At 43.4% G+C, this 71514-nt stretch overlaps 4 protein-coding genes across 4 annotated transcripts; 1 reads left to right on the plus strand and 3 right to left on the minus strand.

The window, feature by feature from the left end:
- Window positions 1-710: 710 nt before the first annotated feature.
- LOC119646398 (gamma-secretase subunit Aph-1) lies at window positions 711-2107 on the minus strand. Its single transcript, XM_038046843.1, has 3 exons — window positions 1594-2107; window positions 1365-1538; window positions 711-1290 (listed from the first exon to the last, which is right to left on the minus strand). The coding sequence occupies exons 1-3, from the start codon at window positions 1813-1815 to the stop codon at window positions 967-969; spliced, it is 720 nt and encodes a 239-aa protein (XP_037902771.1). The 5' UTR covers window positions 1816-2107; the 3' UTR covers window positions 711-966.
- Window positions 2108-6181: 4074 nt separating this feature from the next.
- LOC119646724 (glia maturation factor beta) lies at window positions 6182-18291 on the plus strand. The gene is made up of 4 exons (XM_038047303.1): window positions 6182-6362; window positions 6480-6573; window positions 6712-6902; window positions 17682-18291. Exons 1-4 carry the CDS (start codon window positions 6360-6362, stop codon window positions 17808-17810), a joined length of 417 nt encoding a protein of 138 aa, XP_037903231.1. The 5' UTR covers window positions 6182-6359; the 3' UTR covers window positions 17811-18291.
- A 3245-nt stretch (window positions 18292-21536) lies between these two features.
- Window positions 21537-28397, minus strand: LOC119656446 (transportin-3). The gene is made up of 7 exons (XM_038062801.1): window positions 28362-28397; window positions 27983-28285; window positions 27098-27902; window positions 26761-27044; window positions 26532-26698; window positions 25114-26472; window positions 21537-22019 (listed from the first exon to the last, which is right to left on the minus strand). The coding sequence occupies exons 2-7, from the start codon at window positions 28097-28099 to the stop codon at window positions 21959-21961; spliced, it is 2793 nt and encodes a 930-aa protein (XP_037918729.1). The 5' UTR covers window positions 28100-28285; window positions 28362-28397; the 3' UTR covers window positions 21537-21958.
- A 4273-nt stretch (window positions 28398-32670) lies between these two features.
- LOC119656462 (serine/threonine-protein kinase 33-like) lies at window positions 32671-34280 on the minus strand. The gene is made up of 4 exons (XM_038062802.1): window positions 33942-34280; window positions 33214-33879; window positions 32889-33144; window positions 32671-32838 (listed from the first exon to the last, which is right to left on the minus strand). The coding sequence occupies exons 1-4, from the start codon at window positions 34104-34106 to the stop codon at window positions 32810-32812; spliced, it is 1116 nt and encodes a 371-aa protein (XP_037918730.1). The 5' UTR covers window positions 34107-34280; the 3' UTR covers window positions 32671-32809.
- Between the last annotated feature and the right edge of the window lie 37234 nt (window positions 34281-71514).

The raw sequence follows: 71514 nt of genomic DNA on the forward strand, positions 1-71514 counted from the left end.
TCTTCCGTTTTCCCGGCTTCTTCTTCTTCTTTTTCTTCAGCCTTTGTCCCGTTCACAAGTCGGCTCTCCCTGATCGGTTTCGCCATTTGGCTCTATCGAATGCTATTAACATAGTATGCTGGTCCCAAGCCCAAGTAAAGGAATAGGGTTTGAGGCAACGTACTCTGTACTATCCTCAGTAAAACAAAAATAAAATCCTGAGATCAGGGAAAGAGATAAATAGAGTATAGTTGATCTCTCTTGGTGACAGGTCCCGCGACAGGCCGACCAAGAAAATGCATATAATGTCGGTACAAACGTGGTGATCGGATTCAGCCACAAACTTCCGGTTTCCCGGCTTATCTGCAATATGTAGTGTATAGTTTAGTTTTCGAATTTTACATAGAACTTCACTTTTAATTTTTCATGTGAAATGATTTGGTAGCTCACTCCCTTGCCGTAGCGTACCATGCCAACAATATCCTTTAAGGAGCGCGTACACCAAGCCCAATTAAAATTCATAACAAGTTTGCACATTCCATTCCATATATAAATTGGGCAATCATCGCATGCTACGTTTGCCTTACCCTTGTAGGTGGTCAAAAGTAACGAGCCCTTCGACTTTTTTCTCGGAAAGACAAATCTCCAAATCCCATAGCTGCCACTTCATCGAAAGCCAGGCGGCGTATCCATTTTATCATTGAGCTGTTTTGCAACGTTAAAAATATTACTTTATTAGGAAATACCAGTTTTTATTGTTTGCCTTATTCTCTATCACTTATACACGGATAAGAATTGATTAAAAAAATTTCGTTAAACGGTATATTTTAAGCCTAATTACATTGTCATTACATGTTATTTGTAAGCTTGTAGCATTACGAATTTCTAGGACAAAGGTTTACAAAATCTTTCCCTGCCTACTTCAATCTTAATAATTTTAGTTAACAAGACGCGACTCAATCCTCACTCAACCTAGATTCAATGCATTCATTGGCATGTCACAAATCGTTTAACGGTTACTAAGCTCCCGCCCACTACTTTAAACGCTAGAATACCAGTTAATATCGTAACTAGGTAGCTTGGAATTAACGTGGCATAATACAGTTCTTGCTTATTAAATAAAGTTAAACACGAAACGAACAGGTGACTAATAACTACATACGCCACATGGCTGTACCGCGAAGTGTCCAGCGCGTTGAAGAAGATCACGCTCCAAAAAGTGTGCAAGAGAACGGTGCACAGCGTTTGGGCGGCTGATGTGATGAAGAACACATTGGTACCGCTCAGCAGGCCCATAGTTGCCGGACCCACCTGAAAACAGTTTCCGCTCGTTACAACAGCTGTTCAGGGTGGTTAAGGTATGAGGACAAGGACACATTTCTTACCGAATCAGCCAGAACATTCACCAGCGCGAATGCACCGCTTATAATGCCGAATCCAAGCCCCGACACATATGCCAGAATGTGTTTATTCTCCGTCACTCTCGAATTTTGGGTAACTTCCTGCAAACCTCGCTCAGTCTTCCGCAGTACTATGTAAATTACATAGCGAAACGCTTCCTGCATGCAAGTTGTGGTGAGTATCATTTCATATAGAAGAACTATCGCTTCTTACTTGGAAAAATATTGAGAAAACAAGTCCGAAACTCAAGTACTCCCGAAGTGGTACAATTGCAAACCAAAATGTCGAAGATATCAGCAGTGACAGTAGCCATACAAATGCCGCCGCTATTAAAATTATAATTCGAATGGGATCATGGGCAATTGTGAAGATGAACATTGCCAGCGGAGGCCCAAAGGCCAAGAACGTGCATCCGAAGAACTCCGCAACCGTCATTGCTTATAAATTTAGAGGCGTTTTATGATTATTTCTTTGCTGCGCTTTCACTATTTCAGAGAAGACGCACAAGCGGCAAAGGTGAATGTTACGACAGAATGCTGAAAAAATCTCATTCCAACCACTTTAACGCCAGCTGGGTGAGACTGTACGCCTTAAATGTCGCGAACAAAGAAACAGGACGTATATTTAATCACATATGAAGTCACCGTAATTCGATTATGTAGCTGTCAGCAAATGACAACCAAATCACAGAAAAATGAGTAAACTGCAAATTTGACGGTAAGCACTTGTCAGATGATTTGCAAAGTCACTTCGCTACTGACATCTACCGGAATACATAAATATCGGCGGATATGTGTAGGCCACTGTTGGATCCTTTTTAACTGCCAAAGAGGATCTGAATCTTAGCACGACTGTACTTCTTGCACAGATTCTCTCTAATTCAGAGATTTATCAGATACACTTCCGCCTAAAATGCAGTGATATGCTGGGGTAGAGATTCCCATATGTTTTCAATTCGGCGCATATTTTGCTTACCGGCAAAGAACGCCTAATCAGATCGACTATATCACAATAAATTGCCTTCTCAATATGCATAACAGAAGAAGTGTATTGACGGCGACCTCGAAAGGGATCATCATCTGATCTACCTTTGCTTGCGAATCGTTACTGCCTGGTACCTGGTTTTCGCTGGCGATTCTCTTACAATGATTTTCGATAACCGCTTCAGTCTCAACTGAACTGAGCTGTTATATTAGCGATTATTTGGTTTTGGTAGCTTTCTAGGGCCCATTGTTCAAAAACTTCAAAATGACAGACCAGTACCGCTTAATAACTCGCAGCGACACAATCCCGGCCATCATAAGGAAGCGTGTTCGACTTGCGGTCGTCGGGGAAACTGGTGACCCAGAGTCGATGGATGCAGAGACAGCGGCATCAACAACATCACGCCGCACTACAGGCAACAGTTTCACTACTCGCCGAAGCACTCTTCTCCACCGTCCAGCTGAGGTTCCCGTTGAGGTTCGGGACGAATTCCAAAGAGCGTGTATTGAATTCTCGGATATGGATCCTTCGCATAGATCAGGTATTCCCAGGCTCTATGCATCTCTAGCAACTCCGGGAATTCTATCTCAAATCAATGATGAGATTGCATCTCGGCTGTGTGTTGCTATGTCGGTCTTGCAACTATAATCACTTGTGTATTATGCTGCAGATACGGCTATCAGATTGCATGGTCAGAAGATTCGTTTCCGTGTTGAGTGTTCCGGTTTGAGTGTCTAAAGAGGTCTACCATTGAACATTCGTCTGGAACGTCAGCGGGACTCACTAATGCAGGACATTGCTAAACTGATTCAGATTAGCACTGGCAATGCCAGCAGACGAGTGGGAAATAAAGTGCAGAGGTTTTACAGAAACTATGCCATCCCCAGTGAGACACCCTTAGTTCAAATTCTGGACACATTAAAGCAGAAACTTTCTGTGATATTCAGTCGGTTACGACGGTGTGGCGAAAGTCATTCCAGACGTGTCCAGAAAGGAACATATGCGAGGAACCAGCGGAGCTTCTTCAGATTTCTCAACGAATCCCAACAGAGCGTCCAGACAGTACAGTTTTCGGTGACGGATGCGAAAGAATATTGGAGTGGACTTTGCGGGTTAACCGCTCAGCATGCTGGGCATGCTGAGTGGATTATCGCGGAGGCACCTGCCAAATACGCCTGGCATGAATTTTGCGGCTGTTACCGAAGGGGAAGTTCGACGAGCTATAAACACCTCGGGTTTGGATCGACAGAATTTCTGGTATTAAAAATTTACCAGCGTACACAGTTATCCCTAAGAAAAGCACGGTGCAGGACCCCGTAGACACAAGACCGATTACTTGCTTATCAACCCTCTACAAATTCATTACATCCATTATTAGTGGAAGGGTCAATGTGAGGGTGAGGGTGAGTGAGGGATCTGAGGGTGCTAATACCCCGGAGCCCATCCGTATACGGAGGAGCATCTTCCAAGGGGATTTGTTGAGACCCCTTTGGTTTTGTATGGCACTGAACTCCCTCTCATGGCTACTGAATGGTGCTAGAGGGCATGGTTTTACAATAAAGTATGGCCTACGTGCTAAATGCGAACTGACACACTTGATGTACTTAGATGACATCCAGCTGTATGCTGGTACTGACGGCCGTCTTAGAAGTCTGTTGCAAATAGACATGTTCAGCCGTGATATTCGGATGGAGTTTGAATTAGACAAGTGTCGAATCCAAGCCAACCGCAAAGGTCATCAAAACGGCTCGAAAAATCTTGGGGCCAAGTTATCGTTTAATTTTAGGCCGGAGTTTGTTCCTAAAGACCTTGCCATCTGATTCTGAAACTTTGCTTGAACTAGTTTAGCTAGAATTGGAAATTCAGTCAGTACTTTATGTAGTACAAATCGATTTATATTGTCATTTGAAGTCCACGACGTATATCAACGTGGCATGACGGGAAGTGGCAGTGAATAGTTCACACTTTGGGAAAAAACAATGAATACACTCCTGGCTATGCCATACAATGAAACTCATTTTTACAGAGCGACCGACGGGTAGATCACTCTATAAAGCATATGGTGCGGAGCAGTTAAGAGGTGTGAGCTTTTCCGGTAGACCCGGGCAGAGCTAAAGCACACTTCCTCGGGTTCAAATACTCGTTCGTCATGGATCTTTTTGATCATCTTGAGAGACTGTGTGAATACCTTATAGTCCTCAAAGGATTGAATAAGAAACATTATGTATATTGTTGTATTTTCAGAACTTTTCAATTATAATCTTTCCATAATTTTTGGCAGAACCTTATAAATTTTACAGCAGTGTCTATCGCTTTTTTGATAAATAGAAGATTACAACATATTCGAGATTTGCGAATTATGGGGTTTTTTTATGTCACAGCTTTTCTTGCTTTTGAATGGATTTTGCCGTAATTACTTTCGTCGGGATAGGCAGGTTATTGCTTGGTTTAGCTACCATATTTAAATTGTCAAGCATTGTACTTTAGTGCTGATCCGGATGAAATTAAATGGGATGATAATGCTCTATCGACATTAAATGCGTTTTCTTTGTCCGGCTTCCATGTTATATGGATTGGATTTGGAGTGGGGTACGAAGATTGCTTGCCTTTCAAGGAAAAACGCTCTCCATTCGAGTAAGGCTACTTCGATTTGGCATAGCAAGATTTGCCGAAATTTATCGCAATTCTTACCTAAATCGACCACCAAAATCCTAGTGAGCACTCAGGTTGTAAAATCCCTCTAATTTTGTTAGAGTATATGTCATCTTTCCCCCCTCTCATGTTGGGCCTGCTAGTACGCGATAATCATTGAGAGTAAGTCTGTAAAATCTATGCGGGTTTAGCGACACTCGTTTTATCTGCACCCGGGTTCCAACGGAAACCTTGGTAAATCTGCGTATGTTGTCCTTTCCACCATTTCAGATACACTGTGCCTATCAGAGACTTGAGAAATTTTAGTTACATATTAGCCAGCGATTCTGTTAGGACTTTTCGCTCATATTTCATTGCCATTAGCAATTCTGATGCAACGCTTTCTTGCAACCAATTTGCAAATATACTAAAAGTATGCCACGTGTTTTGAAAAGCGTTCTAAAGAGGACCGGTGTCTCTATATTCCAAACTTCATTTTCCAGGACCCAAGGCCTCATCCCCAAAACAGATGAAGCCTTTTCGCCGAGCACATTTATACAATGGACAGTTGATTCGGGGAAAATTCAAGCTCGGCATGAAAATTATGTTCAGCCGCTCTTTATCTAAGCCTTCATTACATCCTTTCGCCGCCAAGAGAACCTCAAGTCTACGGATAAACCACCCTCGCACCTTTCAGCGTACCTGCTCAAGGAAATCAACCAATACATACTTCGTTTCAGTGCTGCCTGGTTTTACTTTGACTAATGGCAGTCAGCGAATGGACTCGTTCGACAAAGGGTAACCTCCAAGAAACGTTTTGACAATAAACGCCACTCAAATGAGACTATTTCTCAGTTAATGGTGGATGAGCTAATAAGGGCACCACGTTGATGAACTCCATTTTTTCTCATTAGCTCGTCGAATTAACAATTCTCTACATGTTCGACTGCGGGATGGTACAGCAATAATTATTAGCATTTTGCAGCGCTTTTCTAAAAAAGTGAACAAGAAATCTGGATTTAGACACTTAATCTAACACACTAGCATTAACGAACGTTTTCTTCCCAAACCAATGTAACCGCCATTAAATGTCATACATGGCCATCTATTGGGAAATCTTCTCTTAATGGAGTGTCATGTCTGTGAGTGCTTTAGGTTTATCACTTGATGCAATGAGTGCGACTGGGTGTTGACTATCGCTTTTGTTTCTTCCTGGGATTTTGGCATTTGGCGCAAGATTCTTGTCCGTGAGGGTGGAAGTGTGTTATTATTTCCAATTATTCGTTTGGAATCTTTGTTTTCTATTCATTTTTCAAGTTCATCCACATTAATTGGACTACAGTGCATTCACTTAAGTGAAAAGAATGGTGAGTTTGTGTTATATTTCCTTAGAAATCTTCGATCTATTCAAGCAAACTGGAGATACGTGCAAATATGCAAATGATGTGGGCTTATCATAATTAGTGCAAGAACTATGTTTTCAGGGCGATGTCAAAATATGTGATATTACTGACGCCGTGAGGGATGAAATCAAGAAATTTCGTTTCAGTAAAAACAACGACAATGCTGCGTTAATATGTAAGTAGATAATCTTTGTATGTTATTTTGTGTGGATTCGCTTGATCAATCAATGTATGATTAATCATTGCGTCATCAATAAATCATGCAATCGTGTTATATACATTCATTCGTTTTGTTGTTGGTATTTTTTTGTAGTGAAAGTTGATCGTGATAAGCAGATAATTGTTGTTGACGAATATCTTGAGGATGTTTCGATAGCCGATCTACAAGAACTTTTACCAGGTCATCAGCCTCGTTACATCGTTTATACGTATCGTATGGTCCATGACGACAGTAGAGTTTCACATCCAATGTGCTTCATATTCTACACACCAAGGGATAGCCACGTAAGTAGGTCGCGCGTGAATTTTTGAAAAGAACACACGCACACAACTTTCTAGCTCATTAGGTATGCTTGTCATCAGTTAGACTATGGACACATAATAGAAGCCCAATTTAGCAAAAAAGGCTAAATAACTTGAATAGATTAAAAGTGAAACTCCAAACAACTGCCAGCAAAGGCAATATTCTTCTGCATTTCTTATGATTCATTCTAATCGTGTATTTTGTTGTTATCTAATAACATGTTTCCTTATCTTTGCCTTTGGATTTGGACTATGTTTAGCGAAAACATTGTGTCCATGCACCAAATGTAGATTTAAATAACGTCTTTGAATGCATAGTTCATGGAAAACTAGCAGAAGTAGAGATTTGATTTTACGCCGTTCTCAAATTGCAAGCACTGATAAATGAATTTCGCGGACCGCATTGTATTGCGCTCCCGAAACGTGATAAATGTTCTGCAAATCGGTATTACAAGCTTCCCGAACTGATAAGTAGTGACTGGTTTGTGATAACGAGGTTTTAATAGAATTTTTCACTGTTAAATGTTCTCGGTAAAACATGCATTGATGAAGGAAAGAGAGGGGGGGGGGTGAGTTTGACTAAATGCTTTGGGTTTTCGGGGGAGTTAGTGGGAAGAGGAAGTCCTTATATAAAAACATGTTTTATCTCTTACATTTCGAGTTTTTTATTTTAGTTTAGAGTTAGGGATATCAATTTAATTGATATTTCTTTTGGGGTAGGGTAGGCGAATGCATTTACGCACACAGTGTTGGACTCCCGGTTCGGTACGCCGTCGGACTACCAACTAAACAGCTCCCCATCGTCAGAGAGCTAGCCTGGAACCATTTGTCACATTACTTCGGGCTAGTCCCCGAACTCTTCCACCTTACGGAGCCTTCAAATCAGGCAATTCCTTTCACCAACGAGATGGGAGAGGAGGAAGGGCACTGTCAGTTCAAGGAATCCCCTGCCATCCGGCTCCTCCACCGGTCGAGTTCTATCTTCTTAGCAACGAGAAGGGCCCGAACGTATTGTGCAACATGGCTCCATCTGTCAGTAGCCCTCAGCATCTCTTCGACAATGTTGTCTGGAGAGAGATCCCCTGTGTTTAAATAGAGCTGCTGACGAACCCCATCCCACCTTCCACAAGAAAAAAAGTGTGGTGGGCGTCGTCCACAACTCCATTGCAAAACACACAATCCGGAGATCGCGCCTTTCCAATCTTGTGCAGGTAAGACTGAAAACTTCCATGCCCACTTAAATCTGCCTCTAGTTTCATTTTGCCACGAGAGCTGCCACTCGTCTAGAGTGCGTTGCCGTTCTTCGCGAGCAACCACCTTCCTTGGCTCATCTCCCTTGACGCTCCTTAGCAAGAAGGGCAACGGGGATCACTCCCGCGATCACCATCACGGCCGGTTCAGAGCCCAGTGCGGTACGCAGACGTCACCCGCAAAACTCCCCGTCTCTGTACTTGCCCGAGGCGTTTACGATATTCCTCCTTGTTAAGAGCGCCAACCTATACCTCTGCACAGTAGAGCAGGACAGATTGCGTTGAACTCATCAGGAGACGTCGCCTGCTAGACGTAGGACCCCAATGTTTGCAATTAGCCTACTTAACGCCGAAACTCCAGCTACAGCCTTGTTCGCTATTGCTTTGATTTGCTCAAAAAAGCTCATCTTTGAGTCAAGAGTCAACCCGAGGTACTTTACCGCTGCTTTGACTCGCCGAACGATATGGGACGCAGAGTCGGAATTCTCTTTTTAGTCAGGATGACTACTTCGGTTTTTCCAGTGCAAGGTTGAAACCATGAGTAGTCATCCATCCGCTTACCCGTCGCATCAATATGCCGAGTCTGCTTTGCGCATATTCGACAGTGCGTCCAGCAACAAGCGCTGCGACATCATCTCCGAATTTAATTGACATTAACATAGCATCGACAAATATCAGTAGTTAAGGATAACATTTCTTCCCCTTCTTATTTCATCACCGCTATTGTTCCGGACTGAGTCCACCTTGTTCAAACTAGCCCGGTGGGAAATGCGCTTTGGCGGTAGGCATGTTCTCGAAGAACGTTGAAGTGTACTTGGTACATGTTTCAAGTTAGTTACGATGAAATTTCCTTGGTTTTTCTTCCCTCCTTCGTAGTGCGGTGTAGTTGGTACGTCGAGGTTTTAGTACGATCTTTGGCAGTCAACAGTGCTCCGGGATCCTCTGTTTCCCATTGTTAGGAAAGTTGCTTAATAAAGTTCGTAGTCAGTGAGCGTGGACTAATATAGATATGGGCGAAGTCGTATCAGCGAGACCCCCTCTCTCTTTCGTTCCTAATATTTACCCAATAAATCTATCTTACCACACCTTTGACGACATACAGTGAGCAAAATTAATATCCGGACATTCTGAAATAAAATGAATGTGGGATGATAAGAGGGTTGAACAAAGACATATTTGAGTCATTATTTTGGTTAACATAAAATCGAGTTACACTAATCGCAGTGAAGATTTGAAACAGTGCTCGTTAAAACTGTGAAAATGGTGTGTTCGGGTTAAAGTACCACTTTCCAACAACGGGTGTTGGATAAAACGCTAAATGCTATTTCAAAACTATTGGAAATTCGAAGAAATACTGTTCACAATATAATTACGCGATTTAAATGCGAAGATAGAATCGAAAATAAAAAAACAAATAGCACGACCGGAAAAATGAACGGCCTTTGACCGACGGTTTATCCACCGAGAATTGTGAAAAACCCTCGAGTAAGTTCACCACCTCCGTAAAAGGTGACGGTGGAAGTGTTATGGTTTGGGGCTCTTGTGCGGCAACCGTAGTGAGAAACTTGGTTTTCATAGAAGGCAATATGAATGCCGAAATGTATATTAACATTCTAAAAGAGAACCTGCATGCAAGCGCCAAAAAATTGGGTATTCGTCATACATTTCAAATGTATCAAGACAACGTCCCGAAACATAAAGCGTGGAAAACACGCATGTGGTTGCTGTATAATTGCTAAGAGTTGTAATTCTTTGTAAAATTCATAAAATTCTCTATCCTTCCTTCCATCCATCTTGAAGTACTACACCTAAATGATTACAGTGCTTGAAAAGCTCGTTATTTGGCAAAAATTTTAAATTATTTATGTCGCACAAGAATCCAAAATTGTTGTAATATTCAGTGAGAGTAGTAAATCTTGTGTTAATAGCTTGTATCATGCCGTCAAACATTGCAATAAAAAAATCAATTCTGAATCTACTTTCAGTGGAAACAATAGGCTCATCTACAAGCTTCATAATTGAATATTATTTTTTTCTTGCGAACCCTTTTCTCTTTAAAAGTCGTTGGAATCTCACAACTGCTCTTTACTATGAATTCGTAGGCATTTTCCGCGATATCTCGCCTTCCTGACGTGGTAGAGTAGAAATTCTTGCATTTCCTGAATCTGGGTCGCCTCCCCTTTCGTCCATAGAAATCCGACGATTTTGAATTTTTGGCCACTTTCACGGCCCGGGGTTCGAGGAAATTTTCAATTTTCTTCGACTTTCGTTTTGCAGCAACAGCAAACGGTCTTGCAGCAAGAACACCCACAGCAATTCCAAAGTACCCAACAGCAGACGGTCGGAACATCAAGTCTCGGTCCTATGTTGGAAAACCTCCCTCGTTGGATTTTCCGCGATATCTCGTCTTCCTGACGTGTGTGAGTGTGTGTGTGTATGGTGGGGGAGAAGCTACAGCTTCTGAGCACTCAGGCCGTGTTGGCCCATTGTACTCGCCACCCCCGTCTAACGGAATATTCCGGATTCGTTAACGTATCGCAGTATTTCCGTTAGTGGATGTAATGCTACCCGTCGCAATTGGAGAACATCGGCACCAAAGATCTGATGCCTGATGCATTCATAGGCGGGGCATTCACATAGGAAATGCTCCGTGGATTCCGCTTCCTCATTACAGGAGGGACACGTATCATCTTCGGTAATTCCTATTCTGAACATATGCCCAGCTAGTGAATTATTGCCTGTCAGAATGCCCACAATACACCTGCAAGTCCTCCTGCTTTTCGACAGGATAAACTTTGCGGTACGTATGTTGGGTTCTGGCAGGAAAAGTTTGGTGTGTCGAGCAGCATTTAAGCTCTGCCACCTGTCGTTATGGGAAACTTGTTCCCAGTTTTAGAAAACAGATTTAGCCAATGCTACTGATACTCCAATTACTGGCTCCGGTCCCAGCATAGGGGTGATTGACCCTTCTTTCGCTAAAGCATCCGAGATTTCATTTCCCTCTATGCTACAGTGACCAGGTACCCAGAGTAGTTCCACCGTATTGAATCTAGACATAGAGTTCAAATGGTTTCTGCATTCCTGAACGATTTTCGAGGTGATCAAAGGACTACTCAACGCCCTCAACGGAGCTTGGCTATCATTGCAGATTGCGATGCGCCTGCCCTTCAACCGCTCGTCAATCACCCAGTTTGCCACCCTTAGGATCGCATAAACTTTGGCTTGAAAAACCGTTGCATATTGTCCCAAAGAAAAAGCCCACTTCTCGTTTTTATTCGAGACTCCGGCTCCAGAACCCTCTTCTGTTTTTGAGCCATCGGAGTAGAAGACTTCCGTATATCCCGCCACGCATTCCTCTGGGTCTTCCCAGTCCTGTCTACGCTTCAGGGTAACTTCATATTTTGTACCAAACAGATGTATGGGGACACGAGAATCAGAAGGCATTGTAAGAACTGGATTTAGTCCTCCCAGTAACTCTTCCAATGCTCTGTGCCCTCCACATCCGTTGTTTTCCCATAGATCTAATCGAATTAGCCTATGTGCTTTGAATAAATATATCCAGGGGCTGCAAATTGAGTGGTGCATTCAGAGCTGCGCCGGATGTCGTGCTCATGGCATCAGTGATACACAGACACACAGTTCTTTGCAGTGCGGCTAGTTTACGGTGAAAACCTTTCTGTCTCACCTTAACCCACCATACTACGGATGCATATACGAACATCGGCCTAATGATGGCAACGTATATCCACATTACCACATGAGGCCTGAGTCCCCATGTCGAGGCAAAGGTCCGTCTGCACAGCCCATAAGCTGTGAGAGCTCGTTTCATCTTTACCTCTACATGTTTATTCTAAAGAAGTTTTTTATCTAGAGTGACCCCCAGATATTTCACTTCTTCGGAGAGTTGAAGGGTAGTACCCCTCATCTCAGGGAGACAAAGTCCATCCAGTTTTCTCCTTTTTGTGAATAAAACCATTGTGGTTTTATTTGGATTAACTGACAAACCATGTCTAAGGCACCAGCTGTCTATCAAATCAACGGCACGCGGTATATTCCTACACACCGTTCCAAGATCCCGATCAACAGCAAGTACAGCCACGTCATCAGCATAAGATTGAGCGTGTATTGGCAAATTTTGCAGTTCGCATAGCAGTGATTCGATCAGCATACTCCACAGAAGCGGCGAAAGCACACCTCCTTGGGGGCAGCCCTTCGTTGCTTCTGTAATCAAGTAGCGATCGACCCCTACCTCAGCGCACAACAATCTTTGCGTTAGCATAGCATGGATCCACTTAATTAAAGCATCATCAACACCATGCGCTCTGGCGGCATCACAAAGTTTTTGAAAAGGCGCACAGTCAAAAGCCAATGTCCACGAACACCCCCATCGCGTACTCACGATTCAAAGTTGCATCCTCTATCTTTGTGACCAAAGAATGAAGAGCAGACTCACAGGACTTTGCACGTTGGTAAGCATGTTGGTTTTCACTAAGTGGGTGTGACCTAAATGCGTTTCCACGAATGTGACGCTCCACCAGTCTCTCCAAACCTTTCAGCAAGAATGAAGTCAAGCTGATCTGTCTGAAGTTCTTTGGATTAGAATAGTCATCTTTCCCAGGTTTCGGTATGAAAACTACCTTAACCTGTTGCCAAGAAGAAGGCACGTAGCCCAGAGCAAGACATCCTCGAAAAATATTTCTTAGAGGTCGCTCTAAATGCTCCATACCCTCCTTTAGCATTGCCGGATAGATACCATCCATGCCAGGTGCTTTGAAATGTTCAAAGGACAGTATGGCAGCTCTCACCTTTTCATGGGTAACAACCGCTTTCGCAGTGTTCCAGTTCCTCTTGCAACACTTGCGTGTTGAAGGGGTTGCAAGAACCGTCAACTCTCCCCCTACCACTTCTCTCACCCGTTCTCCCGGGTGGTGTACTTCCAGGAGGGTCTGTACTGAGTCCAGTCTGGAGCTCGTGAAAGTACCGTCGGGTTTTCTAAGAGAATTCAACTTGGCCGACTCATCCTTTTTGAGGACTCTGCACAGCCTTGAAGTCTCCCTTTCGCCTTCCAGTTCGTCACAGTACGCTCTAAAGGAGTCTCGTTTCGAGCACCTCACGAGCCTCTTATATTCACGTTGTGAGTTCCTGAAATTCAACCAGTCTTCGTCCTTGTTACTTTTGCAAGCACGATTTAGAAGTCGCCTGGTTGATTTCCTGAGTTTTTGCAGTTCTCGGTTCCACCAAGGAACCGTTTTACCGCTTTGGCCTCGGGAAATAGGATAAGCCTCTTCATAGCACTCTAAAAGTGTGCCGTTCAGAGTTTTCAATTCATCTTCCAGCACCAAAGGAGTCCTTAGTCGCCTAGGAAACTGTACTTTATTGTCAAGAAGTTCATTGAACTTTGCCCAATCCGTTTTCCTAGGGTACCGTCTTTGTACTGCAGACTGTTCGCCCGCAATAGTCAGATTGAATTCTAGATATCGGTGATTTGACAGTGAGACATCTAGCACTCGCCAGTGTGTAATCAACTCTAACAATTTTGGGGTACAGATTGTTAGGTCAATTTCTTCGCTTCTTCTCGGTCCCACGAACGTAGGAGCGCACCCCACGTTTGCAGTCATAAGACCAGCTGAAGTGATGAAATCAAATAGCTTCTCTCCTCTTGGATTGCATTTGCTACTGCCCCAACAAATATGTTGAGCATTCGCATCGCAACCTATTAAGAGTTCGAGACCACTTGATTCTGCATACGCCACCAGATCCCTAAGTTCTTGCGTCGGTGGAGGATACAAAGAATCATAGGGTAAATAAGCGGAGGCAACTATTATGTTTTTCCTCTCGCCATTTATTTGGTATTGTATGATGACCGTAGCTAAGTCCTGGGAACAATATTGTCTCAGCATAGTTGCCTCTAACCGTCTTGACATCAAGACGCAAGCTCTCGGTCTTATGGATCTTTCGTCGTAGAAGATCCTAGCCTCCTTTACTGATCCAATGCCACAGATTCTGTTAAATCGAACCCACGGTTCTTGCACCAGAAAGATATAGGGGAAATCCTGCAGCTTTGTCATTCTCGCTGCCAGCAGGTAGGAGGGAGCTTTGGCATGCTGCAGGTTGATTTGACCAATCTTTATGTTTTTCGACATAAACTTAGTCTATTGTCTTATGGAAAACAGTTAGAAGCGTATGCGGCAGTCCGCGTATGACGGGGTTTCCCTCACACCGTACCGCCAGAGACTCGATCCCCTCGTGATTGATTTCTCTGAGAAAAGCCGTTCTTGGAAGTACTGCAATTTCCATGTTCTCATCCACGAAAGATCTCATCTCATACCGCAGAGCATTCGTCTGTTCTCCACTTAGCACCTTAATTGGTTTGCGGTGTCCGGGTTGCATAGATTCGATCACTCAAACTGGCATCAAGTCAGTTCCGTTCACGTCTCTGGCTTCCCTTCCTTCCGCCTGTTCCTTAGAAGGTGTAGGAGAAGTTACTAGCAGGTAGGATTCACTCTGTAGTCCCTTCCCCAGTGCGAGCCCCCATAGGGGGGGCACACCGGTCCTAATCCCTGCGAGACGCGTGGAAATAAGCCCTGGTGCGGAGCACAATAAAGCGTTGTCCACAGCAGATGTGTTGGTCTTACGCTTCTTGCGCGCATTACCGCTGACAGAAGAGTCTGGTGCGTCCAGTGTGGATCTTACCGGGGTTTCCAGTTTATCCCCACCTTCCGCCGGAGATTCCGCTTCCTTGTATCCGATTTCTCTGGGCGTTACCGCGCCTAGTGGTACAGCCACGTCCATGTCCTCATTCCCAAGGTGCTTCATCTTCCTTCACAGCGCTCTCTTCTGCCGTCGGCTTCGAGCCTTTCCAGGTTTACGGTGTCCGGAACGCTTGGATCCATTTCCACACACCGACGTTAAACCAGTAGGTCCACGTCACCAGCTTCCCGTTCTTCCGCTCTTCCTGGTAAGGATGAAGGAGAAAGTTCTAACAGGCAGAATTCAGCCGTAGTCGGATTTCCAGTTTCTCCCAATTTGAAAGTTTCCGTACTTTCCTTTCTGGCTAACTTCACCGTAGGCACCAAGTGCAAACTTTCCACTGAGTCGGAAAGCATGCCTTCTACAGATTGATCTGTAGGCGAGTATGAATGTGGTGAGGCCTCCAAATTCCGCGCCTCGGACGCGACATGATTGCTCATGGTCGCGGGTGGATTCGAAGTCTGTGACTTCTTACCACTTGGAGAGTTTAAATCCATCGTTTCCATATTCATATTTTTGGACACCCTTAGTGTAGTAGTAAATTACTACAGGCTCCCCCACCACGACAAGGTGGTGTCCGAGGGGGAGTCAGGAGGAGTTAATAGGAAGAGCAATTCCCTAAATCAAAACGTGATTTATCTGTTACATTTAAAGTCATTTCTTTTATTTTAGAGTTAGAGATATCAATTTAATTGACCCTAGGCAGCCAACCTGAATGGTTGGCATAACATCGACAAATACCAGCAGTCAAGCATAGTATTTGTTCCCCTTCTTGTTCCTTTAGCGCTGTCGTTCCGAACTGCGTCCACCTTGTTCAAACTAGCCCGATGAAAAGTGCTTTGGCGGTTGATAGGTTCTCGAAGAACGTTGCAGTGTACTTGATGGCTGAAAATGTGGGGTCATTATCTGTTTTGGTTACGATGGAATTTCCTGTTATTCTCGATCCTTTCCCTTAGTGCGGTACAGTTGGTCTATCGAGTTCGTATATCTTCTGTTGGCGAATCATTTGCTGTAAGCCTCGTCGACAATAAGGAACATTTCCCTGTCACAAGCCCAGTATACGTTCCTAGCCTCCTCGAATGAATGCCTGGTGGTATTCATCAAATTTCGTTGATTCTAGACGAGACATCGCCCACAGAAATCCCACAATTTTGAATTTTCGGCCACTTTCACGACGCGGGGTTCGTGGAAATTTTCAATTTTCTTCGATTTTCACCAGGCCTTTCGGCGTTGGATTTTCCGCGATATCTCGTCTTCCTGACGTGGTAGAGTAGAAATTCTTGCATTTCCTGAATCTGGGTCCTACATTTTTGGCCTCTTTCGACCCCGGGGGTGTGGAAATTGCTGCTTTATCATACTCAAGTTGGGAATAACACCACCGACAGTGCAATTTGATTGCAATCGTAAGGTTCCGCTCGCCAATGTCAACTTTTTTTTATATTCTTCCAACCGGTGATGCGACTTGAGCGAACTACCACAATTTGCCGACAGACGTATAAGCTGCGTCCGTCTTCAGCGGTTATTACTGCCATGGCTACACAGTGACTAGTAACCAGCGGTGTTAGTTTGTACTAAGCACAGGCTCGACATTCACACCCGTGTATGCGAGGCCAAATACCTTCACCTTAATTAAAGGGTACGGTCCTAGTTGTGAAGCGCAACTCCACATATTGAGCCCCCAAGGAATTCCGCGCACGGTTGTTGGCAGCCAACAGAGCCTATTTCAGCTTACAGAAACTGTTCCGCTCGAAACGTTTCACCATAGGGTCAAAGCTCTTACTGTACAAGACAAATGATCTTCCCAGTCCTCATATATTCTTCGGAGACTTGGGTTCTTAGCAAGAAAAATTGCGAACTCTTGGCCGCGTTCGAGAGAAGAATCCTCCGAAGAATTTTTGGCCCCCTTCATAAGGATGGACGATTCCGTAGTCTACATAACGACAAAATATATGAGCGTTACCATGACCGTCAGGTTGCAGATAAAATCCGGCTCACTAGGTTACGGTAGGCGGGTCACATAATTCCTATAGATGACGATGATCCAGCCCAGAAACTCTATAAGGGCAATATCTATGGTAGAAAAAGAAGACGAGGCAGACTCTGCCTAAGATGGAGCGATGGCGTAGGTCCGGACGCCAGACAGCTTTTAGGGATAATTGGTGGACCTCGGCGCAAAACCGGGATGTCTGGAGTTCCTTATTAAGGCAGGCCTAGACCGGATACCGGTTGTTGCGCCGTTGATGATGATGATGATGAAGGAATTCTGCCCACGATAAGGGGTAACCGCAGTTACCATGAAACTTTCAAAAGCGGGGCAACCGCAAATTATCGGGCCGAGAGCACATCCCCCAGGAATTCTTTTGGAGTATATGCTTTCAGTGGGCCATCCAGGTTCCCATGGTAATCCCATGATAATCTTTGATGAGGCTTCGTGGTAAGATTAACTCCTTGGAGACTCTGGTCTGATCGCCCTCTTAGAGTACTTGGGGACATTACCTCCAACGATTTGACTGGAATCAGTTCGACTAAGAGAGCCACAACGAATATAAAACAGAAAAGTGAAATCATAGCAATTTACCTAGTGGAGCTTAGTGCGTTTTACATTTTTTTGCTCGCCTAGCTACGTATTTGTGTTCACCTCTAGCTTCCCTCCTTCTTTGCAGGGAGATGCTCTCCTCCTATCTATGCTTTCGATAAATTTCTTTAGCTTTCTATTAAATTGGACGCTTAACATTTTAAAATTTATAAATTTCTCCTACAGATGGGTCTTCAAATGATGTATGCAGGAACCAAAACAGCCATTCAACAAGAAGTTGGAGTAACTAAAGTATTCGAAGTACGAGATTTAGATGACTTCACTGAGGATTGGCTTCGTGAAAAGCTGAAGTGAATTTGAGTCGTGATTACAATACAAACGTGAATACTCCACGATCATAACAGTGAAAAAAACGTTTATTTTTAGAATTAGTTTCCTAAAGCCAATAGCAAAGGACACTCCAGAATGGACTTGTCGAAGTATTAAGAAGAATTTTTTGCTCTCGTATTGGGAATATGTTACGTTGTATTTTGAGACATAAAAGTTGTCTTGCATTTTTTTTACTACAAATAATAAATTTGATATGAAATCAAAATATTTCGAAAAGAGAAAATAATTTTAAACGAAAGTCGACGAAAATTCAGGGAATTTTTATTTATATATATATACGTATTTAGAGAATATTCTTGCCGTCATATTTAGGATGTAGAAGTTCTGAGAAAAAATATCGTTTGTAGCAATATATAATATGTGATTTGATTATTTTATAAAAAAAAATATGAAGCATATACTATTTCACACCAAAATAAAGATACCAACATTTATATTCAGTGGATTTGACTCTTTCTCGTTTTGTGTTCGTCGGGTTTTGGTAAGACCGATATGGGAGGACGAGGATTTCATCATCATCACCAACGGCGCAACAACCGGTATCCGGTCTAGGCCTGCCTTTATAAAGAACTCCAGACATCCCGGTTTTGCGCCGAGGTCCAGCAATTCGATATCCCTAAAAGCTGGCTGGCGTCCTGACCTACGCCATCGCTCCATCTCAGGCAGGGTCTGCCTCGTCTTCTTTTCCTACCATAGATATTGCCCTTATAGACTTTTCGGGCTGGATCATCCTCATCTATACGAATTAAGTGATCCGCCCACCGTAACCTATTGAGCCGGATTTTATCCATAACCGAACGGTCATGGTATGGCTCATAGATTTCGTGGTTAAGTAGGCTACGGAATTGTCCATTCTCATGTAGGGGGCCAAAAATTCTTCGGAGGATTCTTCTCTCGAACGCGGCCAAAAGTTCGGAGTTTTTTTTGCTAAGAACCCATGTCTCTGAGGAATATATAAGGACTGGCAAGATCATTGTCTTGTACAGTAAGAGCTTTGACCCTATGGTGAGACGTTTCGAGCGGAACACTTTTTATAAGTTGAAATAGGCTCTGCTGGCTGCCAACAACCGTGCGCGGATTTCATCGTTATAGCTGTTATCGGTTATGATTTTCGACCCTAGATAGGAGAAATTTTCAAAGATCTCAAAGTTTTAGTCTCCTATCTTCATTGCCTTCGTTTGACCAGTGCGATTCGATGTTGTTCGTTCTTTTGGTTTTGGTTTTCGCGCTGACGTTGCCACCATGTACTTCGTCTTGCCTTCATTAATGTGCAGCCCAAGATCTCGCGCCAATTGCCGCCTGCTCGATCTGGATTAAGGAACACTACATCTCGTGTTGTTTTTCCAATTGATGTCGATATCGTCAGCCTAGGCCAGTAGTTGGGTCGACTTGAAGAGGATGGTGCCTCTCGCATTTACATCGGCATCGCGAATCACTTTCTCCAGGGCCAGGTTGAAGAGGACGCATGATAGGGAATCCCATTGTCGTAGACCGTTGTTGATGTTGAATGGTCTCGAGAGTGATCCTGCTGTTTTTATCTGGCCTCGCACATTGGTTAGGGTCAGCCTAGTCAGTCTTATCAATTTCGTTGGGATACCAAATTCTCTCATGGTCGTGTAGAGGTTTACCCAGGCTATGCTATCATAGGCGGCTTTAAAATCGATGAAAAGATGGTGCAACTGATGTCCAAATTCCAACAGTTTTTCCATCGCTTGCCGCAGAGAGAAAATCTGATCTGTTGCTGATTTGCCTGGAGCGAAGCCTCTTTGGTATGGGCCAATGATGTTTTGGGCGTATGGGGCTATCCGGCCTAGCAAGATAGAGGAATATCTTATAGATAATACTCAGCAGTGTTATAACTCTATAATTGCTGCACTGCGTGATCTCCCGCTTTTTATGTATGAGACAGATAATACCTCGTTGCCAGTCGTCAGGCATTGATTCGCTGTCCCATACTTTGAGCATCAGTTGATGGACCACTTGGTGTAATTAGTCACCTCCAAATTTGATCAATTCGGCTGTAATTGCATCGGCTCCTGGCGACTTATGGTGTTTGAGCCGATGAATTGTACGGACGGTTTCTTCTATGCTTAGTGCTGGCAGCATTTGTCCGTCGTCTTCAGTTGGCGGGACCTCCAACTCACCGATCATCAAAATACTCAACCCATCGCTCCAATATGCCCATTCTGTCGGAAATCAGATTTGCCTCTTTGTCTCGGCATGATGAGCATCGAAGTGTGTAAGGCTTCATCCTGCTGACTTTGTTGGTAAAAGTTTCGCGCCTGGTGCGATTGCTCCCTGTACTTCTGGAGTTCACAGACCTGATGGCTGTCCCAGGCTTCCTTTTTCCGTCTGTGAAGTTGCTTCTCCGCTCGACGGAATTCGTGATAAGTCTCCGCGCGTGCCCGCGTTCTTTAAAAATGCAACATTACTCGGTATGTAGCATTCTTCCGTTCCTTAGCTAGCTTACATTCATTGTCAAACCAACCGTTCCGACTTTTCTTGCGGCTGGGGCCAAGTATCTTTGTAGCCGTATCAATGATAACGTTCTTCAGGTGGTTGTGAAGATCATTTGTTGATGGTTCATCTTCAGGATCTTTGTTAACTGCGGTTATTGCGGCATCCATTTCGCCCACCTATAAGGGCAAAATGGATGCAGAGAGCTGTGTTGTGAATGGCTTCGGTATTCACTCTCACCTGATTGTCAGAGGGGATTGTAGATGGTTTCGTAATTCGAGCTCAGAGCACTACGCCAACGAGATAGTGATCCGAGTCTATATTGGCCCCCTATATGTTCTGACATTCATCAAGGCTGAGAGGTGACGGCGTTCGATCAGCACGTGGTCAATTTGGTTTAAAGTGGTCCCGTCTGGAGAGGCCCACGTATGTTTGTGAACCGCTTTCCGCGCAAACCAGGTACTTCCAACAACCATTTCGTGCGATACTGCTAACTGAATATTCTGCAGTCCGTTATCATAGCCTATGTAAGCTATGTGGGCCGACGTATCGTCTGAATACGGGCTCCATCCCTACTTGACTGTTGAAATCTCCAAGTATAATTTTGATATTATACTTGGGATGGGCTTCGAGGGTCTACTCAAATGCCTCGTAGAAGGTATCCTTCTCCGACTCTGCAGTGTCTTCTGTAGGGGCGTGAACGTTTATGAGGCTTATATTTCTAAACTTGCCTCGCAAACACAAAGTGCATGGCCGTTCGCTTATATTTTCAAAGCCGATAACAGCTGGTTTCATATTTTAGCTAAGAAACCTACTCCGAGCACATGGTTTACTTAATGGCCGCCATAATAGATGGTGTAGCGGCTCTTCTCCAGGAAACCGGTCCCTGTCCATCGCATCTCTTGCAACGATGTTACATCAGCCTTATATTAGGACAGGGTATCGGCTAGCTACTCAGCAGCATTAGGTCTGTACAGGGAGCGCACATTCGGGTTTGGGAAAACGGTTTACTTTAAGATTTAAAAAATTGCTAGCATCTTGACGTCTGGTATGCCACGCAGGGTGACACCCATGTCATCCCACTTGATTTTTTTATTGCATACGAACCGTGTAACCGTGTATCAAAAGATTCCACGCCATTCAGATTGTGGCGAAGTTTCCATCCCCTTCTTCAAGCAGCTGGAAAAACTTTTCTAACATTATTCATGCACGTATTGGTAAAAACGCAGTGTATGTAATTTGTTCGTAATTATATTTGTCATAAATAAAAATTATACAAATAGGAAACTATATGAAAGTGACTTCTTCCGGTATTCGTTTCCTCATCATCTAGCTAATCTGACTTACGATGCTAAGCTATAATAAAATATTTCACTTCCTCAAATCAGGAATTGGTACACATACACTTGTACATCATTTATCATTTCAACAGAAAAATGATGAAGAACTTACTATGATAGTAATCAAAATTAACGGTAATTCATTCAATAATTCAATTTTTCTCATTTGCCCTAAATAAGATTAGAGTATGTAGTTTTACATTGACTACAAAAATGCCTTAAATTTATAACTGAACGGCTATCAGTGTAGGTCTCTGATATTTTTTTAAACACTTTGGAAATAGTGACTTTATAATAATTATTATTGCAAAAATCTTATCGATATAATCGCGTAAAATCCTTAAGAGCTACTGTCACAGCTTTCGTCGCATCAGCCCTGTAATGGGAAAGAAAAAGTTATGGAAAATGATTTCAATTTATTGATACAATGGTTTTTTGATTTATTTGAAATCATAATTGTAAGTTGAGTTTGTTTAGGCGGCTTTAAGATTTTGAAAAACATGTCATCAATGTTTGAATAATCAGACGATTAGCCGTTGATTGCCGTCCTGCGAATTAAGCCACCGATAAAACAGCGTGAGGAACGCACTGGCCCGTGACGCATTAAATGGTGGCGACTTGGTGAGAAGAAAGAAGAAACGATCTCACTCATACGATTGCCGACCATTACGAATGTGGAAGAATCGTAGAACCAAATGAAAGACACAGACACAAACAGACAAAGCGGCCTCTGCAACTCCCGAGTCACCAAGCCGGGTAAGCGGTACATCAACCGAAATACTTGGCTTTGGAATGATGATGTTGAAATGAAGGTCCGTGAAAAGAAACGCTTCTACCACAAATTCAAATTTCTCAACGATAAAACGCCTGCTAATTGACAAATTTATAAGAATACCAACCGGGAAGCAAAGAAAGCAGTTGCTGTCACCCGAGCGAACCATTACAAAAATCTTTACGATAAACTGGACACTCAGGATGGCGAGAGAGATCTGTAACGACTTGCCAAAAAGCCGTAAGGAACGTACACAGGATATCGAACACTTCTGTTGCGTTAATGACAAGAACGGTACTTTGCTTACCAACCGTCGAGCCGCAACGGATAGAGAATACTTCGAGCAGATTTCAACGGAAGAATTTGCTCGTCCTCCACTTTCACAATCATTGCCGACATTTGGACTAGTTCCACCTGTCAGCGCAACTGAAGTCCAGGAGACAATAGGAGGCCTGACGACATTGCATCTGAGCTCTGGAAAGCGAAGAACTGGAACCCAAACCTGTGGCTCAGTGAATTCGGGAAGGAAGAACACCATCTGACTGGCAAGAAAGTACCACTGTTCCAATATGGAAAAAGAAAGTTAGTCCAGCAGAATGTTCAAATTACCGTCCGATCCAATTACTTTCCCATACCATGAAGATTATTTGAATACATTCTTGACAACCGTATTCGCGAAATCGTTGAAATAACCGTGAATCTAGCCGGATTTGTCAAGAACTGCGGAACTACTGACGCAATACACGCTGCGCGGTTACTCATGAAGAAACACCGTGAGAAGCATCGCCCTCTTTACATTGCCTTTCTGGATCTAAAGAAAGCGTTTGACCGTGTACCACACGAACTTATCTGGTATGCTTTACGACAACACTTCGTGCCAGAAGAACTCGTGCGCTGGGTTCAATTGTTCTACCACGATCCGAAAAGTAAATTTCGAAGTATGGCGGGTGTATCAAAACCGCTTCGTGTCCCTGTTGGTGTTCATCAAGGAAGCGCCCTCTCGCCACTCCTCTTTGTTCTTGTTATGAACACCGTCACACGGGATATCCAACGTCCCGCGCCCTACACACTGCTTTATGCAGATGATGTTTTCCTAGCATCACATAGCAAAAATTATCTCGAGCAACTTGTTCAAAAATGGAATGATCGACTCATGCAACACGGTCTCAGATTGAATCTAAATAAAATTGAATTTTTGACGACTGATCCCCATGAAACAGGCACAATCATTGTCAGCGGCAGCGATCTGCCCAGAACTGAGCGATTTAAATACCTCGGATCAACGCTATCAGCCAATGGAAAACTGCGTTATGAAATTGCTTCACGCATTAACGCAATCTGGATGAAATGGCGATCCAGAACTGGTGTTCTTTGTGATCGACGTATCAACGAACGTCTCAAATCGAAAATTTACCGCAATGTCATCCGTCCTGTCGTCCTCTATAGTTCTGAGTGGTGGCCAACTATAAAAGACAATGAACGGCGTCTTCCAGTAATGGAGACGAAGATGTTGTGTTGGACTAGTTGCGTCACACGTTTTGATCACATCCGATATGAAGATATCCGCGAGAGAGGCGTCTTTGATGGTATGGTCATGCAATTCGTGCTAACGAAAATTCACTTGCCAAGATTCGTCTGAACATCGAAGTCAATGATAAACAACCAAAAGGCAGGCCCAAACAGCAGTGACTTGATACGCTAGATGGGGATTTGAAAGCCTCGAGATTGCACCCAGATCAGGCATTCGATAGAGCCAAATGGCGAAGCTGATCACGACGAGCCGACCCCGTTTGTGAACGGAACAAAGGCTGAAGAAAAAAAAGAAGAGGTGTATTGTGTTCTGGGGGGCTTAAAACATCTTTAAACTGTTTTAAGGTTTTGTTTTATGTTGTTTAATTCAGCCATGCAAGAGTTAGTTTATTTCTGACTAAAATTTGACAGATTTGACAGCCCGCCCACGCCTTAGTCTTCCAGTAGGCCTTCTGGCTGGCCGGGTGTCGCTCCACCTACAACATTCCAACCATTTCCAATGCTATCAGCCAATAGAGAACTGCGTTATGAAATTGCTTCACGCATTAACGCAACCTGGATGAAGTGGCGATCCACAACTGGTGTTCTTTGTGATCGACGTATCAACGAAGGTCTCAAATCGAAAATTTACCGCAATATTTTTACGTCTTGTCGTCCTCTATAGTTCTGAGTGTTGGCCAAAGACAATGAACGGCGTCTTGCGGTAATGAAGACGAAGATGTTGTGTTGGACTAGTTGCGTCACACGTTTTGATCACATCCGAAATGAAGATATCCGCGATCGTTATGGGGTTGCACCGATCGTGGAAAAATTGCGAGAGAGGCGTCTTTGATGGTATGGTCATGCAATTCGTGCTAACGAAAATTCACTTGCCAAGATTCGTCTGAACATCGAAGTCAATGATAAACAACCAAAAGGCAGGCCCAAACAGCAGTGACTTGATACGCTGGATGGAGATTTAAAAGCCTCGAGAGTGCACCCAAACCGGGCATTCAAAAGAGCCAAATGGTGAAACCGATCACGACGAGCCGACCCCGCTCTTGAACGGGACAAAGGCTGAAGAAAAAGAAGATCTGTGTCCAAAATCTACAGCGATTGAACTCTAAATTATAGGAGGAACAAAATATCCCTTATATAATCATTAATTCATCATTAAAAATATACTCACCCTAGGACTGCAGTGCTAAAGTCTTCAAGTTGTCCTTGTGTTGCCGTTACGCACCCGCCGCTATTCTTTTTCGGCAGAGCATCCAGCGCAGTCTGCAGATATCGTTCAAAGCCTTCTTTATCAACATTCTTCAGTTCAACCATTACTTCAGCCACATCCGGAAGCATGTATGAGTGTAAACAGAAAACGGAAGCATAGAGTAAATTCATCACCAGAGCTTCTCCATTTTGTTTGATGATTTGCAATGTTAAGTGTTGCGTCACTTCATCATATTTGTTCGACTTTCCACATTTCAATAAATTACAGAAGAATTTCATTACTGCGGAGTTTGCGTAGCGATGGTCTAAGGTACAAGCGAGCAAGGCGCATTGAATGATTGGAGTGACAAGTGGACTTTGAAGGAACGGAACCGGACAACCTTCGATGAACCTCGAGCATAACCGGAAGAAATCCTCTACGGTATCTGGATTGTTTTTCAGTCCATTTTCCACTTGTAACATGTTGAAGGTGGGCTCAATGAATGCTTGAAGCATTTCTAGCAGGCCAGTCGTGCAGTCATCATTTTTCGCAAATTCGTCTACCAAGATGCTACCCAAGTAGAGGAAGCAACTGTGGTGGTTGACAGCATACAAGCACACCATCTGCTTCACAAGTGGCTCGAGAAGGTGGGAAGCCTGCTTGCCAACCATACGAAATCCGTACCGCAGCAATCGACATGTTCGCTCCATAATCCGCGTGTCAGTTTGGTATTTATCTAGGACGTTAGATATGACAGGCCACGTTTCGGTCAAAATTTTTACAGTCGGATGGACTTCATTTGGCTGGACGTCAGGGTCTGTGTGTCGAATGATTGCGCACGCTCGGTCTAACCAATATATCGGATTGGTTCGATCCTCTTTTGACGTTACCGTCGAGCCACCTGCTTCAATCAATTGTATTAGTGGCGTAAATTGGAAGGTTATGATTTCACACATAGTGCTCTCCAACTGCGGCCTCGGTAAACGTGATATTATAATGGATATGCCTTTTAGTAAACCGATTGCCAACTCATTCGATATTTCGAAGCTGTCCAAACTTCGGGCGATTTCAACCAGCCCTGTTATGTGGCAGGTCATGTGTTGGCGACAAGTTGAACAAATCGAGGTGAGCGCTCGAGCAGCAGCCGATGCCAGACCATTTTTCTGTTGCAACGAATAAAGCAAGAAGTTCAGCACAGCTTGTAGCGATTGAGGATGCGCCTCGATCCATTCGCACAGTTCTCCAATAAGCAAAATCGATGTATACCGAAATGCTATGTGGGTGTTTTCAGGTAAATTTAAAATTGCCTCAACTACTTTCGGAACCACCTCATTTTCATCGCTGCAAAGAAAAATATGCATCACGTGTGGGTAAGAAACTTAAAAATGTCCGCTACTTACGGCAGGATATTTTTTGCAACGTTTTGCATTATGAATAAAGCGGACTCGCTACTTTCCCATGTGACGGACGGTTGCTGAAGAATGAGAAACATTTGTTTGAAACAATTTGTTGATCCTATAATGAACACTACGTCCTTGATAAGTTCAGAAACTTTTCTTCGGAAATCCTGCAAGAAAAAGAAAGGAAGTTGTACTGGATCCAGACGACAGCTTTACTGAATATGCTTACACTGAAGCTGTCGTCTTCCTCGATCAATCCCTCGTGATCTGGTTCCATTTGTGCGTGTCTAAATAATGCCCCGATCAGGCGTTCAATATGTGGTCTAAAGTGCACCGACAACTGGTCATCGTTTTTCTGGTACAACTCCTCGCTCAGGCAATACCACAAGTTAAAAGTGATCTCTGCGATCTCATAGTCGTAATGGCCAATGCATATGAGGACCAGATCCAGTACTTTGATGGAGTAATGAGGTGCCTCCTTTTCCGAGACCATCTTCGGAAGAAGCGATTCTCCTGGAATGACAGGCATTACTTCAGTCTCTCGTAGAAGATTTCATGAAACTTACCTAGCACCGTGAATATTCGACAGTAATTGACAGCCTTATCGATGTCCTCCAGTGCGACGCAGGCATGGTAGCAGCTCTCGAGGGATTGGATCCCATTGAATATCTGCAATTCCCACATCTGGTGGTTGGTGTATTGGTTGTTGTTCGATTCCAACGACTGGACAATCGTGCACAGGCAGTCGGTTGCTGCGTCGTGCAGTTTCTTAGACGTGCTATGGTTGTTCAAAAGCGCAAAGACTTGCTGCGTTATCACATTGTCGATTATATGGTGAAACGGTATCACGTTTATGGTCACCCACGCATTAAAGCACTTTATTATCTTATTCATGATGTTCAGATTCTGGCCAGCATACGTGTGCAGGCACATATTCAAGAAATCTAAGAGAGTTTTCGAGTTTGACTCCATTTCGCGGTGCACCTCATCGCGACGGTTGGCTCCGAGCCGCAAATATCTAGAATCCATCTCCTCAGGCAAGAACTGTAGAATTTCTAGGAGCGGCCAGATTGAGTCGGCGCTCGATGAAAGGTTTTCGATTAGTTGTGGGATTGGATTTTTCCAAGATGCCATCAGCAACATTAGATCAGCCACGGCCAAGCATAGCTGTGTCACAATAACCGCGTCAGTTTCATTTGTTATCTGCCCGATATGTGCTATCAATGAGTCTCGCAGCCTCTCATGAACATGCACAGGTAATTCGTGGAAACTATTCTGGATCTTGTTGCGAATGGTTTGGGCGGCGAAGTAGCAGGACTGCATGTCACGTTTCTGTTGAAGCAATTCGTCCGCAATACTCCACGAATATATCTAAATGGTAAACAGAATTGGGTTACGAAATTGTCGGAGGGAAAGTGAGGTTATTGACTTCAAAATATTGCTCTACTTACAGACTTTTGAAATTCTTCCAACCATTTTGCCGCTTCCTGCTTCTTCTTGGCATCTGGATTATTATAGAGGGAGCATATCCCTTGATAAACTACTTCTGATGTTGGTTCCAACTCCATCGCGAAACCTTTCAGTCTTATTTGCACGATTTTTCGATGCCGTCCCTATTTTTCTTCTGGCAATTGAACAAAACGCTTCGTCCTACTATTGCAACGTTGCTTCCAATTGGAGATTCACATTTATATCGTTAATATGCAATTATTGCCACTTGTAAATTTTACGTTCCAACATTTTTGCTTTCTTGACTAAAATAGGCCAACAAAATGTAATCCGAGTAATGTAATTTTTGTGCTTTAGTGGAATATATTTACAAAAAAATACCGTCGTCGACTTGCTATGTACTCAGCTGTCAAATTGACGAGCCGCTGCAAATATATTACAGTTGTCACTGACTTCAACAGAAAATCAGTTGTATGGATGGTGAGTAGATGTTCGAAGATAGATTTGAATTTTATAAACGAAAACAGAACAAATATACTGGCTTAAAAAATTTATTTGTTTTGCAGTTTTTTGATGATGATATAAGGGCAATGATTTCTTACTTACCTCCTTACAATTTGGACTTCAAATTCATTACTTTTCTTCGAACTCATATATGCTTGTTAACATTATAATCGATTATAATCGATTTCAACTGCCACGCTTAACTAAATTGAAAAAAAAATTGTCCAATGCACTATGTATCCACTTTTATTTAACACTTAAAGTATAAAACAAAATAACGTCATAGACACTATTTTAAATATTGAAGGATGGAGAAAGTTTTGAATTGACGTCCATTCCGCTGTTTCCCATCGATGCAGAAGTTACTTAGTCTCATAGTCCCTCATGGTTTTCACAGCTCTAGTGAAACTAAGCAGGTATCAGTGTAAGCTCTGAGAAGCCCATTAGGAATGTGGTGTGACGTTTTGATGCAACAAATTGATGGCTGTTGGAAGAGTAATCGGCGCAGAATCCAATCGACTGAGACCTGCAGAGTCAGCCTATAGAATTTATTAAGGAAAACAGCTCCCAATCTTGCGACTAGAGATCTCTTTGAGGTTCCCAAAGACTTATTTAGCTAGTGTCCCAAGCTTGTCTCTAGCTAGAGCTGAGCAGCCACAACATATTTGCCTGAGGATTTCTCCTTTCTTTCTGTAACTTTCAGTACCTCCAGGGGCAGATTTGATAACCTGAAACGACTCGGGTGAATGGGTTGCATACCTTTCAGTCAAGGTTTTGACCAACAATCCTTCTCTTTGGAGGGGAAATGCTTGTGGACTAGCATTTACAGGGTCTAACCAAAAGATCCCATCCAGGACTTTCAACTGTTTAAGAAAGGATGTTCCTTGGTTATAATTTTACTGAATCTCGCAGACATGTTCCGTTTCCCGGCAGTCTTAATCGCTAATTTGTACCCCTTCAGGCGGTCCTTGCATGGGTACCAGTATTTGAGTCTGTAGCCGATGTTGAAGTCTTTTCTGGTCAGTTTTTTTCAGGTTGGAAAGATTCTCATTCCACCACGGTGGCAATATTTTTTTGCTGCAGTTTGCAGAACGTTTTATATACTTTAACAGCGAATTGAAGTAATAAAAACTTGTTGTTTCTTTTTCATTGGTGTGGATATTTATTCTTGCAAATACCGATATTTCGGGAACCACTTGTTCCTTTCATCACTTCTAACAATTAATTAATCGTTGGAAACACCGCATAATTTCACTCACTTTAACAGCGGTTTCAAATCCCCTTTTCAGAGCCCCAATCTTTGACTCTAGTTTGTCTGTAAGGTAGGAGATCTCTGAAGCGAGATTTAGATTGAAAAGTATCCAACTGTGATCTGAAAAGGATCTTTGGTCAGACGCGATCCAATTCTTCGCCCTAAAAGTCGCATTTTCAGTTAGTACTTTTTTCTCCCTAAGGTATACTGTCCCTATTAATCACAGAGAGGATTGTGTTAATAATGAACAATTCCGAATACCAGAAGCTGGACGCTTCAGATATAAAGATTTTGTGTTCATCTTGTGTGAGAAATACCCTATTCATATGAGCTCACCTTATATGACGATGATGCAAGAGGATCGAGACTACTGGAGTATCTGGTAGGAGCGGATCTGCAGATCCTTAAGTTGGGTAATGAACCCACTTTCTTCAAGGTGGTCAGGCGGGAGGTCATCGACATCACGGTGGCATCCCTTGACATTGCGGCTCTGGTCGGATAGTGGAAAGTATCAAACGATATCACACTCTTAATCACAGACGCATCGATTTCGTAATGGACATAGATCCACTCACTCCATTTTGGAATCTGCGGAAGACAGATTGGGCGATGTATAAAATCGAACTGAGCGCCCGAGTCACGATCCCTGGGAGGCGCATCAAACCTATTGCTGGTATTGAGAAGACATCCCAGATGATCACAGTTAGCATAAGAGAAGCTTTCGAAGAAAGCGGTTCACTCAAGACGAAAAAGAAGGGTAAAACACCATGGTGGAACCAGAGGGGAACGACAACGATGCTTCATTCAGTCGCTGGCTGGAATCGTTACAAAGAGGCACAGAGAGAGAGACTAATTTTCTAGAGGCAACCTCAAAGGTAAAACGGATCCTTGTTAAAGACCGTAGCCAGAAGCTGGGTTATTTAAGTTTACAGAGTGGGAGGTATACAGAAAGCGATGAAGAAACGCAAACCATTTATTTGAAGTGCATTTTCCAGGCAGCATCCAAAATTTCATTTCGGGGCCGACAGATGCATACAGCCCTCAACCGAGAGACTGGAATTTGGCATGCAAAATAGTATCACTAAATGGGCATTTAACTCGTTCCGTAGATACAAGTCTGCAGGTCCGGGTGACATCATTTCTGCGCTAATAATAGAGGGAATGAATCCCCTAGGTCTACAGATTCGGAATATATATCGTGCATGCCTATCATATGCATATATTCCAATTAACTGGCGCGTTGTGAAGGTGATATTTATTCCTAATCGAAGGAAACCCACCTACACGGACGCAAAAAGCTTCCGACTTATCAGTCTAACGTCCTTTCTCCTAAAAGAACTAGAAAGACAAGTAGATCAGTTGATATAGGATACACACATTCCTAAGTGGCTACTTCACCATAGGCATCACATTTACCAGAAAGGTAAAAGTAAATTTAAAAGGCTATGTTCGGAAAAGAATACGTCTTTGGCGAATTAATGGACATCGAAGGTGCATTCGCGGCAATTTGTGATGCAGCAAGACAGCATGGAACCGAACCGCTGTTAATCAGTTGGATCCTTCACATGCTAGGGTGGAGAAAAATTCATTTAGGGGCTGCCCACAGGGAGGGTTCTCTCTCCTCGGTTATGGCTGCTGGTAATGGATACCCACTTTATCAGGGGCGGAGATCCAGCTGGCACAAACAGTTAAGTATTTAGGAGTATATTTCGACTCCAAGTTAACGTGGAAGGATCACATTCGGCAACAATATCAGAAATCGTGCAGATTGTTCTGGTGCTGTAGGACTGCGATAGGTAAGACCTGGGGACTTTCACTAAAAGGAAGCTGCTAACGCAGATTTAGAGGCTTAGTAGCCTAAGTTTTACTGGAGCAGTGAGTACGCCGACTGCTGCACATGAAGCTATACTAAATTTACCTTCAATTCACTAGGAGGTGAAACGGAAAGCAGCTAACGACGCATATTGACTTGATACCATTAGTCATGCGTCTATCTGGAAATTTCTTGACAAAAAAACCGGTTGCATTGATGCCGGACGATCATATGGTTTCCACATTCGTCTTTGAAAGGACATACATTATCGTAATCACCAAAAGAGAAGAATGTTCGATAAATGGCCATGAGTCTTTTCAGATTACAGACTTAATAGTCTTCACCAGCCTGACTCTTCGAAAAAATTACGACCATATTCCAGGCGGACATATATGCCAACTCATTGGTAGCAGAAGAATGCCTGCGAAAAAAATGGAGGGGCCGCACCATTTGAATCTGTTCTAACAATCAGGCAGTATTATCAGCTCTAAACAGCAACGACATATCAAGCCAGTTGGTGTGAAGTTGTCATCAGGTGCTGCTGAAACTTGGCCGACTGAACGAAACATTCTTGATGTGGGTGCTGAGGCTGACAGATTGGCTCGCCGGGGGTCTGGATCCACAATGGTAGGGCCACAACCAGCTTTTGGCATCCGGCCATCCACTGTCAAATCTATTCTGTAGGGTGAAATTGCAAGGATTCACGCAGCCGGGTGGAGAAATTTGAACTTTGAAAATCCTTGTGAAAGAATCTGGGGTCGCTAGAGCGGTGAGGAGGAGGAGGAGACGGCCCTGCACTTTTTATGCAGCTGCCCGGCCTCCTCAGATCTCAGACGAAGACAACTTGGCGAGGTTTTCTTCAATGAAGAATCTGCACACTCTCTGCATCTGGAGAATGTGCTCAGATTCGCTAAAACCTGCGAACGCTGTAGGCGGGAAGCCACTGAATAGGCGGTTTACGAGGATAGTACAGTGGGCTGCGGGTCCCCCCAGTAAACTAAACTAACTAACTAACTTCTATCGAATGAAGGAAATACCGTGTTCCCAAAAAGTAAAGAAAGGTTTTTTTCTGTAATTAGTTTATTCATATTCATCCAAACTAATTGCAGAAAGTTTTTTTATTTACGAATAATGCTATTGTATATTGTCGAACATCATTCCTAGTCAAGGAACCAATATTTAAGTTCAATTCCATCTTACCCTCTGAATCGATCAAAATCTCGATTTCTTAAAATAAGGGAAATGGATAATATGTTATGTTTATTTGCTGGTCATGTTTCTTTCGGCACCTTAGAGGGCATATATTTAATTTATTCTTTAAAAAATATTGAAAAAATACCTTTGGTGACGGAAGTTATCTGAATTATAGGATACTTTTTTTCTATAGGTGCTGCTTCCACGTCAGATGGTTTTATATCATTTTTCGGCAAATTACCCAAAATCGATCCCCTCGGAGTTATCACATTTGACGGTGGAAGATTTGAATTCTCTTGACTTCCAACATCCGCAGATCGTTGATCTGCATTTAAAGCGTTATATTGGTCCATCATTTCTAGGATATTTGGCGTGGGTGAAACACGGGTAATGTGCTTCCCCTACAGTGTATTATGCCCATAAAACAGTTAAAAAAATTTTGGTTTGCGAAACTCACTTTAAATCTTTACCTTTATCCAAGCCGAATGCAACATTTCTTGAGCTGTAATGCGATGAGCTGGATTCATTTGAAGACACTTATGTATCAATTGAGCAGCAGGTTTGGAGCATTTTAAATGATCGTAGTCAATATAGGTCGTTGAGATCACCTCACGCAACTTGCTGGAATTTCGAATCTGGAAAGGGAACTCCCCTTCGAATAGCAAAAACATTATGACGCCCAGTGACCAAATATCACATTGCTCACTGTAGGATTTCATCTCCATTTCTGGAGCCATGTACAATGGAGTTCCACAAAACTCGTTGAGCATATTACCGTACCCTATACCACTTTTATACGTACTTACACCAAAGTCACACAATTTCACAAACCATGCATCATTAGTATTCTCGGGGTTGTCTCCGATTAGAATATTCTCCAATTTCAGATCCCGATGAACAATAGAATTCGAATGGAGGTAGGCAACAGCTGAAGTCAAATATTGCATTATTTTTTGAACAGTTGGTTCGTTTAGGTATCCTTCCTGTTTGAATACTTTAGATAGCTCCCGAGGGCAGTATTCAAAGACCAAACATATTTTCTTCTTCGACTCGTATACGGCTTCAAGGCTAACAATATTTGGATGATCAACGGCAGTTAGAATCTTGATTTCTTGGTAGTATTTACTCTTATATGGCTGCAATATATATCCCACACTTTAATGCAATTTCTCTTTTTTCTTTGAAACAGATTTCTTACAGATTCTAATTTAGATCCAATTTTCAGAGCTTTTGCTTTATCTGAACGTATGTGAATGGCTCTATAGACGGTACCGAAGGATCCCCCTCCAACGATTTCAATGATATTAAAAATATCCGAGAGGTCGCTTATTTTACTTAATTGATTCCTGCTTACGATTTTCATGGTTAAATCAACGACGAATAAATAAAACCTTTATCTATATAAACACAAGATACACGTCTAAATCGGTTTATAAATTGATTAAAGTAGAACTGACTACTTTTTTATTGTGAGTTTTGAACCTGATCTGATTTAGTGACAAATAATCACTATCACTTCAAAGATGAGGATGACCAAGTTGATTGAGCGTTACGCTGGGTTCGAACCCCGGTTCGCCATGTATGTTTGTATTCGTTTTCGTGGTGTCCCGCTGCTGGAGGTTTACCACTTGTACAGCGTAAAGTTTGAAGTTTTTGTCTGGAGATTAAGGAATTCTAAGTCCGCATCCACTTGATGTCGGACCGGACCAAGTGGAGAGCAACTTTCTCCCACTCTTTATGCTCCACTGACTCCTCTTTTTGTGTTTAACAATCCAAGTTCCAAAATTAAAAGAGAGACGAACACGGCTACGGTTTCGTACCAGGACAGAGGCAAATCATCAGACGCTGCCTCGTCTCTGCGGACTTAGGACTCCTCAATCCCTAAATAAAAATTGTCTAGCTCCGGCCAAGCTAAGGTCCGAATTGTGGACGGATTTACTTTGGATATAATTCGCATTCTTGTCATGTTCTGTGAATTATCAAAAGGGGCGTATAACACCACTTCGTTCACGCTGTTCCCAGGGTAGAGGTAGAGGCAGTGTCTGATGAGTTCTCTCTGCCCTGATGCAAAACTGTAGCCGTCTTCGTCCTCAGTTAAGTTTGGTGATAATGATACTGAAGCACAGTCTCATTGAAAACTAAAATAGGAAAGAGTAACAATTGGAAAAACAGACTATGAAAAGGAATGAACAGGAGTAATATTTAAAACTCGATTTTTAACTGAAAGAATTTATATTTGTAAGTTGGAGTCGAACTAATAAATGAACACCCACTCAGCAAATATGTAGAAAAGAAGTGAAAATTAGGGTATAATGGATGCACTATAGATCCTACAGTGTTTGTGATAGTTGACTATTGAGGGCCTGAAAAACAATGGATAATATATGCCCTTATTGTACATCAATTCATGAATCGTTTAACTCACAATTCTGTTACACTCGCAAGAGAGTGTGAGTTATATGATGTTTTGTTACCAAATCACGCGAAAGGACGGAGACCAAAAGTAATTGCCGGCGACTTCAGTGCAGCCACAGATTAAGGAAGTTTACTGAGGAACGAAAAAGAGGACTGTTTTCTAGAGGTCGTCGCGCAGTGTGGTATCATATAGGTTAATATATACCCAGAAAGAAGGTCCGGTTCAGTTGTAAATCAGAATTTGTTAGTCTTTCACTAGCTGGCAATATGTCTTGACACGCCAGTGAACACTACATCAGCAGCTATCGCCCGGTAATCATCTTCAACCTGAAAAACAATCAAGCGGTTGGGCCTTTACGTCCAAGGATGAGGAGCACAGGCTAGCCTTTTTTTTTTTTTTTTGAGGAGGTGGAAATCTTCAAAAGACTCTGGCCTGGGCACGCCAGAGTGTGGGATTTTTACCCACTAAAACCACCCCCGACTCCCCCCCTACCCCATGGGACCACCTTTAGGTATTACATCACGGGGCGGAGTTAGCTTACTTTAGCTAGGTCTCCTTCCGTCTACCCGCGGGGTTCGTAACCGCGTCTTCCTCACTTCTTCTGTTTTTCGCAGTTTTTCCTGGATTACAGCGATCATGGAATTGATCGCATCCCAGTCTCCCTGACAGGCTACCATTCTTCGGACAAAATTTTCCGGTGATAGCACTTCACCTAGAGTTTCCTCCAGGTTCCTCCTTTCTTCCACGAACCTAGGACACTGGAAGAAAACGTGCGTCGGGTCCTCCGGGACCCCGCAGTTTGGACAATTAGGCGTGGTGTTCAATTTAAACCTGTACAGGTATTGACGGTATCCTCCATGGCCGGTGAGAAACTGGGTGAGATTATAATTGATCTCCCCATGCTTTCTCTCCAGCCACTCCCCGATGGAAGGGATCAACCTGTAAGTCCAACGACCCTTTTCTGACTGGTCCCATCGCTGTTGCCACCTGCTTATGGATCTCTCCCTTTCGGCTTTTTTTCACCTGAGATAAGGGAGAGATGGACCTGGTGTTATAAATGTTCATCATTTCGGTTGCCAGGATGTCGATCGGCATCATTCCCGAGATGACGAACGCTGCATCGTCTGAGACGGTCCTGAAGGCAGAACACACCCTTAGGGATGTTCTTCTGTAGACCGCACTCAGTTTATGTGTATTGCCTAAAATCTGCAGTGCTTTTCCCCAAACTGGGACTGCATACAGCATGATAGAGCTCACCACCCTGGCTATGAGCAGCCTGCAAGTATGCCGCGGGCCTCCTACGTTCGGCATCATCCTTGCCAGAGAAATACTCGTGGTGGATGCTCGTTTACAAGTATGCTCTATGTGCTGCTTAAAATTAAGTCCTCTCACCCCCAAGTATTTGATGGCCGGCTTGGAAGTGATGATACGATTCCCGATTCTAATGCAGGCGTAATTTCTTTTGCGGCGCTTAGTGATGAGGACCGCTTCCGTCTTTTCCTCCGCGAGTGCCAGTCCAGCACTCTCTAACCAAGCCTTAATAACACTGATTGCTTCGCTTGAGTACAACTCAGCATCCTCGAGATGCTTTGCAACCACAATCAGTGCTATATCATCGGCGTAACCCACCACCGTAGCCTCCTCCGGAACCGGAAGGTTGAGTACATCATTATACATGATGTTCCACAGTAGTGGGCCCAGTACAGAGCCCTGGGGGACACCCGCGGAGACAACGTACTCTTTGGATCCGTCATCGGCATCATACCAGAGTGTCCGCTCTTTCAAGTAGCTATCGATAATAGCGGCGAGGTAGGTGGGAACACCAATCGTCGCCAGAGACTTTCGTATAAGGTTCCAATTGGCCGAGTTAAATGCATTCCTCACATCTAGGGTCACCACCACGCAATATTTGCTGGTACAACCCCTTCCGTGAATTGCATTTTCGGCCAAGCCAGTAACCATTTTGATGGCATCGATGGTTGATCTGGCTTTCCGGAACCCATACTGCCTATCTGAAAGGCCTCCTTGGCTCTCGACGACTGGAAGTAATCTATTATAAATGACCCGCTCCAACATTTTCCCCATAGTGTCTAGAAGACATATGGGTCTATAGGAGGACGGTTCACCTGGAGGTTTGCCAGCCTTAGGCAACAGTACCAGCTTCTGCCGCTTCCATGGTGCAGGAAAAATACCCTCCGACATGCACGTTTCAAACAGCTCCGCGAACATATCCGGTCTACTTTTGACGGCAAGTTTGAAAGCCTTATTTGGTATGCCGTCAAGACCCGGGGCTTTACTGTCGCCTATTCGACTGCAGATCTCTAGCAGCTCGTCCCTGGTGACTGGTGGAATCGGCGTCACATTCAGGGGGCGCTGGAAAGCACAGGCTAGCCTGCAAAGTCAAATGAACAGGAAACATCTATGGAGGTGGTGGACATCATACCAAGCACACCTTCAACTTTCCCAAATTCATCGCGATGACATGCGACCCTTCGATGAGGAGACTCCCTCATAGAAGGCCTAGCTGATGATATGAAAGTGAAGTATCTGATATTCGGTCGGGGATTCATCGAACCAGAGGAGTCGCCTGGAGAGAGAGATGGTATGACAACAAGGAAGCTCGAAGAAAGTTCAGTGAAATAAAAGGAACTGTTTCAAACAACTTTACGTAGAGGTGGATGTAGACCCATGAGGAGGGACAAGCAGAGCTACTCTCAAAATTTCATATACACCTTTGACGCGTGTAAGAACGTGTAGCGTATGGTAAGATTTTTTTTTTCGATTTCACACGATCCGCGCTAGCACACACAAGGAACTGTAACCATAGCCTGAAGGTCCAGAAATCCGCGAAGAAAATGTTATGTAAACAAGTCGGGAAACCGGAAGCTGGACGCTTCAGGTACGAAAGGTTTTGTATATTTCTTAGTACGTAGCACGTAATATATGCATATATTATGTGAGAATATCCACTTTCGAATGATATTGACATTCATAGTCTTGAATTTGCAAAGAAGCGACAAATTTGACGTATTATAACTTTGTTAATAATATTGCGATTTCCACCAAACTTGGTAAGATCATGCTCTATGTTATATCCTATATTGTTCGTGGTGCTAGCATGAACTTAAGGGGGTTTTGCAGCGAATTGCTAAAAATTGTAGTAATATACTATTATTAACTTTACTTGAACAGATATCGATCGATCGAAGGTATTTCGGAGCCCAGGCACCATATGGTGGCAGCCTCCTGATTTTTTTCAGATTTTTCGGTTGGGTAGTTTCTGAGAATGGCCCCCTTAAAGGAATGATCACTTTCAACCACCCGCACTCCACACCTTTCAACAAACTAAGACCGGTTTCGAAAAGTACTAACTGAGACCTTTAATTTGATAGCCCACATGACTGTATTTGATGAAAAAAAAATGTACGCCCCCCCTTTGGCATGTGTGGGGACCTCCCCCTTAAATTCGTTGTAAAAGGATGCAACTGACTGTATGCGTAAGCGTTCATAGTTCTCAGCTTTTTACCAAATTTGGTGTCAATCGCTATAACCGTCTCCGAGAAAAATGCGTGTGATGGACAGACGGACAGACAGTAAACCGATTTTAATAAGGTTTTGTGTTTACACACCATGCCACCACCACAAACCATCATGCCACAACAAATCTTGGCGACGGACATGATGTAGTTTTATTATACATAAACAGTCAGCAAAATTGAAATCCGGACACAGTCGTAAGAATGCATAAGTTTTCAGAAAGGGAGTAAAAGGAGTTGTATGATTTGTTTTTTTTTTCAAAAATTCAACACTGTTAAATAGAATATGAAAAAGTATCAAATAAAACCCTCACTGAGAGTGAATTGCACAAAAAACGTGTTTTCGTAGGCAAAATTGAAATCTGAACAGAAATGGGAGCTTGCTCCTTGTTCAGGAGATGATGGGCTAGTACGGATTGTTTCCGTAAAGATGAAACGTAACACAAAAAAGAGGTCTCTTAATAAAATCTGGCGGCTTCCGATCACGACCTACGAGGACGATGACAACAGTAAAATAGTTTCGCGTACACCGAGCACGATTATAGACCTCCCAGCATCAGAAGCTCCAGCGACCTCATTTTCAACAACGATTGTCGAAACGTCAAGAAAGTGACGAAAGCTTTTTGCTTCCACAACTAAACAACTCGAATCATCAGAACGACGACCGAAATCACTACGAAAAACAAGGCTGCATCCTTGCACTTAGGCTTCATAACAATTAACCCGCACCCTTCCGATTCTTTACTGGCTACCGTTGCCATTGGCTAGTGACAGGCCTGACGAGAGGGGATGGAAAAGGGGGGATTACCCCCGGGCGCGGAGGTTTCTCGGGGACCCGAAGTAGAAAATCGATGATGAAGAAGCACAGCCCATAAATTTTTATAAACCCATAAACCCCTCGTTTTCCCGCATAATTTTCACACGAACTCGGATTTTCTTTATACGTCCCTGGTTGGTGATGTTAAAATTAGCTATCCTAAACCTAGGATCTATGTTGAGGACCTAGCCAACGCGCATATAAAAAAAGGTTATCTCCGGATGCAAATAAACTTCGATTAAGTTGAGGCATATCGAGCAGCTCAACAGCAGCATGAACAACACATTTCTGGTTCAAGAGCCATGGGTACGTTTTAACAAAATCTGTGGTATTGAATCAGTAAAGGGGAATATAATTTTCTTCCTTGAGAGATTCTCGAGACCGAGGACCTGCATTCTGATTTCAAAATTGTCAGAGGCAACCATGTGGAGACAATTCTTTTCCCAGGACCTTGTTGCAGTCGACTTATAATACCAGGTTAATGGTAAAAGGAGAAACATCATAGTGGCCTCTGCTTACTTACCCTATGATTCTTTGTGTCCTCCGCCGAAGCAAAAATTAAGGGATTTGACAGTGTATTCAGAATCAAGTGGCCTTGAACTCTTAATAGGTTGTGATGCTCACCATATTTGTTGGGGTAGTAGCAAATGCAATCCTAGAGGATAGAAACTGTTTGATTTTATCACTTTAGCTCGTCTGATGACCGCGGACATACGATGCGCTTCTACGTTCGTGTGACAAAGAAGAAGTGAAGAAATTGACCTAACAATCTGCATTTCAAAATTGTTAGAGTTGATTACGCCACGTTCTTGTAAAAGAAAAACAAAATAGATATGATGCAAGTTCTTTTACATTGCTACTGAAGAACTTATGTATTTCTTACGACGGTATCGGTAATAAGTTCTTTTTAATTAAATTGAAATAGTAGAAGAACTGAATTGAGATTGCTATCTTTTGAAAAATCTGTTATTAATCGTAAGCATCTTACTACTCAGTTTTTGTCCAAAGAACCTATTATCATCACGGTAACACCGCGGTCACAAGCTTCCTTTTGCTATCTAAAGCAGCAATATAAACATGTATTTGAATATTTCAGATATTTTCAATTTTCTTCAGATCATAAACGCACATTTATGTATGTATTTTAAGCTTCCTTTAAGGCAGTTCTAAATACCAACAATTTGTTTGATTCAACTGCTAAATATGGACTCATATATATGCCAAGCGCTTGAAGTACATACTATACATCCTTCAGAGAACAGCATAATGGTCTTATATGCTAAATTCTAATTATATATCTGGTGTCCTAGCGGCCACTGACTAAATGTGCAGGCGATGTTCGTCTGAACTTTCTGACATGGCCTACCAATCCTCTTTCTTAAGGAACTCTCAAAATGTGTGAGATAAGCCCGGTTCTCAAATCCATTATTGGATCATTTCATTACTTCCTACTTCTGAGCGCGTACAGGCATGGCCGACATAATAAAACTTGGATTCGATAGTAAAAATCCTGAGTGCACACAACCGCTTTGAAAAATCCTTCACAGATACACATACAACTCTCCCATTTACCACAGTCAAAGGACAGATGTTGCAGGGAAAACCCTAATGCTATTGTTATCATTCGTTTCACCATCCGGATTTTTTGTCCACAAGGGGATATAATGGTAAAAGTAAAAGGGACCAGCGTCCTACCTTTGCGTATCTTTAAAGGACAATTTCTATAGAACAGGGGAAATTATATGGCACGCGCGCATTGTAGCTTGGGATATTTCAAATGAAAGGATACCCCTTGTAGGGATTATTGCGTGCCTCGTTCCGGCGTCCCTTAGCAACGCACAAATGAGAAGGGGAAAAGTCGCCGTTTTTACGAGCGAATTTCGTATATCATTATCTTCTCTCGTCCTGGGTAAAGTCAACTCAACGACAGGGACTGAGTGTTGTCCTTTTCTTAACCTTTAAATTTAGCTTCTCGAGGCTTTTTCTTTTGTCGCCTATCATCACACTGAACTCTTCTCTGTAGATTTCAATATAAGTACATATGTTCTACCTGTTCTTGATTTTCGAAGAAATTGATCCGCGTTTATTGATTCTGGGTATGAAAAGATGTTCACGTCCTTTGCAATACATATTGTTTTCAATCGAAAAAATGTCCACTAACGACTTTAGCCGATTTTGTGATAAAATAAATTCCCATTTTCACATGTTCATGGGTTATGTCTACTTAACATTTGAACTAATTTATGAGGATTAAAAATTAGTAAATGAACCTAGGCGACGCAACACTTTTAAACATGTGAATAAAGGTTTGTTCTCCTAAAATAGACCAAAAGTTAAAGAATTTATATGCTCGAAAGATTGCAGGATATGTATAATGTATGTATGTAGTCCCTTGATTTTCACAAATCTATTAATATCCCAAAATTTCCACCTTTTAGTTAAGGGTTGATATATCCGAATTGAGTCTTAATACTGATTGTGAGCGTCAGATATAAAGCAAGTCGAAATTATGAGCTGGCGAGGCGGAACGAGCAAACGGATTATACTTATGCATATATATTTATATGTATAAGAACTCAACCTTTCATGTGTCTTTCAATTACTGCCCACAATTTTAGTATTTTAGGATCGAAAAAATGTGAAAGCTAATATGGTTAGTGTGCGCCTTCGTAATGAAACTCATATGGAATCATGCGAAATGATATGTCTGATGGCTATTCAAGCAACGAAACATTTTTTGAGCAGGTATAGAATTTAAAAATATGTGGCCTTGCAACACGCACCAATGCCTAAAGTATCTGATTTTTGTATAGTAACCTAAAATGAAGAAAAGGAGATATTGAAACTCTCAAATGGAGCGCTTAGAAGAAATATAATGCCAATTATATTCTATTTCTCCTTTCTTGTTCGGCGCACTGCCTCTCAATATATATTCTAATAGTAGACTTGCATATGAGAGTATTTGTATCTTAATCTTTACATCATAGATAACATATTTACTACGACTTCGTCCAGAATAGAGAGAGTTTGGAATCAGTCAAGTCGTGGGAAATTGATTGATGAAAAACTGATGTTGCACCAAAAATTTTAACTGGAAATGGTTGGAATGTTGTGGGTGGAGCGACACCCGGGCAGCCAGAAGGCCTACTGGAAGACTAAGGCGTGGGCGGGCTGTCAAATCTGTCAAATTTTAGTCAGAAACAAACTAACTCTTGCACGGCTAAATTTTTGCGTACATATAGAGTGAAGACGGTTTTTGTGTAAAACAAAAAAGGTTTTGTATAAAACAAAACCCTAAAAACAGTTTAAATACGTTTTAAGCCCCCCCCGAACACAATACACCTAATAAGTAATATCCACACAAAATGAACCGGCCTTGCGAATAGATTGGGGAAACTTATTCCTATACATTATAGGCACTAAACCACATGTAGATGCTGCTAAATGTTGAGGGCACAGCATATCTAATAGGCAGTACCCCCACTAAATGGACCGGGCTTGCAAATGTATTGGAAAAGCACACATTATAGGCCCTCAACATCTAGCAGTATCTACATGTGGCTTAGTGCCTATGATATGTATAGATAAGCTTCCCCAATACATTTATTATTATTCTGTTAAGGGAAAGTCGCACCGCGTCCTTGAAGAACTATTGTGCCCCTTTTACTGGTTATAGTGTACCTGTTGATCATAGTATCTCAAGCAGGCCTGTAACCGTTAGGAACTTTAGTATGTTCCCCACTTCCAGAAGTTTCAGCTTTGCATCTGGTATTAAGTGTTCTCCCAGATGTATCGACCTACTTTGCACAAGTGCCGGACACTGTCCCAGGACGTGCATAGAGGTTTCGTCCTCCTCCTCACAGAACCTGCAGGCAGTGTCCGTAGATATCCCCAGCTTCCCTAGGTGATAGTTCACCCGACAATGACCAGTGAGAATTCCCACTATGATTCGGAGGTTCTTTTTGGTGAGGTTTAAGCAATCCTTTGTGCGCATGGGTTCGTATCCCCCAATAAGCACCCTGGACTGCTCCATCCCTGGTAGGCCCGCCCAATATAGTTCCCTCAACCGTTTCTCTTCATTTCTTAGATTCATAGCCATGAAACCGTTTCCGACTCCACAGAAGGGTTCTGGCCCGTGTAAAGGCATCCCTGCTCCCTTCTTGGCTAGTTCATCCGCTGCCTCATTGCCTTCCAACCCAGCATGGCCTGGAACCCAAAGTATCCAGACCTTGTTGGACGAGCCGAGTGTATTCAGTCTCTCAAGGCATTCCCATACCAGTTTAGAGTTCACCTGGTTGGACCTAAGTGCCTTGATCGCTGCTTGGCTATCGGTGAGAATAGCTATGTTCTGCCCCCTGTAGTTCCTTTGCAGATTAAAGGAGGCACATTTGTCTATGGCGTAAATTTCCGCCTGGAATATGCTAGTGTACCTGCCCATTGGCTCAAAGTACATTTTCCTTGGACCAATGACACCGGCACCCGCTCCCTCTAGTGTGAGGGATCCGTCAGTGTACCAAGTAATCAGTTGCTGGTTTAAGCCATATGTCGCAGCCACGCTCTCCCAGTTTGCCTTGTTACTCCAACGTGTTTCAAACTTCTTATCGAAGTGAAACCTCGTTATCATGTTGTCCCTCGGTATCAGTAATTCGGGATACCGCCTAGAAAGGATATCAATCTTCCTTCGATTTAGGCAGCTCCCCGCCTCACTCATACTACCGGCCATCCTAAACACTGATCTCCTTGCCTGCATCTGTATGTGCAGATGGAGAGGGGTTAATCCCAGAAGGACCTACAGGGATGCCGTTGGGCATGTCCTCATTGCCCCACTGATACACACGCAAGCCAGCCTTTGGAGCTTATGTAATTCCCTGGCTTGTGTGCTGAGTTGGGTTCTTTCTGCCCAGATTACCGCTCCATAGGTAATCATTGGTCTTACTATTGCAGTATATATCCAAAGTAGTATCTTCGGGCTGCAACCCCATTTTTTTCCTGCTATGGATCTGCAAGTCATCAGAGCCCTCGTGGCTTTTCGACAAGTGTTTCCGACATGTGTCTTCCAGAGTAATTTTTGGTCTAGCGTGATTCCCAAATATTTGACCTCTGTTTCTCGTTTCACCTCCATATCATGTAATGTTATGGCTTTCAGGTGATCCAGCTTACGCCTCCTAGTGAATGGTATTATGGTGGTTTTGGTTGGGTTGATCCGCAGTCCCACCCTCCTGCACCAGGCACTAGTAACCCTTAATCTAGTTTGGATTCTATCACATAGGGTATCTTCATATTTGCCCCTACAGATTAGAACGATGTCGTCCGCGTAGCCCTGGACTTGTATTCCAGTATTAGTTAGCACGTCCAGGAGTTCATCCACTACCATACGATAATACTCCACCCTGTGGACAGCCTTGAGTGGTGTTCATGATAATAGAATTTGTACCTGTTTGTACCTCTATTTGTCTGCTTTCTAGCATTTTGCCCATCCAGAGTGCCAGGGTGTTTCCCACTCCTTTGCGGCTCAGGGCATCCTGTATCTCTGTGTGCGATGTGTTGTCGAATGCTCTTTCGATATCCAAAAACGCGCACAGTGCAATTTCTTTTGTTTCTATGGCGTCCCGTAGTACCTCTGTCAGCTGATACAGAGCAGTTTCAGTTGACCGTCCTGCCCGGTAAGCGTGTTGACAGTGATGTAGGGGATTACGCTTTAGGACGTTAGTTCTATTATAATATAGTTGTCTATGACCTTCTCCACCGTTTTGAGTACGAACGATGTTAGGCAGATTGGTCTGAAAGATTTAGGGTGAAAAGGATCCTTTTACCCGCTTTCGGAATAAAGACCACTTTTGCACGTCTCAATGCCCTTGGTATGTAACCCAGTGCTATGCTCCCCCTTACCACCCTCAGAAGAGACTCTAAGATAATTCCTAGGCCTCTCTGGATAAGTGCTGGGAAAATGCCATTTACTCCGGGAGATTTCCGGGAGATTCAATACATTTACAAGTCCTGTTCATTTAATGTGGATACTACTTATTTGATGTACTGTGGTTGAGGGCATATGATGTGTACGGATAAGCTTCCCCAGTGAATTCAAAAGACCGATCTATTGAGTGTGGACACTACCTATTAGATGTACTCTGCCTTAGAATGAGGGAGAAAAGGTTCACATCTATGGAAAATTCCATCTGCTGCCACCCCATTTTCGGTGCTCATCCCGACACTTTATTTCTCTATTTTGCAATTTACATCGAAACTAAAATCTGCTTATAAAAGTACTAATTGAGATCTTCCATTTGATATCCCAAACGAGTACACTCGGGGGTGTAATGTTAACATCCCCTCTTTGCAAGTATGGGAAACCCCCTTTAAAATTCCACGTAACTTTATGTCACTCACTGTGTGCTTGGAATTTCATAATGTAGGGTGTCTATTCCTGGGAGCTAACACTGTCGTAAATTCAGTTATGAACCTGATAACGATAGCTTGTTGAGCTTTGATGCCCCGGAGAGCTTCGAGACGTGGCAAGTTGTCTATGTGCTGGTGGACGACGAAAATTGCAGAGCTCCGGAGCTTGACGCAATGCTTAAACGACCGCCAGAACACATATACAATAATTACAGAGTACAGATCAGCTAAAATGAGACTCCGCAGCACAATAAACAGATCCTACTGCTGGCAGGACTTCGACGACGAGGTAGACCTATGGGTAACTCGAAAAATCGGGACCTTGTGAAAGCCCTGTTCACTTAAGGCTGGACAGATGGACCGCATTGTATGGACACTATTCCCTATAGGCCCACTTTTCTCTATAAAAGAGTTGGAACAGGCACCCCTTTGGATGAAAAACAAGAAGGCGCCAGGACCCGATGGTATTCCAGCAGAAGTATACAAACTGGTTGCAACACCACGGCTAGATCAACTGCTCGACGTATCCAACGCTTGCCTGAAAGAGGGCATTTTCCCTTCTCGTTGGAAGGTGGCGAGGCTTGCGCTAATCAGCAAAGGGAAAAGCGACCCTGAGTTGCTGTCTTCACACCAACCACTTTGTATACTTGACACTGCTGGGAAAATGCTCGAAAAGCTCATCATAAATAGACTCGCTGAAGCGATACGTGCTGCCGGAGACTTATCCCCACGGCAATTCGGCTTTAGAGCGGCGAGATCCACAGGTGAGCGGAGGCACACAGCCGCCGGTTTGGACGGGTGGTGCTCCTCGTAACGCTTGACATCAGAAACGCCTTTACTATCGTAAGATGGAAAGACATTCCAGGCCCACTAGACAATACTTTGCACGTGCCGAACTATCTCTTGCGGATATTGTGGGATTATTTGAGGAACCACTCCCTGCTCTACGAGACGCTAGTTCGGTCAGAGGAGGTTGGAGACCACATCGGAGTAGCGTAGGGGATCCATCTTAGGGTCGGACCTCTGGAACGCTTCCTCGACATACCAGAAAAGTCGTGTCTAGTCGGTTATGCAGATGATGTCACGATGTTTGTCGCTGGACGCACTGTCAAAAGGCGCCAAACAGACTTGGCATATTGATGCCACTAGTAAGCGGATGAATGACTGCTCATGGTTTCAACTTTACACTGGAAAAAACCAAAGTATTCATCCTGACTAAAAAGAGAATTCCGACCCTGCTTCCGATACCGTTAATCGAGTTAAAACCAACGGTAAAGTACCTAAGACCAGCAGCAGTGGACAAGGCTGTAGCTAGAGTTTTGGCCTTAAGTCAGCTAATGGCAAATATTGGGGGTCCTCCGTCTAGCACGCAACGTCTCCTGATGAATTCAACGTAGTCTATTCTGCTCTCCGTAGCAGAGGTATGAGTTGACGCTCTTGGCAAGGAGTAAGCGTAAGCGTCTTGCACTATTACAGAGACGAGGAGTTTTGCGAGTGGCATTTGCCTACCGCGCTGTCTCTGAACTGGCCGTGATTGTAATCGCGGGATCGCCGTTGCCTTTCTTACTAAGGAGCTTAAAGCCATATACAGTTTTGTAATGGAGTTCTGGACGACATCCATCACAGTTTTTTTCTTGAGCGAGGTAGTATGGGATTCTCTCCAGACAACATTGTCGAGAAGATGTTGAAAAGCGTTGACAGGTGGAGTCGTCAGTTTCCTTCCTCCTCCCCCCTCCCGTTTAGTAAACGAATTCCCTGTGATTTGAAAAAATTAAAATTGACTTTTTTTATTCGCTAGTGTGCCATCAGAGGCACTAATGAAGGGAACTAATGGTTCCCAAAATATTGGTATTTGCAAGACCAATAAATAACACTAGCGAATAGAAAAAACAAATTTTAATGATTTCAAATAATTTAATCGTTAGAAATACCACGTAATTACACTCAGAATCCGCTGATTTGAAGACTTCGCAAAACGGGACAGCTCGAGAGCTAGCCTGAAGTAATGTGACAAACTGTTTCAGGCTAGCACTGTGACGACGGGGAGGTGTTTAGTTGGTAGTTCGACTACGTACTGTTGCCAGAGTCCACCCATACATGCATTCACCTATCCTAACACAACGGGTTCGATCGTTGACCTGACATTTGTTAGCACTTCACTGGTGAGGGAGATGGCTTGGCAAGTGAGTGAGCACTACACCCACAGTGACCACCAGGCCATTTTCCTCCGCATTGGGAACCGGGGAAGCAGTCAACGACGCTCTGGAAGTGGAAAGGCTAAGGCGGTTGGCTGGTCTATCGGAGCTTTCGACGAGGAGACATTCCTGGCCGCGATGATCCGGATGGAACAGCGGTGGAAAGGGTCACACAGCTGTCTCAGTGTGTAACCGAAGCATGCGACGCTACGATGCCACGACGACGTTTGCACCACGGCAAGAGGCCAAACTACTGGTGGAACACGGAGATCGCTGCTTTGAGATCCTCTTGCCTCCGAGCGAGGAGACTTTCCCACAGGACAAGGGGAAGGCCGGAGCACCAGGAGCGTGAGGAGGAATACAGGGATCTGCGAAGCAACCTTAAGAAGGCCATTCGGAGAAGCAAGCGGGAATGCTACCAGAAGCTCTGCATGGAGGCTAATACGAATCCGTGGGGTACAGCCTACCAAGTTGTAATGAAGAAGATCCGCGGGCGAAAATCACCTCAGGTGACATGTCCACGGCTCTTGTTGCAAATAATTACAACTCTTTTCCCGCAGCAGGAGCAGGACGAAAGAGAACCCCAACTGGCAGCTCAGCAGGACGTCCTCTCGATCCCTGATGTTACCGAAGAGGAACTTTGGGAAATTTGCAGACGTATTGGCGACAGCAAGGCTCCGGGATTGGACGGAATTCCGAACAGGGCTCTGAAGGTGGCGGTCAAGGCCAGACCAAGGTGGTTCGCAAGCACATTCGAATCGTGCGTAGCGGAAGGAGTGTTTCCCGCCCAGTGGAAGAAGCAGAAGCTGGTCTTGCTACCGAAGCCCCGAAAACCACCCGGCGTGCCCTCTTCATATCGCCCTATTTGTCTCTTAGACACCACGGGGAAGATGTTGGAGAGGGCTATACAACAGGCTGCTCCCGTTCATCGAGCTTGCGGGTGGTCTTTCATAGCGGCAATATGGGTTTCGGCGAGCCCGTTCTACGGTCGATGCAGTAGCAAAGGTCGTGGAATTGGCTCGAAATGCAATGGCCATGGGCAAATGCTGTGCTCTGGTGACGCTGGACGTCAAAAATGCTTTCAACTCAGCCAACTGGGGCTGGATTAAGGGCGCTTTGGCCAAACTGGGTGTTCCTAGCTACTTGGGTCGGCTCATCGAGAGTTACTTTTCGGACAGACTTCTCTGGTACTAGACGGACGACGGGACGAAGAAGTACATTGTGACAGCAGGTGTGCCTCAAGGTTCTGTATTGGGACCGCTGCTGTGGAACATAATGTACGACGGAGTGCTTGGCCTTCGCGTGCCGGAGCAGACAACGCTGATTGGTTTTGCGGACGACTTGGCGGTAGTTACAATTGCAAAGCATCCCGAGGACGTGGAGCTTTATGCAAATGAAGCTATTCATACCATCAAGTCATGGTTACGAATGGCCAAGCTGGACCTGGCGGACGAAAAGACGGAGGCGGTCCTCATTACCAACCGTAGGAAGAACAACACGGTTACCATCCAGGTTGGTAATCGTGAGGTCGTCTCAAAATCGGTTGTCAAATACCTGGGGGTGATGATCGATGCCAAGCTGAGTTTCAAGGGACACTTGGATTATGCGCGAGAGAAGGCAGCAAATGCCAGCTCATCCCTTGCAAGGATGATGCCTAACGTGGAAGGGCCGAAGTATAGTCGCAGGCTACTCATCGCGGGAGTGGTGAGGTCGATCCTGCTATACGCGGCCCCTGTCTGGGCGGGAGCGTTGAACCACGCTGTCAACCGGAGGAAGATATGTTCGGCATACCGGCCAATTGCGCTAAGGGTGTGCAGCGCATTTAGGACGGCGTCGACGGAGGCAGTGTGTGCTATCGCAGGAATGATCCCTATAGATCTTCTAGCGAGCGAGGCACACTGGCTCTACGAAAAACGGAAGGCAAATCCAGGCGAGGTGAATGCGGATTTCCGAAAAGCCATCAGGAGAGAGTTGTGTGGCAAGTGGCAACAACGATGGGATAACTCCGACAAGGGCAGGTGGGCCCATACATTGATCCCGTGTATCGAGGAATGGGTCAACCGAAAGCACGGAGAATTGAATTACCACCTGACACAGTTCCTTACGGGACACGGTATAGGAAGTACTTGCATCGCTTCGAGTTGGACGAGTCTCCCAACTGTCCTGAATGTGGTGCTACACTCGAGGACCCGGAGCACGTTATGTTCCATTGTCCCAGATTTCTGTAGCAGAAAAGGAGGTTGAACAGCATCTTAGGGGCGGAGATCGAGCCCTCCAACCTGGTGGAGAGATGTTGAAGTCGGAGGAAAACTGGATGGCGGTAAATGAGGCAGTAGCCGTGGTGCAGACAAAACTCCTGGAGTTGGATCGAGCTCGGAAGGCGGCACGACGGAGACGTGACATGGACAAACTGGTATAGCGAACCAGAGCCTCCTCCGCAAAATAATACTTCACGGTGGTCCCGCGGGGAGGGGCGGAAGAGTGCGGGTGGTTTTAGTGGATGTGATTCCCACACACTGCTGCAACCTGGCGCAGCAGCGTCTTTCTAAGATTTCCACCTCCATCCATTAAAAAAAAAAACACAACGTCTTAGTTGATGTAAGGCTAAACATTTGATGATGAAGCTGATACAAATTTGCAATTTACTTGATGCGGACTGTTTTCATTTTCAGGAGTAACTGACTCCAGCAGGACTGAAATCGGTTTAAAGAGTTACCACTGTCCTTAAAACGAAAGTGTTGACTATTTTCAAAGTTTTTGGGAAAATGGGCACTTGCCTGTAAGCAGTGTTCCGAGCACTAAAATTTAAGAGTCAGTTGCTTTCAAAGTTAATATAGTCCACCATTAAGTAGATAGGGACTAGAGACTATCTCACGCCCTCAAACAGGAAGCAGATTTTTTTAATAATTAATAATTGGCTCAAAAAAAAAAAAAAAAATCCTGGACAATATGTAGCATATATGGTATGACTTGAGAGTGGGTAAGATAGTGTTTCTTGCTAAACCGTCTAAGTAAAAATAAAATTAGAGCAGAATGATCTTTAGAAGTTTGTGAATATCTTAATTCCCCCATAGTATTTAGTGTTTAATTGGATTTATTTTTGTATATTCTTTTCTCATTTACAAATATTTTACTGTTTATCTTAATACTTATTTTATTTCTTTTCTCCTATAATTAAAAAAATCTTGTGTACATTTTCCAGTAATGAGTGAATAAGTCCATGCTGCAAATTGTATTACTCAACCAAGAGCGTGAATCAGGATACACAGGACAATTTACATTACTTTTTCTGTTATTATTGTGTTATTTTCTACCATTAATTTGTAGGGTTTCTTTTATAAATGTATTCATATAATATAAAAGGTTTTTTTCTTCTCTTTTTTTTTCCCCGCTTATATCCACTTGACCTGTACTATGGTTTTAAATGTTTGCATTAATCTGTCGATAAATATTTGTAAACTTGAAAATAGTCTAAAAGAAAAGTTGTAATGTTGTCATAAGAACCATCCAAACATTTTTTTAAGCACAAAAGTCACGTAGTTGAGTTTTTATTTGCTGTAATACGGAAAGATTAAAATAGAGGGAAAACATCAAAACCACTTCGATAAACTTAATATTATGTGTATGTAACGATCTTATGTTTGTATATCCCATGGTTCTAACGTTTCTGTATTTAATTCTTCAACCAAGTCGATTCTACTTATTTGGGTGCGAATATTTTTACACTGCTATGAATATATATTGTTTTTTTTTCGCTACAGAAATCATTAGCTAGAAATGTATAATATTTAGAATAACTATAACTTGTATTGATTGCTTATAAACCTTGTTCGATTAAATTAGTACTAAACAAACTAAAAATATATATAATATATAGTGGTTGAACTAAACCAATGAAACCTTCAACTGAGTGTTTATAATTCATAAATTCATAAATATTGTAACGAAAACAAAAAGATAGTTTCCATTTCGTACGTATTTACACTAGGACAACAGAGCAGTCTATTTTTAAGGAATATTTTAAACTCTTAAAAATCGGGCTATGCTTGAAATCCTTCTAAACGTACAAGCATAGTTCGAATTACTCTTCTTATGATTTAACTTCCAATTAAAAATTCAACTCGTCATTATAAGAAAGGAGTAAATTTGAATTGGGTTTTTACACATAAATTTTAGTTAATAAAGATCATTTGAATTGTATCGCTGGCCATCCATTTATGTTTGTTATATAGGTTCCTTACTCCAGTATTTAACCTATAGCGTAATTCGCTAAAAAACGATTAAATTTCAGAAGCGTTTGAAAAGCAAATTTGAAAATTCCAGTAGCTATCGACTCGTTCAAGAGTACTATCAATTTAATAATACTAATGCATATCTATACCTGAATAAAAAATGGAGATGATAATAATTTCAACACATTTTCTTTCAAATGATTTGCGGGAATTCCCCTCTTCTTGTTTCTGAGTAATTAGATAATTTTGAAGCTATAAGGGTCGTATTAACTACTACATTAATTCGCCGAGTACGTCCACTTCATTAAAAAAACAAGTCGGGAAACCGGAAGCTGGAAGTCCTCAATTTTCAAAGAAGCAACAAATTTGAGGTATTATAACTTTGTTAGTAATAGTGCGATTTCCACCAAACTTCGTAAGATCATGCTCTATATTATAGCCTATATCACTGCAAAATTGGTACTAGGTACTAGGTACTAGGATGAACTTAAGGGGGATTTCCAACCAATTACAAAAAATTGTAGTAATATACTATTATTAACTTTATTTAAACAGATATCGGCATGGAAGGTATTTCGGAGCCCAGGCACCATATAGTGGCAGCCTCCGGATTTTTTTCAGATGTTTCGGTTTGGTAGTTTCTGAGAATGGCCCCCTTAAAGGAGTGATCACTTTCAACCCCCCGCGCTCCCCACCCTTCCAACGAATGTCAAAACTAAGATCGGCTTTGAAAATTACTAATCGAGACCTTTAATTTGATACCCCACATGACTTTATTTGATGAAAAAAAAATTTACACCCCCCTTTTGCATGTATGGGGACCCCCCCTTAAATTCGACGTTAAAGGATGTAATTGACTGAGCGTTCACAGTTCCCACCTTTCTACCAAATTTGGTGTGAATCGCTATAACTGTCTCCGAGAAAAATGCGTGTGACGGACAGACAGACAGACGGACAGACAGACAGTAAGCGAGCTGCGGAAGCCAAGCTATAGTAGATGCGAAAAGACATCCAGAGGACGGGTTCACCCGTGCCAAGATTGGAGAGATATATATCTATAGCTGTTACGCAGCACCGAGCCTCACATTAGAGGAATTCACGTCATTGCTGGAGAAACTATCCTTCAATGCAAGTCGCTACAACCCCAAAGTAATAGCCGGCGACTGCAACGCATGGGCAGAAGAATGGGGTAGCAGAGAAACCAACGCAAGAGGACGAATGTTGCTGGAGACATTCTCGCGCTTGAACGTGGTGCTTGCCAACTCTGGGGGAGCCAACACATTCCGGAGGGGAGAATTGCAATCGGTGGTAGACCTCACCTTCGTCAGTGATACCCTAATCAGAGACTTGGAGTGGCGTGTCAGCGAGGAGTACACACACAGCGATCATCAGGCTATCATCTTTCAAACCTCGCAAAGGAATAATTTGAAGCCATTAACACGAATAACGATGAGCTGGGTAACTAAGAAATTCGACGCAGAAATGTTCAAGGAGGTACTTCTGGAAGATACATTGCTATCGGGAAGCGCACAAAACAAAGTAAGTTTCACAGGTCGTGGAAAAATTGCAGCGGGCATGCGATGCCGCTATGCCTCGACGTAGCACTTTCCGAAGACGAAATCCTAATTTTTGGTGGAATTCCGAAATTGAGGAATGCCGGAAAAAGTGTCTCAAAGCTAGGAGACGCTCCCAGCGCAGAAGAAACCGACCTGAGTTCGAGGAGCTACACGTGCAATATAAAAATGCGAGGAAAAAATTGCAAGTAGCTATCGCAAGGAGCAAATCCGAACATTTCAAGCGAATGTGTACTGAAGCTGATTCTGACCCATGGGGTGGCGCATATAGGTCGGTGATGTCATCACTAAAAGGCGAGCGCTCCCCACCGATTACTTGCCCAGAGTTGTTGCAGAATATAGTGAACACTCTATTCCCAGTGGATCTGAATGGTACAAGTCTGCCTGCAGTACATTTAAATCCCGACGAAGTTCCGATAGTGATAAATGAGGAGGTTCTAGACGCAGCAAAAAGATTGATTGACAAAAAGACTCCAGGACCGGATGGAATCCCAAACATTGCCCTGAAGGTAGCCGCCAGGACAGCACCAGGTATGTTTGCCCAAGTTTTCACGGCATGCCTTAGGGAAGGAGAATTCCCCGAGCAATGGAAGGTACAAAAACTAATACTCATTCCGAAGGCAGGTAAACCATTGGGTGACCCCTCCTCATATAGGCCGATATGTCTGGTCAATACCATTGGCAAACTATTTGAACGAGTAATATATAACAAACTGCTCGCTGTTGCGGAAAAGGAAGGAGGCCTTTCCGACAAACAATTCGGATTTCGTAAGGGAAAATCAACTGTCGACGCAATCAGCATGCTGACTGGTTTGGCTCAGGCTGCAATAGAAGGAAAATGCTGTGCAGTAATAACCCTCGACGTAAAAAATGCGTTCAATAGTGCAAAATGGAAAAAAATCATCGAGGCACTCGACAAGATACTGGTTGAGAAATTCTGGCCTTTCACTTGCCGAGCATAAAACAAAAGTAGTTCTCATTAGCAAGAGAAGAAAGAAAACAACTGTGAAAATCAAAGTTGGCGGAAAAACAATTTACTCCCAACCATCGCTCAAATACTTGGGAGTAATTATTGACAGAAAACTCAACTTCAAAAGACACATTGAGTACGCCGCAACTAAAGCGTCTTCCATCGCTACAACGATCTCGAGGATACTACCGAACATTGGTGGGCCAAGACATAGTCGACGTCTTCTGCTCTCCAGGGTAGTCAGCTCCGTGCTACTCTACGCAGCTCCAGTTTGGGCAACTGCTCTGAATAACAAAGTGAACTGCCGAAAATTGGGAATGGCGTATCGGTTAAGTGCACTCCGGGTATGCAGTGCATATGGGACAACATCAGGAGAAGCGGCATATGTACTAGCAGGGATGCTCCCCATAGACATCTTGGCGAAGGAAAGTCGGCGACTCTACGACAAAACGTATGCAGCTGGAGAGTCTAGCGCATTTCGACGGCAGCTGGCACGGTGGGAATCTATCGAACGGTGGCAACAGCGATGGGACGAGTCCCAAACTGGTCGTTGGACATACCGCATCATTCCAGATATTCGGAGATGGTTTGAACGAAACCATGGGGAATTAAGTTACGAGTTAACACAATTCTTGAGTGGACATGGAGGTTATCGTGCTTATTTACATCGATTTGGTCACGACGAATCACCATGCTGCCCAAGATGTGGTAACGTGGCTGAGAATGCGGAGCATGTCATATTTGATTGCCCCAGGTTCACCGCGCACCGAACAAGAATGGAAGCGGTCGCAGACAGGCGTTTAACACCCGAAAACATTGTGGAGTTTATGCTGGAGTCAACGGATGCCTGGAACCAGGTTGTAAGGGAACTGCAAGCTATTCACCAACAGCTTAGGCAGGAAGAACTACGACGAAAACAAGGAAGGGAGAGAACCATAATGAGCCGCAGTTAAAAGCTGATCTAGCCCCGCGACGCAATACTTGATAAGAGTTCCGTGGGGAGAGTGGAATGAGAAGGAGGTGGTTTTAGTGAGTAGAAGTCTCACATAACTGCATGGCAGGAGCCAGCAGTAGGTTTTGAACCTTTCCACCTTCCAACGCCGAAAAAAAAAAGGCAGACAGTAAACCGATTTTAATAAGGTTTTGTGTTTACACAAAACCTTAAAAACTTGTCTATGAGGACCCAATTTTCGAAAAATTACACTTTAGTATTCATTGACTGACTACAGCGGAACTTCTCCAAACAGACACCTTTAATTCTCTGCTTCTATTCTGTTAACCGGGCGAGGACAAATGGTAACGAAACACAGGAAATTATCGCGAACACTAATTCCCCTACCTACAATATTGCGAAATGGTTACTACAAGAAGTCAACGCTATCGGTGACTATCGTAGCAAATATGCCGTAAGAAACAGCCTCCAGGTGATCAAGAAGCTGAAGAATGCTGAAATTCGGCCACGTGAAATGCTAGTTTCGTTTGATGTGAAAACACTTTTTCCGAGTATACCCGTGAAAGGTAGCACAGGTCCCAGGGCGAAACATGGATTGGTATCCACGATGGAGCATAAAACCTGGGAAACGCCTGCTGAACCAACACCAACAGCTCTACTAGCAAACCCTATCTCCACCTCCACGTGGTGAGTACTGGGAGCTCTTTCTTAACGAAAAGCTGCAGACGGAGAAGGATGAAGGCGAGTTTCCCGCGCCTAAAAATGGTACAAATTGTAACAACTGGTCCTCCAAGTTGGAGGTTGGGTAGGGCTGACAACCCTGCACGGAAAAAAAACTTGTAACGAAGCCACAACAGGAGCCTCAGACTGGATGGATAACACAACGGCGAACCCGGCAACAACAAAGGACTCACGATTTGAAGCTGCTGAGTAACTAGCCGATACCCTATCCCAATATAGGGCTAATTTAACAGCGTGACAGGAGATGCGTTGGACAGGGACCGGTTTCCTGGCGAAGGGTCGTTACATCATATGTTGTATTATAGTGGCCATCCAGTAAACCATGTGCCCGGAGTAGGTTCCTTAGTCAGCCAAAAAATGAAACCTGCTGTTATTGGTTTAGAAAACATAAACGAACGGCTATGCACTCAGCGCTGGCGAGGCAAATTTAGAAATATATGCCTAATTAACGTTCACGTCCCTACAGAGGAGACTGCAGAATCGGAGAAGGATACCTTCTACGAGGCAGTAGAACGAACCCTCGAAGCCTGTCCCTGATATGATATCAAAATCATACTTGGGGACTTAAACAGCCAAGCAAAGAAGTAGTCCGTATTAGCTTACACCAAAATACAAATGATAACGGACTGCGGACCATTCAATTAGCAGTGTCACATGAAATGGTTGTTGGAAGTACCTGGTTTGCGCGGAAAGCGGCCCACAAACGTTCGTATGCCTTCCCAGACGGAACCACTTTCAACCAAATGGACCACGTGTTGATCGAACGCCGCCACCTCTCAATCTTGATGAATGCCAGAACATATAGGGGGGCCAATATAGACTCGGATCACTATCTCGTTGGCATGGTGCTCCGAGCTCGAATAACAACATCGCCCAATATCCCCTCTGATAATCAAGGGAGAGTTAACACTGAAGCCTTCCACAACACAGCCCTCCGCAACACCTATAAGAGGAAAATGGGTATCGGAATAACCGCAGTCAACAGAGGTCCTGGAGAGGAAGCATCAACAAATGATCTTCACAATCATCTGAAGAACGATATCATAAATAAGGCCACAAACATACTTGGCTCCAGTCGCAAAGGGAGTTGGAACGGCTGGTTCGACAATGAATGTAAGATAGCAACGTAACAGAAGGATGCCGCATACAGCGAATCAATGCCTGACAACTGGAAGCGAGGCATTATCTGTCCCATACATAAAAAGGGAGATATCCCGCAGTACAGCAATTATAGAGGTATTACGTTGCTGAGTACCATTTATAAGATATTCTACGCAATTTTGCTAGGTCGGACATACATAGCCCCATACGCTCAAAAAACTCGAATGGAGTAAAACCACTAGGCTTGACCGTCTCCCCGCAGAGTTATTCATGGCACGTTCAATTACTGCAGATTTTTTACTTCAACTCGTACGGAACTCTTAGGAATCTAAGTGGAAAAAGCGGATAATCGATAAGATTCCAAAGGTCACTGGTTTTGAGTGGAACAATAGAGGGTCGCAGAATAGTAACGAAGGAGTCCAGGCGTATCGGGAAGTCCCAAGGGGACTGAAGCCTTATGAATCGCATCTGAGCGCATACGCTCATGATGTTGGGGCATTGATTGCCACAGGCACAGTTGAATAAGCTCAGCGCACACTGGAAGTGACGATCCGGCGAGTCAACAGATGGATGGCTGAGAATGGGTTCTCCCTAGCTCCCCTAACGCGGTTCTGAAATATGGGCTGACTCCTTTAGTTAGGAAATGTACCGCAATCGCCCAGCGCAAGTACCGTCTCACTATCCCGAAGCCATCAGTAATGATGATAGAAAATGTATTCCGATCGTTCTCCATGTTGCTCAGCGGACGAGGAAAATAAGGAAGCCATCGCTTGTGAAAAGATAGCCCGCACTCTCAGCGCATGGCAGCTATCGGGGGAAAGAGTTTGAGGGCAAGGTAAGGTAAGGTAAAGTTTCGAAGGATTTTCACACGAAAAATGATTTTAAAAACAAAAAAAAAACTTCCGCGTACCTGTTTCAAATCTGTGGTAATAACCACGAGCGAGCGCAATGCTAACCGTATTGCCTCCTTCAGTGTATCCTTACTGTCTTAAATGAAGTGATCTACCTTATTAGAGCGTATGACAAAACGATCCCTTTCATAAAGTTAATAGCAATTTAATTCGAATTGTATAGTGTTTTAGGCATGCTTCTAACATTATTGAAGAAATTTCTTTTGATGCCGTTGATCGATTCTGGTAGGGAATCGCATAGCGAGTTGCGCACCCGAAGTCCTCTTGGTAGAGGTCTAAGATATTCTAAGGCCGTAAGATTCTGCTGTTCAATCTTCTAATTTCCCTAGCACGACAGTATACATACAGTGTAGTTCCCATGGATCTCAAGTGGAAGAATGAGTAGAATGGGTTTGAGGACGTCGATTACCCAAGACCGGAATAATGCCCCACATGCGGTTATTTTGATCCTGTTGAGGTTAATCCAGACATACTCTCTGTTCAGTGCAGGCCTCCACACAACAGGACCTTATGAGCGGAGCAGACTAACAACTGCCATAAAACCATTATCAAAAGGAAGACCTATGTTACTAGAAACCTACACCAGCAGGTCCGTATTTAATTTTGAATTTAACTTCGTGTGTGAGTAGACACCAAGATACTTCACATTATAAGAAAGTTACAGTATTTGTCTATTCCGTTGTGGGAAATGGAACTTGGATATCTTTATCTAAGTGATAAATAGCATCAGATCAGTTCCGTCTGTGGTTTGATTCATGATTTATCAAGCGAAAATTTCGTTGATAAACGCCGGACGTGGTGAAATTGTTATTAGGAATATACCAATATCAGCACGTCATCCAACATTCTGTCCTTGTCGAAGTTTCTTAAAGGATTTCGCCTCTCACCACCGCCACTGACAGTCGTGGATAATGGTTCCCTTCAATATCTGATTACATTATCTTAGTTGTTAGTATAGATAACATCCAGGCAACTCAAGTAACGCCGGTTCAAAACACAAAAGGGGAAAAACCGGGGAAGAGGCTGCGCGAGAAGCTGAATGACTCAACAGGCCAGCAAACCCCGAAAAGAAAAAAGGACTCAACTCCGAAAAAGGCGGAGTTCATGAAAAGTACGTCTGAAGCTGCCAGTGAAAATACTGCAGTGGCTACCTCGAGAAAAGGGATCGAACCTTCAAAGGCGGATGCGGAAGCTTGAAGGAAGGTAGAACCGTGGAAAAGAAATTATCGGAGGAAGATTAGACCGGAGGTGATTTTCATTTCCAAACGGGGCGAAGGGTCATACGCCGACATTCTCAGGAAAGTAAAGGCAGACCTCGAACTCACCAATTTGGGAGGCAACGTCAGCCGCATTAGACGGTCGCAGAAGGGAGATCTTATGTTGGAACTTAAAAAAACCGCGGACAAATTCTTAAGCCAAATCGGAAAGACTTTAGGGCAGGAAGCCGACATAAGAGCTAGCAGGCCGGAGATCACTATAATCTGCAAAGATATAGATGAAATCACGACGAAGGAGGATTTTCGCGAAGCGTTGGAGAAACAGTTCGATCTTGCCGGACTACAAGAGTCAGTAGTGAAAACGCTAAGGAAAGCCTATGGGGGAACACAAACCGCCATCATCAGCCTACCAGTGGAGAACGCACTCAAACTGTTAGCAGCAGGGAGAGTGAGAATAGGCTGGGTTATGTGTCGCCTTAGGGAACAGGTGGCGTTAAAACGGTGCTTTAGATGCCTTGGCTTTGGTCACATTGCGAAGTCATACACTAACCCCAATGACAGGTCAAAGCAATGCAGGAGATGCGGAGTGGAAGGCCATATCAGCAAATACTGCGGAGCTGACCCAAATTGTCTACTGTGCAAAGGAAAGGAGGGTGTGGACCATCGGCACATTGCGGGCAGCAGCAGGTGCCCGGAATACAGGAGAGCCCTTAGCACAAATCGCAGATGAGGTTGATACAAATCAACCTCAACCACTGCGAGGCGGCGCAGGATCTACTCGCGCAAACAATCCGTGAGAAAAACATCGATGTGGCCATACTAAGTGAACCATACCGAAAACACGGTGGTAGCGTTTGGGTCAAAGACCAAACGGGCCAAGCAACGCTGTGGACTTGTGGAGAACAAGCCTTCCAGGAAATAATGGAGCACCCGGAGGAGGGCTTCATCAGAGCGAAGGTGAAGGGCATCCACATCCCAGCGCTACACTCGCCGAGTATGAGCGGATGCTTGCTGCTCTTGTTTTGGATGCAAGAGGACGTTGGCCAATCATAATAGGAGGCGATTTCAATGCATGGGCTCTTGAATGGGGCAGCCGGATAACTAATGTCAGGGGACGTGTTCTCCTCGAAGCATTCGCGGAGCTGGACGTGGTACTGGCGAATGTTGGGTTTTCGTACACTTTCCGGGGAAGGGGCCTGGGGTCTATAGTGGACCTGACATACGTGAGTGCCACTTTAGCCAGTAGAATCGCTTGGCATGTCAGTGAAGACTATACTCACAGCGACCACCAGGCAATCTGCATAGAGATCAAGGGCGGATCGAGCTCGAAATAGAGTTTTCGCAGAATGCCGGGTGGTATGCTTGGCTGGACAGTGAAAGCGTTCGAGGGGGACACGTTTTCCGCGGTGCTCAAATCCGACATATCCCTGAATGGTACGGCTGGAGAGAAAGCCACCCAGATCACTCGATGGGTGACGGAAGCATGCGATGCTACTATGCCCAGAAGGCGATTGCTCCCCAGTAGGCAACCCAACTACTGGTGGAGCAACGAAATCGCAAGTTTGCGAGCCGCATGTTTTCGGGCAAGGAGACTTTGCCAGAGGCTCAGGGGAAAACCCGGTGGTGACCGTCGAGAGGAGGCACACAAGCAATTGCGTGGCCGCCTAAAGGAAGCCATTCGGAGGAGCAAAAAGAACTGCTTCAAACAGCTGTGCGACCATGCCGACATAAACCCTTGGGGCGAGGCTTACAGAGTGGTGATGAAAAGGCTGCGGAAATCACCCCAGGTGACCTGTCCGCGCCTCTTGAAACACATTGTTACCACTCTGTTCCCTCACCACGAAAATAGGGGAAGGCAAATTTTTGTCCAGCTAAATGACGGCATAATACCGCCTGTAACTGTGGAGGAGCTGCGGGAAATATCTGGTAGGTTCGGTGACAACAAGGCCCCAGGTTTGGATGGCATCCCCAATCGAGCTTTGAAACTGGCAGTGAAGACTAGGCCCGAACTTTTCGCCAACACCTTCGAGGCGTGCCTAAAAGAAGGAATATTCCCTGCCCAGTGGAAAAAGCAAAAGTTGGTGCTGCTTCCGAAGCCTGGTAAGCCACCTGGAAATCCAGCGTCTTATCGCCCTATCTGCCTGTTGGATACAATGGCGAAGATGATGGAGAGAGTCATCTACAACAGACTCCTGCCCATCGTCGAAGCCAGCAATGGTTTGTCGGAACGCCAGTTTGGTTTCCGACGCGCCCACTCTACGGTGGATGCAATTGGCATAGTGGTAAACCTGGCAAAACGTGCACTGATTTCTGGCGGCTGCTGTGCCGTGGTGGCGTTGGATGTCAAAAACGCATTCAACTCGGCCAACTGGAATAGAATTAAACGGGCGTTGGCTGACATAGGTGTCCCCGGATACTTAGCGAATTTGTTGGAAAACTACCTCTCAGAGAGGACTCTCTGGTACGAGACGGATGAGGGCCCCAAAGAGTACATTGTCACAGCCGGGGTACCACAGGGATCGGTACTTGGTCTCCTGTTGTGGAATATCATGTATAATGGGGTGCTTGCTCTTCCCGTCCCAGAGGGGACTACGATTGTCGGCTTGGCTGATGATCTAGCTGTGGTTGTTGCAGCAAAACACCCAGAAGATGTGGAGGTTTACGCAACGGAAACAGTGAGAACGGTAAAGTCCTGGCTAGAAAAGGCCGGGCTGACCTTGGCGGACGCGAAAACGGAAACGGTCTTAATAACGAAACGCAGAAAAAATAACACCGTAAAAGTGGAGGTCGGTGGACATACGGTCGTATCAAAGCCGCCTATCAAATACCTGGGGGTAATAATTGACACCAAATTGAGTTTTAGGGAACACCTAGAGTATGCATGCCAAAAGGCAGCCACTGCCACCACGGCACTTGCAAAAATGTTGCCAAATATTGGTGGGCCAAAAATTGCCGGAGGTTGGTGCTAGCTGGAGTGGTGCGCTCCATCCTGCTCTACTCGTCGCCTGAGTGGGCAGAGGCGCTTGCAAACTCTCAGAGACGGAAGCAGGTGAACTCGGTTTACCGGCAGATGGTTTTGAGGGTTTGCAGTGCTTTTAGAACCACATCAGATGAGGCAGTGTTGGTGGTGGCAGGTATGATCCCGGTTGACATCCTGGCCAAAGAAATGAATGTCCTGTACAATGCAAGACATATGGAGGGGCATGCACAGCGTAGAAATGCGGCAAGGTCAGAGTCGCTTGATTGCTGGCAACGCAGATGGGACGAGTCTGCGAAAGGTCGGTGGACGCACAGGCTCTTTTCCAACATCGGGGTGTGACTTGAGCGAAAACATGGGGAGACCAATTACCACATTACCTAGTTCCTCACGGGGCACGGTGGTTGCTACAGGCAGTATCTGCACCGCTTTGGGTTGGATGATTCTCCGAACTGTCCCAGATGCGAAGGCATACCGGAGGATCCAGAGCATGTGATGTTTCACTGCCCACGATTTGCGATGGAGAGAAGGAGCTTAAACCAGGTGCTGGGCAGGAGCGGGACCCCGGAGAGCTTGGTTACTGAGATGCTGGAGTCCGAGGAGAAGTGGCTTGCGGTTGGCTCTGCAATCATCCAAATGCAGGAGGAGTTGCTGAAGGAACAAAGAAGGAGGAAAGCTGCAAATAGGAGAAGGATGAGTGCCTAAGAGCAAACCTACCCCGCGAAGTAATACCTCAATGGTCGTCCCGCGGGACTGGGGCTGGAGAGACCGGGGGTGGTTTTTAGTGGGTGTGAATCCCACACGCGCCCGCTGTAGTTCCGCCGTTCAGCCGGCGGAGCTGCGGCGGACGTGTCTTTCTAAGATTTTCCACCTCCGTGTACGCACAAAAAAAAAAAATAAAAAAACAAAAAAAAAGATAATATCCAAGGCGTAATATGCACCCCCAATCTTATTGTAGTTAGAACCTCCCAAATGGTTTTGGTACTGACAATGTTGAATGGTCAGGGAAGGAGCCAAGGTATATTGCTTGTAATATATTGTCCGTTCAATCGTACTAACTACTACGTGCAAGACGGCCTTCCTAGATTTTCCTTTCAATTAAGTGTGTTGAGTATTGGAGAGAAGCTATCTTACTATAATCATCCTTAAGTAGATGTGTACATCACGCTATAGGATTTTCAACGCAAAGAAAGTTAAACTGATTAGTCCGCACGCTTCCCCCATTAAAGCACACACAAGGGAATGTGGTCTTCCCTAGATAGGAGGGAGTGTTGGGCCCTCTCCTGTGGAATGTCATGTACAATGGGGTCCTTGTCCTTCCCGTGCCAAAGGAAGCCACGATAATCGGTTTCGCAGATGTTCTAGCTGTGGTTGTCGTCGCGAAAGAACCTGAAGACGTTGAAATGTACGCTAACGAAACCATTAGCGCCATAAAAGCGTAGCTGGAGATGGTTCAGCTTGACCTTGCGAAACAAAAACGGAGGCGGTCTTGATTACCAATCGTAGGAAGAGGAATACGATTAATATTCGCGTTGGTGGTCACGTCATCACTTCGAAGCCGGTTATCAAATACCTAGGGGTGATGATTGACGCTAAAATCAATTTCAAGGGACATCTGGACTATGCCTGTGAGAAAGCGGCAAATACCAGCGTATCATTAGCGCCGATGATGCCTAACATTGGAGGTCCAAGGTACAGTCGCAGATTACTTGTAGCCGGAGTGGTTCGCTCCACACTATTATACGCGGCACCAGTTTGGGAGGAAGCATTAGCGTGTGAGAGTAATCGTAGGAGAGTGAATATGACTTATCGCTTAGTGGCGCTAAGGGTGTGCAGCGCCTTCAGAACAATATCAGGCGAGGCAGCGTGTGTTATTGCGGGAATGACCCCGATAGACATTGTGGCAAGTGAGACACGCTGCCTGTACGAGACAAGGAAAATTAATCCTCTTGAAAAGGATGTAGAATGCCGAAAGGCGGCAAGGCGAGAGTCGCTGAAGAAGTGGCAGAAACGGTGGGATGACTCGCAGAGGGGTCGCTGGACCCAAACTTTGATTCCCCGTATTGAAGAGTGGATCCAGCGACGACACGGTGAGATCTACTACCATCTGACGCAATTCCTGTCAGGACATGGCGGTTACAGGAAGTACCTGCACCAATTCAGGCTGGATGATTCTCCCTTGTGTCCTGAATGTGGTTGCACACCTGAGGACCCGGAGCATGTTATGTTCCACTGTCCACGATTTCTCTCAGAAAGTAGGAGTCTGGAAGACTCCCTGAAAACCACTCTAAGCCCGCAGAACATCGTCGGGGAAATGTTGAAATCGGAGGGAAACTGGTGTGCGGTGAACACCGCAATCAAACGAATACAAGAGGAACTGGGAAGAGCGGAGCGCGCAAGGAGGACGCGAAGAACGAAAGGCGTGGTCGCGTAAAACGCAGTCCACCCCGCGAAGTAATGTTTTGCGGCGGTACCGCGGGGAAGGGAAAAGGAGAAAGAGCGGGTGGTTTTAGTGGATGAGAATCCCACACGCTGCTGCAATCTGGCGCGGCAGTGTCTTTCTAAGATTTCCACCTCCATCCATAAAAAAAAAAATTCATTTAACCAATTCGATATCCCTAAAAGCTGTCTGGCGTCCTGACCTACGCCATCGCTCCATCTTAGGCAGGGTCTGCCTCGTCTCCTTTTTCCAGTTATTTGGATATCTAAAATCTTTGCATCCAAATTTTTTAACATAAGATAACTACAAAATCTGGAGTCCATTCCTTCGATTATTTATGGACCTAATGCCTTAGGATATCAACTATAAGAAAAACCCAATTTTATTGCCTTTTGTCATGCCAAAGTGAAAATGTCAGTTCTTCCTTGTATAGAAAATATTATCATTTGGATCGATTTAGGGAGACAGTTTCCCTTTCAGCTAATGCGATTGAATGGCTAATGAAATTCTTATTCGAAGAAATGGTGAAGTTTCGTCGAACAAGACCATGTTGATAGTATGTAAGGGTTGGCGTACACTTTCAGTGCTTTGGAAGGGAATTTCAGTGATGAAAGCTATCTGGGTCATACGCTGTCCAGAAAAACACATTATTCCAGTAGTTCATATCTTTCTTTGTGAATCGTCCTGGCAGGAAAAACACCTTTCAATATAAGTTTTTATTGGCCATGCTAGGGAATAGAGTCCATGCTTCTTAAGTGAGAAAATATCCCTCTTATCACATATAACATATTTCTCTTGTATACGGGGCAATATATTCTTGGAACAAATACTACAAAGCAGAGCAAAAGTGAAACTGCAGTATAAGTAATCGAATTCTGCGAATAAAAGAGCCCATGCAACACAGACTGGTGTATAAAAGGAAAATTCATTCTAGCGTCCCCAATATGAATTTAGGAAGCTCTCAACTTTAATTCCCAGCTTCCGGTGGAGTTCATTAAGGGACAATTTCCGTTCGCTTTGCATGGCAAATAACAAGACAAACCGGCAAATATTCATGTTTTTGTCGGCAATGTTATTCTCCCGAGTTAGGGCTGTTACAAACCGAAAGAATGCATTACACAATACTAACATGATACGAATACTAGGCAGGCTTGTCACCTTTTTACTTTGTGCCTTGCTTTGTTATCGACCATTTTTAGCATATATCAATAATGCCGGCATGGAATTTTCGTCAAAAAATAATATTTCGGAAATTTCCAGCTTTCCTTATCCTTTAATATCTATATCTATGCAATTTTTCACAATGAATTATGTCACCTGCCCACTTTTTTTAAGTATAGAAGATCTACACAGTCTCCTTTTCGTATTGTTATCCTTCTTCAGTTTCAATCTATTACACATAATGCTGTGCAAATGATAATCCCACAGCAATTTCGTATAATGAATTAGATTGTTTTAAAAGCAGATTTTTATTTTTTAGATTACTACAGTTTACCGTTTAATATTGGAATAGATTCGTAAACGTGTATCAAAACCTCTTTGTGTCTCTGTTGGTGTTCATCAAGGAAGCGCCTTCTCACCACTCTTCTTTGTTCTTGTTATGGACACCGTCACACGGGACATCCATTCTAATAGCAAAAATTATCTCGAGCAACTTGTCCAAAAATAGAATGATCGACGCGACATGGTCTCAGATTGAATCGAAACAAAACTGAATTTTTGACGACCGATCCCCATGAAACAGGCACAATCACTGTCAGCGGCAGTGATCTGCCCAGAACTGAGCGATTTAAATACCTCGGGTCAACGCTAACAGCCAATGGAGAATTGCGCTATGAAATTGCTTCACGCCTGAACGCAACCTGGATGAAATGGCGTTTGAACGAGACAAAGGCAGAAGAAAAAGAAGAAGATTCATAAACGGTCATAGCTATATTACGTACCACCTCTAAATTTACATAGATTCCCTTATACAGTACTGCGCAAAAAAAATTCGTTCAGTTAAGTGCGCCCTACTTAATCTCGCGTATGTCCGTTATTTTAATTTAAATTGACAACAATTTTTTATTGTATAAATACCGATGTGAAGAAAGTATTTGCACCGTTAGATTTTCCCGCAGTGGTAAGTTTGTGAAGTGCGTTAATTAAAAAAGATGGCAAAAACACGTAGAATGAGTGACATCGACAAAGGAGAAATAATTACGTTATTTCATAAAAAAATATAGCACACAACAAATAGCGGCCGTTGTGACCTTTAGTCAATCCTTTGTAGCTGATTTTTTAAAAGAATTCCGGGCCTACTGTTCGGAAACGGGGTTCTGGAAGGCCGAGAAAGACTACATAAGCCGAAGACTAGTGCGGTGATTCTGTCTGCGGGATCGGTTTAAAAGCTCAACGGACATTAAAAAAACTCAAGGATGCCATTAGGACAGAAATTGATGCATCAATGGTTCGTCGGGAGCTCAGAGAGGGCGAATTTCATGGCCGACGTCCCGCAAAGAAGACGTTTTTAAATGGAAGAATTCGGAAACAACGCTATTTATGGGCAAAGGATCACAAAAATTGAACATTAGAACAGTGGCAAACTGTAATATTCTCTGAAGAATCCCAATTTAATATTTTTGGGTCGGATGCGATCCACCACGTATGGAGAAGATCAGGAAGCCGAAAAGCCAACATGAGCTTGATTTAAACCTCTTAAGGTCGTGGAATGGTGAAGTTGACCTGCAGATTGTGCAGAATATTACTTCATCCCTGCGAACCAGCGAAGATTGGAGCTGTAATTAAGGCAAAAGGAGGTGTGACGAAATACTAATTAAACATTTAGGAGTTTATTGTTTAGTTATTAAGTAAACAAAAAAAATTATTGTGATACGACGAGTTTTGTGATAGATATGAAACAAACCAAATTTACCTATTTTTCGTAAAGTAGACTAATTTTGAATAAACGTCCCTCCTGAAAAATTTTTCATAGGTTCTTTTATCTCCAATATTTATCAAAAAAATCCTCATATTTACTTTATTTTTTTCTCAAAAATCAGATTTTTCTATTGATCGGATTTTTTTGCCCACTACTGTATTTCGAATAAAAAGAAATAAGTTTATTGTTGATGTTCTTTTCATTTTAGGTAATTTACAAGATGAAAACGGGAACCTCAGCACATCAAGTATGAAATTTCTTATTTAAAGATACACTAATGATCAAAAAAAGTGGCTACCTACCTGGTGTCGAAAGAGTGTCAAATATTGCCGCCGCATGTAATATTTCGGGGTTTTTCGTAATTTTGCAATGAAGCAGGTATAAAAAGGGACATCAGAACATCAAAGGACATCAGTTCCTAACAAACAGACGAAGTGCAAGGATACAAAATTTAGAAATAGTGAAAAATCATTCAAAGGTGGAAATAGTGCTTAAAATACATTTTTAATAATTTGTCGAATTAAAATGTCTCCAAAACAGCGGTAAGTAATTATTATCATTAACTTAGTAGAAAAGGATAGTAAGAAAAAAACTCATCAAAAATTAGGCTTGCCTCAAGGACTTTTCACAAGGATAATCCTGGTAGAGTCCTGGAAACAAGCGGAGAAATCAGTTTGAAGATTAAAAATTCATATATTTGAATTATTTTCAAAAAATCATTTTGTTTGAAAAGAAACTCAAGAAAAGTGTATACATTTTTTCTACAGGCAATTAACGGAGGAAGAAAAAGGACGCATCGTAGGACTAAGTGAGTCTGGCAAATCACAACGCGAAATCGTGAGAATTTTTAAAAAATCGGATGTCGAAGTTTCGAGTAGCGGCGTGCAGCAAGTTTTGCGACGTAAACAAGCAAGCGGCAGTGTAGCACGTAAGAAAGGCTCTGGAAGACCATGAAAAATGAATAGCAGGGAGGAGCAGGAATACAGTGAGGATTGCATCCAGGAAACGCAGAAAGGCAACCCTGGAATAATGGTATGGGGCTGTTTTTCCTCAAAAACAGTAGGTGTACTGCACCGGGTACCAGTGAATACAAAAATCAACTCAGCTGAATATAAAAATATTTTAGAAACATCACTGGTACCAAGTCTAGCGAGGTTTAGAACACCTCGCCTATTAACTTTCCAACAAGATAATGCACCATGCCATAAGACAAGGCTCATATCCGATTGGTTGGCCCAAAAACATATAAGGACTCTTGATTGGCCTGCTCAAAGCCCTGATTTAAATCCCATCGAAAATATATTGGACCATATTGATCGTGAGATTCACGACAAGGCAATTAACAACTTAAACGAGCTATGGGAAGCTGTTTTGGGTGCCTGGAATAGAATCTCCGAGGAGTATTTAGAAGTACTAATTAATTCTATGCCAAACAGAATTGATAATGTTATTAAAAATAAAGGAGGACATACCTCTTATTAATAATACAAAATTTGTTTTTTATTTATAAATAGCCCTTACACTTCCTACCATAGTATTTGAAATTGCTATCAATTGGGGAAAAACTAGGGTTCAAGTTTGGATTTTCGGAAAAAGTTTGGGTGGCCACTTTTTTTTTATCATTAGTGTATATGGGTGCATGACAGTCTCATTTGTAAGTAGTGCCTAGTGTACTATGTACCAAGTGTATCGAACTATTCACTTTAATGCGAATTATATTTGTGTAAGATCGAACAGATCTCTGTTCGATCTATTATAACTTCTTCCATACTTTCCAGAATTGTTCCTTATATTGTAGCCCTTGCTTTTGCAAAATTACTTCCAATGCTTGGATGCTGGAATGAATTTAAGGGGGTCTTTCCAGTAAATATCGAAAATGTAGCGATCAACTTTTATTTGGGCAGAAATCTGTAGAAAAATATGTCGGGGACTAAATTTAATATAGAGTCTTCATTATCATTTTTTTTACAGATTTTTCGGTTGGATAGCTTCAAATGGGTTTCATCTTTAAGTCTGCACTTTGCAATCTTTTACTCTTCTAATTTGCAACCAATATCAAATCTAACAACTGTTTTTATATTTGACCTCAAATGATTATACATGAAGGAAAACAATTTTACGCCTCCTTTTTGCGTGCAGGGGCTCCCCTTAAACTTCACACATTTGTGTTGAATTTCGCAGCTTCTGCATATGTACTAAATTTTACCTCAATCGGTGGAACCATTTTTGAAAAAAGTACGCATAACATGTAGACAGTAAACCGACTTCAATGGCGTTTTGTTCTTACACAAGATCTTTAAAAAATATTTCTGCGTCCACTTCGCGGATTGAAGAGATAATGAATGGTGAACGGGCAGTTGTTCGCAATGAAAAAATAGTTTCAGAGACAGCAGAACATTGTAATCGGCAATTAGAAGTAAACTGGGAGGATGCCTCTCCAAACCTACACGAGATATCGCCAAGAAATAAATAATTGTTGATCCTTAAAAATAAAAGAAAACATCCTGAAATGAATACCGCATGGACTGGACAATAATTCACAACGCCGTCATTTTGCAATATTTTCTTTTCCTTTTTCATGGAGCCGATGAGAAATTAATTCTGTACAACAACCCGTGCAATGACTATACCGTCTGGATCATGATAAAGTTTCGAAATTCTTAGAAAGACTCAAATATAACAAAAGTTTAAGGTGACTAATTGTCCATTTTTCATCAGGAGTTTCCATAGTTTCTTCTTCAGGGTAGCATGAGAACACCTATAAGAAGCCTTCTCTATTCAGTGAAAGTGCCTCTTAACCTCGTCGTCCTAGATTCGAATCCCAGCCAACTTTCAAAGGAACTATGTGGATGCCCTACACTCGGTATCAACGAACCGAAAAGGCCAAATTTCGCTGAAAGACTAAACTCGACATTACATGGCGCTCAAAAGTAACTACGCGTTCATTGCAACGGTTGTAACAACCTTATTTGTTAAAATTAATTTCCGATGAATCATGGAAGTTTTAAATAAACAGTAAACAACAAGTATTTTTGCAATATCCTGATATACAGTTGCTGCAAATCTAGGAGTGAATAATAGCCCGCTAAACAACGAGTATTCATTGTCACCTTCGATTACATACGGTAAAAATGCTTCATTTTTCTTCTCCTAATTTAATAGCGAGATTGTTCGAGTTGAGAATTTTTCGCAATCGATATCGGGAACTTACTCAGGCAAATTGAAAAGCTTAGACCGATTTTAATAAGGTTTTGTTTTACCAAAATAGAAAAGAGCCTTAACGCCCTTACCCGCAGACTTTTACCAAAGCCATCCCTTCCACATCTATCAGGGAAAGCATAACAAAGGGGAACTGGTTTTACAAAATTATGTAAAA

The sequence above is a fragment of the Hermetia illucens genome, chromosome 1, assembly GCF_905115235.1.
Source record: "Hermetia illucens chromosome 1, iHerIll2.2.curated.20191125, whole genome shotgun sequence".
Taxonomy (NCBI): Eukaryota; Metazoa; Arthropoda; class Insecta; order Diptera; family Stratiomyidae; genus Hermetia; species Hermetia illucens.

What these genes read in the sequence shown, in the direction of transcription:
- LOC119646724 (XM_038047303.1), top strand. An exon ending in CGACAATGCTGCGTTAATAT is followed by an intron (nt 6,574 to 6,711) that starts GTAAGTAGATAA and finishes ATTTTTTTGTAG; the next exon opens with TGAAAGTTGATCGTGATAAG. An exon ending in ACACACCAAGGGATAGCCAC is followed by an intron (nt 6,903 to 17,681) that starts GTAAGTAGGTCG and finishes TTTCTCCTACAG; the next exon opens with ATGGGTCTTCAAATGATGTA.
- LOC119656462 (XM_038062802.1), bottom strand. Translation starts at nt 34,106, where the DNA reads ATGAAAATCGTAAGCAGGAATCAATTAAGTAAAATAAGCGACCTCTCG. An exon ending in TGCATTCGGCTTGGATAAAG is followed by an intron (nt 33,145 to 33,213) that starts GTAAAGATTTAA and finishes AATACACTGTAG; the next exon opens with GGGAAGCACATTACCCGTGT. An exon ending in GATAACTTCCGTCACCAAAG is followed by an intron (nt 32,839 to 32,888) that starts GTATTTTTTCAA and finishes ATGCCCTCTAAG; the next exon opens with GTGCCGAAAGAAACATGACC.
- LOC119646398 (XM_038046843.1), bottom strand. Translation starts at nt 1,815, where the DNA reads ATGACGGTTGCGGAGTTCTTCGGATGCACGTTCTTGGCCTTTGGGCCT. An exon ending in TTTTCTCAATATTTTTCCAA is followed by an intron (nt 1,539 to 1,593) that starts GTAAGAAGCGAT and finishes ACTTGCATGCAG; the next exon opens with GAAGCGTTTCGCTATGTAAT. An exon ending in TGAATGTTCTGGCTGATTCG is followed by an intron (nt 1,291 to 1,364) that starts GTAAGAAATGTG and finishes AACTGTTTTCAG; the next exon opens with GTGGGTCCGGCAACTATGGG.
- LOC119656446 (XM_038062801.1), bottom strand. Translation starts at nt 28,099, where the DNA reads ATGGAGTTGGAACCAACATCAGAAGTAGTTTATCAAGGGATATGCTCC. An exon ending in TGGAAGAATTTCAAAAGTCT is followed by an intron (nt 27,903 to 27,982) that starts GTAAGTAGAGCA and finishes TTTACCATTTAG; the next exon opens with ATATATTCGTGGAGTATTGC. An exon ending in TTTAGCACTGCAGTCCTAGG is followed by an intron (nt 22,020 to 25,113) that starts GTGAGTATATTT and finishes TTCCCATTACAG; the next exon opens with GGCTGATGCGACGAAAGCTG.